This window comes from Antechinus flavipes, chromosome 4 (genome assembly GCF_016432865.1).
Source record: "Antechinus flavipes isolate AdamAnt ecotype Samford, QLD, Australia chromosome 4, AdamAnt_v2, whole genome shotgun sequence".
Taxonomy (NCBI): Eukaryota; Metazoa; Chordata; class Mammalia; order Dasyuromorphia; family Dasyuridae; genus Antechinus; species Antechinus flavipes.
The window spans coordinates 450,487,571-450,545,560 of NC_067401.1; the positions used below are offsets into that span (position 1 = coordinate 450,487,571).

A 57,990-nucleotide genomic window follows, 5' to 3' on the forward strand; every position below is an offset into this window, starting at 1 on the left:
GAGAAGAGCTGTTGTTCTGGCCTCTTTCCTGGGCGTCTGGGCCTGGATGGAGTGGACACCGGCCCGGCTCACGCCGGCCTTTCATTCTGGGCTCTTTTTAACCTCTTCGGCTGAACTCAATAAAATAGTGGCCAAAACAGCGAGTCTGTGTTCCCTGGGAGCCGAGGAAAGGAGGGAGTTGGGGCTCAGGGACCAGAGGGAGCCCTAAGCTAAGGGGACCCCCAGCCTGGTGACGGATGCCTGAGGGTCCCGACTGAGAAGGAAACCCCTCCCCTCATCCATCCATGCATCAGCTGTCATCTATTCATCCTTTCCATCCATCAGCTGTCATCTATTCATCCTTTCCATCCATCCATCCATCAGCTGTCATCTATTCATCCTTTCCATCCGTCCATCCATCAGCTGTCATCTATTCATCCTTTCCATCCATCCATCCATCTGTCCATCCATCCATGCATCAGCTGTCATCTATTCATCCTTTCCATCCATCAGCTGTCATCTATTCATCCTTTCCATCCATCAGCTGTCATCTATTCATCCTTTCCATCCATCCATCCATCAGCTGTCATCTATTCATCCTTTCCATCCATCCATCCATCTGTCCATCCATCCACCCATGCATCAGCTGTCATCTATTCATCCTTTCCATCCATCCATCCATCTGTCCATCCATCCATCCATCAGCTGTCATCTATTCATCCTTTCCATCCGTCCATCCATCCATCCATCCATCAGCTGTCATCTATTCATCCTTTCCATCCGTCCATCCATCTGTCCATCCATCAGCTGTCATCTATTCATCCTTTCCATCCATCCATCCATCCATCCATCCATCCATCAGCTGTCATCTATTCATCCTTTCCATCCATCCATCCATCTGTCCATCCATCCATCCATCAGCTGTCATCTATTCATCCTTTCCATCCATCCATCCATCTGTCCATCCATCCATCCATCAGCTGTCATCTATTCATCCTTTCCATCCATCCATCCATCCGTCCATCCATCCATCCATCAGCTGTCATCTATTCATCCTTTCCATCCATCCATCCATCTGTCCATCCATCCATGCATCAGCTGTCATCTATTCATCCTTTCCATCCATCAGCTGTCATCTATTCATCCTTTCCATCCATCAGCTGTCATCTATTCATCCTTTCCATCCATCCATCCATCAGCTGTCATCTATTCATCCTTTCCATCCATCCATCCATCTGTCCATCCATCCACCCATGCATCAGCTGTCATCTATTCATCCTTTCCATCCATCCATCCATCTGTCCATCCATCCATCCATCAGCTGTCATCTATTCATCCTTTCCATCCATCCATCCATCTGTCCATCCATCCATCCATCAGCTGTCATCTATTCATCCTTTCCATCCATCCATCCATCTGTCCATCCATCCATCCATCAGCTGTCATCTATTCATCCTTTCCATCCATCCATCCATCAGCTGTCATCTATTCATCCTTTCCATCCATCCATGCATCAGCTGTCATCTATTCATCCTTTCCATCCGTCCATCCATCTGTCCATCCACTCATCCATCCATCAGCTGTCATCTATTCATCCTTTCCATCCGTCCATCCATCTGTCCATCCGTCCATCCATCAGCTGTCATCTATTCATCCTTTCCATCCATCCATCCATCTGTCCATCCATCCATCCATCCATCAGCTGTCATCTATTCATCCTTTCCATCCATCCATGCATCAGCTGTCATCTATTCATCCTTTCCATCCGTCCATCCATCTGTCCATCTGTCCATCCACTCATCCATGCATCAGTTATCTTCTATTCACCCTTTCCATCCATCCATCCATCTGTCCATCCATCCATCCATCCATCAGCTGTCATCTATTCATCCTTTCCATCCGTCCATCATCTGTCCATCCATCCGTCCATCCATCAGCTGTCATCTATTCATCCTTTCCATCCATCCATGCATCAGCTGTCATCTATTCATCCTTTCCATCCATCCATCCATCTGTCTATCCACTCATCCATGCATCAGTTATCTTCTATTCACCCTTTCCATCCGTCCGTCCATCTGCCCTTCAGTCCCTCCCTTCATCCCTGCTGCTGGGACGGTCCCTTTCCTGGCCGGCCTCAGCGCACTTTTCCACTCCGGGTCGGGCGGGGGAGGGGGGGAGGGGGAGGAACTTCGGTTTCCTTCTTAGCCAGGAAGGGCAGGGAGCAGAACCCCAACCGTTCACCCCAGGGGACGCGCTGCGGGTCAGTGAAAGTCGCGGCCACGCCCACGGTCCGCCTCTGCTGGGCGGTGGGGAGGGGCGGATGGAGAGCGGCAGTGCGCAGGCGCACCCGTCTTGACAGGTCACGCCAAGGCGCTTGCGCATGAGCGTGCGCGGGGCCGGCGGAGGCGGGGGCTTGGAGCCGGCGAACATGGCGGCGCGCAGGGCTCTCGGCTGCGTCCGAAAGGCCGCGGCCTGGGCCGGCCTGGGGCTGGGGCTGCTGCTGCTTCTGGCGCCGGGCTGTGGAGGCGCGGCCGACAAGCGCATCGAGGTAGTGGGAGGGGAGGCTGAGCGAGGGAGAGGCGGTCCCTGCCGCGGGGGGCGGGGTCTCCAGGCTGGGCGGGCCCTTCTTAGTGGGCGGGGACTCGCGAGAGGCAGTGCTGAAGGGCCGGGGGGCGGGGCTTGAAGTGCAGCAGGGGTGGGGGTAGCCTAGAAGATTCTCGGTCTCCAAAGTGAACCTGGGACTCAGTTTCGCTTTCCATGGATCCGGAGGGTCCGAGAAGCCCCCGGTGGAGCCCCGCCCTCCCCTCCGCCGTATTTCCCTCCCCATGAGGCCCCTAAGAGCGCAGGAGGCGTGGGGCTCGCGGGGGCTTTCCCTCGAGGGGCGCGCCCCTGACACTCCCCCTTCTCTGACAGGAACAGGCCGAGCAGCTTTTCAAGAGTGGCCACACGAACAACTGGGCAGTGCTGGTGAGTGCTTTGGGTTCCTCCTTCCTGTGCATTTCTGCTCCTATAGGTCCTCCCGCCCCTGTCCACCCCCTGTCCCATTGGTCCCCCTCCTGTCCACCCCCTGTCCCATTGGTCCCCCTCCTGTCCACCCCTGTCCCATTGGTCCCCCCCTCCTGCCCACCCCCTGTCCCATTGGTCCCCCTTCTGCCCACCCCCTGTCCCATTGGTGTCCCCCTCCTGTCCACCCCCTGTCCCATTGGTCCCCCCCTCCTGCCCACCCCCTGTCCCATTGGTCCCCGTCCTGCCCACCCCCTGTCCCATTGGTCCCCCCCTCCTGTCCTTGTCCCATTGGTCCCCCTCCTGTGCCAGCGTCCCCCTTCTGTCCCTTCCGGCCCCCCCAGTCGCTTGTCTGGGCCCTCCCTGGGCACTGGTCCATGAACAGGCCAGGCCGCCTCGGCCCTGGGGCTCAGTCCTCGGGGAGCTGAGGGCAGGCCCCCCTCCTCAGCCTTCGCCATCTGGAATGCCAGCCAGGATGCTGAGCAGCTAAAGGCTGATTTCCCCTCGTTCTGATGACCTTTGGCCGGCCTGCGCTCCCAAGCAGTCGCCCTGCGTGTCTCCCCCGCTCCAGGTGGAATAAGTGAAGGTCAAGTAGAAGCGTCCAGTTCCTAGAGTTGGGGCCCATCTTGCGGACGAGACCTTGGGCAGCAGCTGGCGCTCGGCGAGCACACCCCGCCCCCGATTCTGCGCAGTGCCCCATGGCCGGGAGTCAGGTCCGGGAGGCCTGTGAATGGGCCCCACTGGCCTGGGCCGGCCCCCTCCCCCACGGTGGCTCTCCATCCCTGGCCCTGGTGTGTCACGGTGCCTATAGGTGTTTCTCGGGGGAGCTGCGGGGACTCCAGGTGCCCCAGCAGGGCCGCTTTCCCCGCGGACCTCCTCCATCTTCTCCATGAGACCCCGGGTCTGGCTTCCCTGAAGTGCAGGTGAACGACATTTGCTGTCTAACCCTGCCGCGGAGGAAGTCGGGGGTCACCTCCTTGGGGTGAGCTCCCAGGGCCTTTTAATAGCTCGCTCTAAAACTTTAGGGGGGTCGAAGTCAGACTCGCCTCTGCTCCTTTTGTGGGTCGGATCAGGGTGTTTACTGTTCCCCATCCCTGAGGCTCCTGTTTCCTCCTCAGTCCCACACAGAGGTATCCTGGCCCCACTCAGGGTGGCCGGGCCCTTTGCCTTTCTCCTGGGCTCCCCGAGTCCGCCCTCCCGGCGCCCCCTCTGGTTCTCCCTCCCGGCCGGCCTGTGACCGCTCGCCCTCCCGGCGCCCCCTCTGGTTCGCCCTCCCGGCCGGCCTGTGACCGCTCGCCCTCCCGGCGCCCCCTCTGGTTCGCCCTCCCGGCCGGGCCCCAGCTCCCCAAGTCCGCCCTCCCAGCTCCCCCTCTGGTTCGCCCTCCCGGCCGGGCCTGTGACCGCTCGCCCTCCCGGCGCCCCCTCTGGTTCACCCTCCCGGCGCCCCCTCTGGTTCGCCCTCCCGGCCGGGCCTGTGACCGCTCGCCCTCCCGGCGCCCCCTCTGGTTCGCCCTCCCGGCTGGGCCCCGGCGCCCCCTCTGGTTTGCCCTCCCGGCCGGGCCTGTGACCGCTCGCCCTCCCGGCGCCCCCTCTGGTTCGCCCTCCCGGCCGGGCCTGTGACCGCTCGCCCTCCCGGCTCCTCCTCCCTCTTTCTCATGTTGCTCCCTCCTGGCCGCTCCCTCCTGGCCCCCCTTAATTTCACTGGAACCTCCTGCAGGGGACCCTCTTGTGACCCCTCTTGTGACCCCACCCGCTCTGGAAGTTTTTAGGGCCCAGATTTTGAGGAGTCGGTTCCAGTGAGGACACAAAATCCCAGAGAAACGAGGGTGCGCGAGTCCCAGGGGCCTTTGCTCCTGCCCGGTGCAGCCCCGCTCGGCTCGGGGGGACGTCCCGGCCCGGACTCACGGAGAAGATGGCCGTGGCGGGCGGCGGCTCCCCCGTCCCTTCCTGGAGCCCCTTGAGATCGGGGACGAGGAGAACCGCGGCCCGGCTTTTGGCGTCTCCTGCGTCTCCTGTCCTGGAGGAGCTAATCAGGGCCCGTCGTCATTTGTAAAAGTCCCGTTTTTGCTTTGCCTTTAGGTCTGCACTTCAAGATTCTGGTTCAATTACCGCCACGTGGCCAACACGCTCTCTGTTTATAGAAGTGTCAAGAGACTCGGGATTCCTGACAGGTAAGAACCTCCGGAAGGAGGCGGAGCTTCCTGCCTAGTCTCAAAGTGGGCAAAAAAGCCCGGGTTAGATGGAAATGCCGGTTGCGAGCGCCCCCAGAGCTCTGGGAGGGCCCAGGCAGGCCCCCTGCCGCCTGGAAGCTCAGCGGCTCCCGCGGGGGGTCTCCCCACCGCCACCGCCCTGCTGAGTCAGCTCCTGGGGCGCCCTCTCACCCCCAGTGTGCTCTGCTGGGCGCTCAGGCCTTTCGAGGTCTCCTCGCCCTCCTGTGCGGGGCGCCGGCCCCGGCTCCTCCGTGAGCAGCGCCCTCCACTCTCAGTCAGGCCTTCCCCTCGGGTACAAACGTAGCTGTGCGTGTCAGGGCATTGCAGACTCGTGCATCAGTGGAAGCACACAGTGTGCGCACGTGCTGAGTGTGTGCACACGTGAGTGTGCGCATGTGTGTACACATGTGTGCAGTGTGGCTGTGCATGTGTGTGCACACGTGAGTGTGCATGTGCGTACTGAGTGTGTGTGCATGTGTGTACCGAGTGTGTGTGCATTTGTGTGTGTAGCTCTTCTGCACACCTTTGCTCTGCGTCCTCCCCTGCCAGTCTGTGCGCTCCTAGAGGCTGATGCCAGTCCCTTGCCTCTTGTGGTCCCCACCACGCAGTCCCGAGGGTGGCCCCCAGGAGCTCCTCAGTCCCTGTCACTGACCACAGCTCATTCTGTTGTTGCCACGTAGGGAATTTGTGGAACATCTCCTTGTCACGTAGGTGTCACGGCGGGGAAAGGGTTTTTTGCTGTGTGCCCAGTGCGGGGGCGGCTCAGTGCCCCCAGGACTCCCCCTGATTCCCCCTGACCTGGGGCTCTCCCTTGACATGTCTGATGCCTGCTGATGAGGGGAGCCTGGTCCGCAGTGAAAGAGCAGGAGGCCAGGATACAAAATAAGCCCACAGAAGTCATCAGCGTTCTTATATATCACTAACAAAATCCAGCAGTCAGAGTTACAAAGGGGAAATCCATTTAAAGTAACTTCTGATTGTATAAAATATTTAGGAATCTATCTGCCAAGGGAAAATCAGAAACTTTATGAGCAAAACTGCAAAACACTTTCCACACAAATTAAGTCTGATCTAACCACCTGGAAAAATATTAAATGCTCTTGGATTGGGCGAGCAAATATAATAAAGATGACAATACTACCTAAACTAATCTATTTATTTAGTGCTATACCAATCAGACTCCCAAAAACTATTTTAATGACCTGGAAAACCTAACAAAATTCATAAAAAAAAAAGGTCAAGAATTTCAAGGGAATTTATGAAAAAAAAATCAAATAAAGGTGGCCTAGCTGTACCAGATCTAAAATTATATTATAAAGCAGCGGTTACTAAAACCATTTGGTATTGGCTAAGAAATAGACTAGTTGATCAGTGGAAGAGATTAGGTTCAAAGGACAAAACAGCCAATAACTTTAATAATATAGTATTTGACAAACCCAAAGACCCCAGCTTTTGGGATAAGAATTCACTATTTGACAAACTGGGAAAATTGGAAAGTAGTATGACAGAAACTAAGCATTGACCCACACTTAACACCATACACCAAGATCAGGTCAAAATGGGTTCATGACCTAGGCATAAAGAATGAGATTATAAATAAATTGGAAGAGCATAGGATAGTTTACCTCTCAGATTTGTGAAGGAGGAAGGAATTTATGACCGAAGAACTAAAGATCACTATTGATCACAAAATAGAAATTTTTGATTATATCAAATTGAAAAGTTTTTGTACAAACAAAACTAATGCAGACAAGATTAGAAGGGAAACAACAAAGTGGGAAAACATTTTTACAGTTAAAAGTTCTGATAAAGGCCTCATTTCCAAAATATATAAAGAATTGACTCTAATTTATAAGAAATCAAGCCATTCTTCAATTGATAAATGGTCAAAGGATATGAACAGACAATTCTCAGATGAAGAAATCAAAACTATTTATAACCATATGAAAATATGCTCCAAAATATTATTAATCAGAGAAATGCAAATTAAGACAACTCTGAGATACCACTACACACCTGTCAGATTGGCTAGAATGACAGGGAAAGATAATGGGGAATGTTGGAGGGGATGTGGGAAAACGGGGACACTGATGCATTGTTGGTGGAGTTGTGAATACATCCAGCCATTCTGGAGAGCAATTTGGAACTATGCTCAAAAAGTTATCAAACTATGCATACCCTTTGATCCAGTAGTGTTTCTCCTGGGCTTACACCCCAAAGAGATATTAAAGAAGGGAAAGGGACCTGTAGGTGCCAAAATGTTTGTGGCAGGTCTCTTTGTAGTGGCTAGAAGCTGGAAAATGAATGGATGCCCATCAATTGGAGAATGGCTGGGTAAATTGTGGTATATGAACGTTATGGAATATTATTGTTCTGTAAGGAATGACCAGCGGGATGAACACAGAGAAGTTTGGAGAGACTGACATGAACTGATGCTAAGTGAGATGAGCAGAACCAGGAGATCATTATGTACCTCAACAACGATACTGTTTGAGGATGTATTCTGATGGAAGTGGGTCTCCTCGATAAAGAGAGCTAATTCAGTTTCAATTGATCAAAGATGGACAGAAGCAGCTACACCCAAAGAAAGAACACTGGGAAATGAATAGAACTGCTTGCATTTTTATTTTTCTTGGATTCTTGGATTTCTGAATCTAATTTTCCCTTTGCAACAAGAAAACTTTTCGGTTCTGCACACGTATATTGTATCTAGAATATACTGTAACCTATTCAACATGTAAAAGATTGCTTGCCATCTAGGGGAGGGGGTGGAGGGAGGGAGGGAAAAAATCGGAACAGAAACGAGTGCAAGGAATAATTCTGTAAAAAATTACCCTGGTATGGGTTCTATCAATAAAAAGTTATTTAAAAAAAAAAAAAGAAATGACCAGCAGGATGATTTCAGAAAGGCTTGGAGAAACTTACATGGACTGATGCTGAGTGAAATGAGCAGAACCAGGAGATCATTATACACTTCAACAACGATACTGCATGAGGTTGTATTCTGTAGGAAATGGATTTCTTCGACAGAGAGATCTAACTCAGTTTCAATTGATCAATGATGGACAGAAGCAGCTGCACCCAAAGAAAGAACACTGGGAAATGAATATAAACTGTTTGCATTTTTGTTTTTCTCCCCAGGTTATTTTTACCTTCTGAATCCAATTCTCCCTGTGCAACAAGAGAACTGTTCGGTTCTGCACACATATATTGTATCTAGGATATATTGGGACATATTTAACATGTATAGGACTGCTTGCCACCTGGGAGAGGGGGTGGAGAGAGGGAGGGGAAAAGTTGGAACAGAAGTGAGTGCAAGGGATAATGTTGTAAAAAATTACCCTGGCATGGATTCTGTCAATAAAAAGTTATAATTATGAAAAAAAAAAAAAAAGCAGGAGGGCATTTTGCAGATGTCCTTAATCTCTGGAAAAGGCTCTTTTTAAAATCATTCATTTATTTTCTGTTTCCTTGAACAGTTTTTTAATATTTATTCATTTTGAATTTAAATGCAAAAGACCAGAAGAAAGCACGTTTTCACATCCGTAGCTCAGTGTGAGGCGGGGCTCGGTGTAAGATCACGGATCTCCGTCTCACTCTGCTTATGGTTTTTGGAAAAGCTGTGTTATAAATCCTCTCTGTTTTCTAGAACATCCCGCTTTTCTCTGCTTCCTCCTGGGTTTTCTTTTGTTCTCTGCGTTGCCCCTTTTCTCTCTTCCCTCCCTGCCCACCCCCCGCCAGAGAAGGCCACCACCACACACACGTCTGTGACGTGTGCTCAGGCCACGCTTGTGGCCCTCGGCGCTCTCTGGGGAGGTGGCCGCCATCTTTTCCCCGGGTCCTCCGCAGCCGAGGTGAGCATCTGGCTGGCTCAGAACGGCCTCCCGGGCCCAGCTGTTCTTGGCACAGTGTGGCTGGCGCCGCGTGCGACGTTCTCTCGGCTCTGTGTGTTGCGCTTTTTGTTGTTGCGCGCGAGTCCGCCATGTTGTTCTAGTCACCGAGCTCATCATTTCCTACGCAGCAGCAGTCTTCCATCCTGACTCCAGCCGGGATTCGTTGAAAACAATCAATAGAGGGCTGGCCCTCGTGGAGGATGGAGGAAGCCAGGGGCACCGAGGAGGAGGGAGAACATCGGTCCTTTCATTTCAGTGCTTTTTTTTTGGAATGGCTGTCATAGCTAGAAAAGAAACCTCCCAAAGGCACACAGATCCACGTGGAAGAAGTCCGGGGTTGACCGCATTTACCAAATCACGCTCCTTACTTTTCAGCCCCATCCTTCCGTTCTGGAAGGATTTTTGTTAGAATTTGGCTAATAAGTTTCCATCTTCCCCCGATGTTTATCAGTTGCTCTTAGAGAGTGATTGGAAGGTATTTGCATTTTGTGTTTGTGTGGCTTAAGCTCATTGAGAACAATTTTTTCACTTAAGATTTGTGAAGATTTTGTCTCCAAGTCTCTAAAACGTGCGTGAAGATAGAGAGGTTTCGGAGGTGATACGCGTTGTTTTCGGAAGGAAAAAAAGAACCACCTGACGGTGGAAGTTTCCTCAAGCCTTCATTTTGAAAAATTCCCTCTTCATAGCGCGTCACTGACTCCTCAGAGCCGAAACAAACAAAAGCCGCTGGGAAAACTCCCCTCCGCGCTTTGGTGACGCTGCCTGCAAAGCGACTGCCAGCAGGGGGCGCCGCTGTGGAGCGGCTCCCGAGCGCTGCGGTTCCGCGGGCACTGGGGGAGTTCCCGCTTTCCCACGACTCAGGGCGGGCGTGGCGGCCTAGCTCTGCCCCAGGCGGGGGTGGGGAAGGTGTTCATGCAGCTTCCGCTGAAAAGTGAGTCGTGATTGGGCCTGGTTTTTCCGAGAGCTCGCTAACTATTTACCAGCGCACCAGCTGAGGGAGTTAGCGATTCGTGGCGGTGACGCCGGCCTGGAATTACTCATGATTTGCATGACTTTCAAATGACCCCACAAAGACCTCCCAGAATGTTCCGATGCCAGTCAGTTTGCCCTGCGTTCAGGGCCACGGGTCTGAACGGTCCGGGCGTTTTCCGGCGGAGCTCAGTGGTCCGTGTCGGTGCCGAGACGTGGGTCCGAGGGGAGATCTTGCACGAATAGAGTGAGCTTCCCGCAGGGATGCGGCCCCCTCCCCCCTTCTCTGGTCCTGCCCGGCTCCGGCCTTCGGGGGGCGGGATCGTGGGAAAGTGCGCCGGGCGCGTGCGGCGGCCTTGTGCTGCACGTGGCTTGTGCGTGTTTCCGGTCAGACTCTAAAGCCTTTTCTGACGTGTCTGGCCGGATGTGAGCGGGAGGGGTGGGGACAGTAGTGAGTCAGGCTTGCCGCGGAGGACGTCGCTGCGGAGGACGGAGGACGTCGCTGCGGAGGACGGAGGATGTGGCCATGGAGGACTTCGCCATGGAGGACGGAGGATGTCGCCGCGGAGGACGGAGGATGTGGCCATGGAAGACTTCGCCACGGAGGACGGAGGATGTCGCCGCGGAGGACGGAGGATGTGGCCATGGAGGACTTCGCCACGGAGGACTTCGCCGCGGAGGACGGAGGACGTTTCCGCGAAGGACGTCGCTGCGGAGGACGGAGGATGTCGCCATGGAGGACGGAGGATGTGGCCATGGAGGACTTCGCCACGGAGGACGGAGGATGTCGCTGCGGAGGACGTTGCCACGGAGGACAGAGGACGTTGTTTAGGACCCAGGAGAAGCTCCCGGCTTGGAATGAATGGAAGAGCCTGTCCGTGGTGCTGTCCATGGGGAGGCGCTGTCCGGGGTCTTTAGGTCTTAATGGCGGGAGCAATTGCCCTTCTTTGAGAATTTCTACTCCAATGGAAGCTGCTTCCTTATATAAGGGGGAATAGATGTTTTTCATTATGAAACGATAACTTTGTAGCATGAGTCAGAAACAGCCAAGAATTTGGCAGTCCTTATTTCAAAATAGAAATTTAGCCAATTTTCAAGAATTCAAGAAAATCATGTTTTGAACTTTAATGTACCTTGAACATATGCAGCAGAACATTTTCTACTTGAAGCTGATCACATGCTTTGTTAATGTATTCTCTGTTTGGGCAGCTTAGTTTTATGGTTGAATGATCGAACCATTGCCCTCTTTTAAGTCCGCTCATGTTTATTATCTATTAGCAATGACAGTTGCTTTTTACTTTGATTTGGCTAAAGTTTGGACCTAATTGTGTTCTCTTTGTGCTCTAGGACTTTCCTTCTCTTGGTCTTTCTCTTGTGCTATTTGTCAGTCTACATGGCCCCCTCTCCCGTCTCTGTGGCCCCCTCTCCGGTCTCTGTGGCCCCCTCTCCAGTCTCCGTGGCCCCTTCTCTCCCATCTCCATGGCCCCCACTCCGGTCTCCGTGGCCCCCTTTCCAGTCTCTGTGGCCCCTCTCTCCCATCTCTATGGTCCCCTCTCCAGTCTCTGTGACCCCCTCTCTGGTCTCTGTGGCCCCTTCTCTCCCATCTCCATGGCCCCCTCTCCGGTCTCTGTGGCCCCCTCTCCGGTCTCTGTGGTCCCCTATCCGGTCTCCATGGCCCCCTCTCTGGTCTCTGTGGCCCCTCTCTCCCATCTCTATGGCCCCCTCTCCAGTCTCCGTGGCCCCCTTTCCAGTCTCTGTGGCCCCTCTCTCCCATCTCTATGGTCCCCTCTCCAGTCTCCGTGGCCCCCTCTCTGGTCTCTGTGGCCCCTCTCTCCCATCTCTATAGCCCCCTCTCCGGTCTCCGTGGCCCCTTCTCTGGTCTCCATGACCCCCTCTCTGGTCTCTGTGGCCCCTCTCTCCCATCTCCATGGTCCCCTCTCTGGTCTCTGTGGCCCCCTATCCGGTCTCCGTGGCTCCCTCTCCACTCTCCATGGCCCCCTCTCTCCCATCTCTGTGGCCCCCTCTCCGGTCTCCGTGGCCCCCTCTCCGGTCTCCGTGGCCCCCTCTCCGGTCTCCGTGGCCCCTTCTCTCCCATCTCCATGGCCCCCTCTCTGGTCTCTGTGGCCCCTTTCTCCCATCTCTATGGCCCCCTCTCCGATCTCTGTGGCCCCCTCTCTGGTCTCCGTGGCCCCCTCTCCGGTCTCCGTGGCCCCTTCTCTCCCATCTCCATGGCTCCTTCTCTCCCATCTCTATGGCCCCCTCTCCGGTCTCTGTGGCCCCCTATCCGGTCTCTGTGGCTCCCTCTCCGGTCTCCATGGCCCCCTCTCTGGTCTCTGTGGCCCCCTCTCTGGTCTCTGTGGCCCCTTCTCTCCCATCTCCCCCCTCTCTGGTCTCTGTGGCCCCTTCTCTCCCGTCTCCATGGCCCCCTCTCTGGTCTCCGTGGCCCCCTCTCTGGTCTCTGTGGCCCCTTCTCTCCCATCTCCCCCCTCTCTGGTCTCCATGGCCCCTCTCCCGTCTCCATGGCCCCTCTCCGGTCTCCGTGGCCCCCCCCTCTGGTCTCCGTGGCCCCCTGTCTGGTCTCTGTGGCTCCTTCTCTCCCGTCTCCATGGCCCCCTCTCCGGTCTCCGTGGCTCCCTCTCCGGTCTCCGTGACCCCCCTCTGTAGTCTCCGTGGCCCTCTCTCATGTTCCCCAGCCCAGAATTTCATTGGAAGTGATGTTAGGTGCCTAAGAAGATTCCCCAGCACCCCCAGCTCTAGCCCGGGAGCTCTCTGACTTTGGTGCCTCCGATTGTTAGGGAACCCTTGGGCCTCCAGCCTGAGTCAGCATCTGCCCCTGGCAGTCCCAGCAGCCCTGAGCCCTCAGCTGCCTGACGGTCCTCCAGGCCGCGGAAGGCAGCCGCCGTGCTCCCCAACTCCCCTCCTGCAGTTAGACTGTCCGGGTCCTCCATCTGAACCTCCAGGACAGGAGCAGGACACTTCTTCCCATGGTGGCGACTCCCTTTAGCCAATGATAGCACCTGGAGTAACCAGTTGTCTGCATGTGAAACAGCAGGAGTTCAGGGTGTTGGAGGTGTGACGCCAGGTGTTTGATTCTTCAGAATCTGGCGCTTTTGGGGACCGACCAGCAGCAGGTGGGGGCCCAGGCTGGTACACTGAGAGGTGTAGGAAGCCATCTGCTGAGCGGTGCTACCTGTGGACCCTTCTTGGTCCTTGGGGCGTTGCTCCTGCTGGGCTCTCCTTGAGAGGCCCTCGGTGGAGGCAGAGAGGCTCTCACCTGGACTTGGGGGGGGTGGCCAAGGAAGGCCGCAAGCGGGCTTGTGCACTTTTTGGGGTTTTGGTTTTGGTGTTCCAAGGTCTGCCATGTTTCCATGCCTCTGATGTTTTCCCTTCTTTCCGCTACTCTGGCAGCTGTTGGCCGGCGTGGCTCTCCTCTCAGCTCACCATTTGCTGCCTTCTCTCTGCTTTTTCCACATTCAGTTCTTCTTTTAACATTCATTTTTAAAATTTTGAGCTGAAGATTCTTTCCCTCCCTCCAGCCCTTTCCCCGTTTGTGGATAAGGCAAGTGATAGGATGGGATTATATATGTGAAGTCAGGCAAAAGCAGGTGTCCACTTTAGGCATAACACCAAAAAAAAAAAAGGGTAATGAAAAAGAAGAAAAAAGCCTGAAGAGATTTTCTGTTGGAATCCTTACAAAGTGTTAAATCATTAGAACTGATAGAGACAATGATTATCTAATTTAGCCTGGTTCAGTATGATCGATCTCATCCTACAAGGACACGTTATGGGCCAGAACTTGAAACAAGGCACTAAGTGGAACTGATAGAAATAATGCTTGTGTGCTTGGGTTTGCACCTTTAAGAGTTTACACATTAGAGGTCACGCATTAGAGCTCACACATCGGAGTTCACAAGTACGGGAGATATACAAAGTTAACTGTGTAACTTTGTGAATTCACACCTCCCGTAATCCCACTCTCCGAGGGGAGTCAGCCTTTTACACCGAGTATAAAAGAGCTTCAGTGAGTCAGTCAGTCATTTCAGAAGAAGCCAAGAGTCGGAGTTGAGTGGAGCCAGAAGTCACTTGGGAAGACTGACAGAGTGAGAGCTTGGGAGATTGAGAGGCCAATCTGCAGTCGGGCAGAACCAGGATTCAGAGAGAGGCTGAAGCTAGCAACAAGCGCTCTCGGAACCAAAGAAAGCTAACTGGGCTATTTTGGAAGAAACAATAAAGAACTACTTTAACACCTGGCTGTGTTTGGGGTAATTATTGATCTGAACCGAAACTAAGGCTGCCTCCAGGAAACCTCCCCAAGAAACCTGCTCCCAGAGAACCATCGTATATTATACAAAAGAAGAGAACACCACACATTCTGAATTCTTTGAAATTGTCTTAGACTGTCGTCTCGACTTTTCACAGCCGATCGTTGGGTGGCTCCGCTGTAACCGGGCGCCGTGTCCTACAGTAACGGCGTCACTTCCTATAGCTGATCATTGGCTCACTTCACTCTGCATCAGGCCACATAAGCCTTCCCGGGTTTTCCCGAGGCTTGTCAGTTCTCTCAGCACAAGAATATTCCGCTACAATCATATTCTACAACTTGCCCGGCCATTCCCCACTGGAAGGGCTTCCCCTCGGGGTCCAATCCTTTGCCACCACAAACTAAGTTGCTGTAAATGTAAATGTCCAAATGTTCTTGGATCTCCTTGGGGTATTGAGTGTGGGCCCAAGTTAACAGCCTTGGGCATTGTTCTAGATTGCTCTAGGATGGATGGGCCACTTTGTGGTTCCCCCAGTCAACTGCAGGATGTTTCAGTGTTGAGGGGCAACCCCGCTGCCTTTATCCTGGTTTTCTTCTCCGAGGTTCTTCTCTGCTTCCCCAGATGGAATTGGCCATAGTCGCCTGCCACCCTGGCACTTTTTGGGTGAGCTAATAGTCCACGTGGGCATTTGGTGGCTTCCTCAGACCTTGGGGCTCAGTCGTGGCTGTGATTTCCTTTGGTTAAGCTTCTGGATGAATGATCATAGTGGGTGTCCTCTCTGCTTTTGTGGAAATTTGTGATCCGCTTAAGAGAATTAGAAATGTTTCTTCTGGAAGGTTTTGTTTTCCTTTGTGAACACTCCAGTCTCTGGCGTGTGCCTCTCCCTGAGCCCCCCACTCTCAGGAGCTTCCGCTCTATTTTTGTATATTCTTCACATTTTCTTTCCTCTTAATCCCCCTAGACAGTAGGCTCATCAAGGCAGGCACTCCGTGCTCTCCTGGTTGGCCAGCCCTGGTCCTCACGCCGCAGCCTTTGTGCGCGTTTGCTGAATGCACTGAAGTGAAGAGCTGTGATAGTCCAGGCTCAATTCGGCGACTTTGGAAATGAAGTGTTCCTAGGAAGGCTTCGAATTCTGGGGCTAGAATTATTTGACAAATTCCCAGCATGCTCTGTGGCAGAAATGGCATTCCTTGATGATCTGCAGTGTTGTAATGATTACTCTCTGTTTATGTCTTAAGCTATAGTATCTAGTGCACGTGGTAGTTTTACTCTCCTGCTTTGTAAGATCACTCATCTGATGAAGTGCTAAGTAATGGGTGGAAAGCAGTTGGAAATAAATTGTATTTTGGTGGTAATCTTCCTGCTGAGGTTAGACAGCTGCCTGTAATCAGTTAATCGGGAAACTTTTCATGGAGGGGAGTTTGGAGTGGCTTTTCCCATATTAAATGTAAAACTTTGTCTAGTTGAGAACTAACACACATACTCACTCTCTCTCTCTTTCTCTACATATATATATATATATATATAAAGAACCTAGTTTCTTCTACTCATTATTAACCATGGAGACCAAATTTCTTTCTCTTTTTAAAAAAAACTGTACAGTATAAGCAAAATACAAATCCCTGAAATGACCTTGAAAGTCATTTGGATTTCTTGAGCGACAATTAACGAATTCAGTTGCTCCTCCTGGCTGATCAAGGTGGTTTGGATCTTTTTTCTCCTGTGGGATGCGAGTTAGAATGATGCTCTTTGTCTCTTCCAGTCACATCGTCCTGATGCTCGCGGACGACATGGCGTGCAACCCCAGAAACCCTAAGCCGGCCACCGTGTTTAGCCACAAAAACATGGAACTGAACGTTTATGGAGATGATGTGGAAGTCGATTATAGAAGCTACGAGGTAAGCGGCTTAACACAGAAATGTGTCTTTAAATTTATTATCCGTTTAGTGAGTGGTCCCTTTGTCTTTTCACACGGTCTCCGTTTTTAACTGCGCTGATTGGACAGAGCCCTGTCACCGCCCAGTCTCCCTCCCTGCGCCCTTCGGGGAGCCTGGCTGCTCTCCTTGTCTCAGGGCTGGGGCGCAAGTGCGGTGGATCAGCATTTGATCTTAGCTTACAAAGTGATTTTCTCTGCATACTCAATGAGCTTATAATGAAAATAATCAATCAGTTCACATGTTGAGACCAGATACATTTTATTTCCCCTGAGTTTTAGGGATTCTGGGTATCTGCTCCCTCTTTAAAAAGGGTATTTTTCTAATATTTCGTCATACCAACCAGGGTGCGCCGTCTGTGATTTGGAATGGGTGATTCTCTCTGGGAGGGGCAGCTGTTATCTGCGGAGGATGAGGAGGAGACTGGGAAAGCTTCTGGGCTGTGTTGGGGTTCTGAGCTCAGCCCACAGAATACGGGTGTCCAGGGCCTTTCTCAGGGGCTCCCTTGGCCATGATCCCCCCGAGGTCTTCGGGCCTCTGGTAAGGGAGTCTCCTCTCTGGGCTCTTGGGGGGGGGCGTTTCTTCTCTGGGAGCCAAGGCCCGACCCTGTAGCCATGGCCCCAAGGAGGGGAGCCCTGTCTGCTCTCTTGGGCATGGTGACCTGAAATCTGTCTCTCTTTAGACCCCGGCTTTTGCTCCTGGCTCTGCCCCAGCTTGGCGCCCTGAGCCCCCACAGGCAGTAAGCCTCCAGGTCCCGCTGTCCCCGACCTCATCCCCCCATGTTCTGTCTCCCTCCCCTTGTCCTTCCTGTGCCTCACTTTGGGGCCTTCTGGGGACAGAACCTTGAGTTAGCTCAGCTCGATGGCCCCGTGGACCCCGATCCTCTGCTCAGCCCCGGTACAGCCGGGCCAACCGGCTCTGCTCCTCCCCGCCCGTTTCTGGTCTCTTGGGTGGTGGGCTCCCTGATGGAGTGCCAGGGGTCCCGTTGTCCTTGGCTCCTCCTGCCTGCCCCTTCTTCTCTGGACTCGGAACACATGTGGCCTGGAGCTCGAGCCCCCAGGTCTGCACCTTCTCCTTCCCTCAGCCCCCAGGCTGGTCCGACCACGTGGCTCCCACCTTCATAATGCTTCCGGGCGCCTCTGTGGGCCTGGGCTGGTTCCCCTCCTTCCCCTGCCCCCCTTGTCCCTGCCGGGCCCCACTCACGTGCAGCCTCCGGGCCCTGGTCCATCTGCGTGGGCTCCTTCCCCTAAGGCCTGTCGCACGCCCCCAGCTCTGTGACCAGGGAGACGGGGGGACCCGTTGTCCGTTTGTCTCCGTCTCCCCCGACCCCGGGCTGTGGCTTCTCCCGCCTTTGTTCCATGAGGCGGCTTCCCTCGGAGCCCGATTGGATCCAGTCGGGGTCAGTCTGACTTTTTGGGAAGACTCTGAGCTGAGTCTCAGGGGAGATGGTCTCCTGTGGGCCCCAAGCCTCGACCCAGCCCTTTCTCTAGAAGGCGCAGGGAGCGGCGCCTCAAGGCCCGTGTCTAAAAGTGACTGAGAGGAGACTCTGAGCAGTCGGGTCAGGGCCGGGCTCGTCAGCGCTCCGGAGCCGCGGGGAAAGCCCCTTGGGCCACGTTCTCCGAGCTGCAGACGGGCTAACCCCTGGCTTTTTCAGGTGACCGTGGAGAACTTTCTGCGCGTGCTGACGGGGAGGGTCCCCCCGAGCACCCCGCGGTCCAAGCGCCTCCTCTCTGACGACAGAAGCAACATTCTGATTTATATGACGGGTAGGTCAGGGGCTCGCCGACTGGCGTGGCCAGGGGGCCTCCTTTCCAATAGCTGTCTCCAAGGGGGAGATGGGAAGGAGGAGCGCCTTTGATCCGAGGGAGTTGGAGGCGAGGGAGGTCCCAGCTAGGGACCTTTGGGGTCCAACGAGACATCCCCCTTTGCTCCCGGGAACCTTGCCCTCGAGTGTCCTGAATGGGGCCGCCAATGGGGAGGCTGCGGGCGTCAGCCATCCCTGTCACAGGTCTCAGCTTGTGTCACATTGTGGCCTGGCCCAGGGAGCCCAGCTCTCCCCCCGGGGCCTATTCCACTTGTGTTCAGGCCTGGCCAGGCCACCTCTGGGCCTTCCCGCTGGGCCCTGGCCGGCCGGCTAAGCAGGCCTTTTAGGGGACGCTCGTGCCCTTCCTGCCCCTTTGGGCCTGTGGGCCTCGGGGCCCATTGCCTGGCACCCGGAGGAGCTGGAGGCGCGCAGGCTGCCCCTGTCCTAAAACGGGTCGTCACTTTGGATTTGGGGGTCAGTGAGAAGGGGGTGCGCTTTTGTATTGGGGTTTCTTTGGTTTTGTTTTGCTTGGGGGCGTGTCTCCTCTGAAGCGAGGGCTGCTGGGAGCTGAAGCGCACCAGGGGTGCAGCCCCAACAGCCTGAGGTGGCCACAAGGGCACCTGCAGCCCCTCATGGAGGGGATTCCCTGCTATCAAAAAGAATAAGTGGGTGTGCACCCACAACCCCTCCCCCCATGCATGCCCATGGCGCCTACTGATTGCTCTTTCTTTTCTCCCAGGCCACGGGGGGAACGGCTTCCTGAAGTTCCAGGACTCTGAAGAGATCACCAACGTAGAGCTCGCTGACGCCTTCGAACAAATGTGGCAGAAGAGGCGGTAAGAGAGCGCTCATTTTCTTAAGGGGAGGCGGGTGCAGTGTCAGGGAGCACGGGCAGGAGTTCTTGGGGGCAGGGGGCTTGTCCCAGGTTACAGGGTGAAGGGGAGGCCCGGAGCCCTCCGTCCTCACTTAGCTCCTGTTGGACGGGGGAGCGAGCTCTTAATGAAGTTCAGTCTGTGTGTGAAGTGCTCGGGTTCTGGGAGCTCTGGCAAACGTTCGCTGAGTCAGGGGGCTGAACAAAGCCTCCTGGGTCCTGGGGGGGGTGGGTGAGAGCCTGGGGAGAGCCCGGCCTGGTCCCGTGCCCTTGGGAAAGGGCGCCCGGGGCTCTCCCCACCCTTCCCCACCAGGGGCCCTCCCCACCCTTCCCCACCTGCTCCGCCAGAACCCGACACGTCCTCCCCCGCCTGGCCTTCAGCCGGGGGCTCCTTTCTTGGCCCTCTGCCCAGGGCTGCTCCCCGACGGGGCGGGCACTGGGGAAGGGGGGCTCTCGTTGGCCGCTGTCCCCAGGGGGGCCTCCCTCAGTGCGCTCACCAGCGGGTTCCCCTCGTCTTTCAGTTACCACGAGATGCTGTTCATCATCGACACTTGCCAGGGGGCGTCCATGTACGAGCGCTTCTACTCCCCCAACGTCATGGCGCTGGCCAGCAGCCAAGTGGGCGAGGACTCCCTCTCGGTGAGTCCCGGTGGGCGCTGTCCGGGCTCGGGGTCGTCCCGGGTGCGGCCGGGCGCTCACGCCTCTTCTCCCCCCCACGCAGCACCAGCCTGACCTCGCCATCGGCGTCCACCTCATGGACAGGTACACCTTCTACGTCCTGGAGTTTCTGGAGGAGATCCACCCGGCCAGCCAAGCCAACATGAACGACCTCGTGAGTCCGTCCTCTCCTTCCGTGGGGGGCCGCGGCCGGGGGGGCTGGCTCTGCGCTGGGGGCTGGCAGGGCTCGCTCTGCGCTCGGGGGTTGGCGGGGCTCTCTGTGCTGGGTGGTCAGGGGGGCTGGCTCTGCGCTCGGGGGCCGGGGCGGGGCTGGCTCTGCGCTCAGGGGCCGGCAGGGCTTGCTTTGCGCTTGGGGGCCGGCAGGGCTCTCTGTGCTGGGTGGTCAGGGGGGCTGGCTCTGTGCTTGGGGGCCGGGGGGGCTGGCTCTGCGCTCAGGGGCCGGCAGGGCTTGCTTTGCGCTTGGGGGCCGGGGGGGGCTGGCTCTGCGCTCGGGGGTTGGCGTGGGCGCTGCGTGGGAGGCGGGAGCGTGGCCCCTTGGACCTGGGAAATCTCAGTCTTGAAAACTGGCTGTTTTTATCCACCCCCCCTCCCCCTCCCCCCCATGTGTGTACCTGTCCCCTCTGTGACTGGGCAGGGCCTTCTTTCCCCCAGGCCCAGGTTCAGCCAAAGTGGCTGAAGAAGCCCGATGTTGTGTCTCGGGTTCTGGGCCTGTGGCCCCCACTCTTTCAGTTTGGGGGAGAAAGCTGCGAGCGCCCCGTTTCTCGCCCTGCCCGCCTCCTCTGGGCACGGGCTGGGGGGAGTTTTCGGATGCTTTTGTTTGGAGGAGTCATTTTCCAGCAATACTTGCACTTGGGGGGGGGGTGCTCGCGCCCGCCACACTCTGGGTTTTCTCTGGGTTTTCTCTGGGTTCTTCCCCTGTTTCTCTGCACGTCTGCGGCGTGATCCTTCTGGTAACGTAACACGGGATTTCAGTGACTCCCATAAAAAACAGCGGCGTCGCTTTCTCCTGGGATGAGCTCGTGTTGGGGTCCCGCTGTAGTGGAGAAATCTGCGGGTTTTGAGGTGCCAGCGGCGGGCCTTTGGGGAGGGAGGGCTGAAGGGCAGGGACTGGGGGCTTTCAGTCCAAGCTGGGAGATTAGGGAAGGTCTACCTGGCTGGAAACGTGGGTATAGCGCTACTGGGCGCTGCTTCCCAGAGGGTAGGGGGCGTGGACGTGCCCCGAGAAGAGGCTCTTGGGTTTGGGGGAGACCCTTGAAGCGGCAGGCCGAGGAGTCGCACAGAGCTGGGGGGGTGGGGTCATCTCCTGTGGTCCCTGAGGGGCTGTGACGGGCCGGATGAGGGTCTGTGCGCTCACGGTCAGCATCCCCGTCACCTCATCCCCGGAGCGGGTCGGGCCGAAGAGCTCCCGGCTGAGAACGGGCGGCCGCGGGTCAGGGCAGTGGCCTGGGAGGCCGGGAGGCCCTTCCCCAGTCTGACAGCCAGAAGCCAGCCCAGTTAGCCCCGGGCCGAGGGAGGGGCGGGGCCAGGTTGGACCCCGGGGAAGGCGAGGGGCGCCCCCACTTCTCCCTTGGCTTTGAGGGAATGCGGCCATCAGGGCCGTTTCCTGGGGTGCCGGAGAGATGAGCCCGACTTCCTCTGGGGACACGAAAGGGCTGTTTTTCTGGGGGAAGAGCCAAGTTCATCGAGAGGTCTGTTAATTGAATGTTTAGTGGGGAAAGAATCAGCTTCTGGCCATCTTTGGTCTGAGGCTGGAAGACTCTGTGGAGATGCCCGTGGGCAGCAGAGGATGAGTCGGGGGCTCGTGCCCGGGGAGGAGAGAGGCCCTGGGGTGGTCCCAGGCGGCGGCCCCCCGGCCAGCCTGGGCCAGGAAGGAGTCAGCGACTGGGACGACTGATCACTCCCGTTACTTTCCAGTTTCAGGTGTGCCCCAAAAGTTTGTGCGTCTCCACTCCCGGACATCGGACCGATCTTTTTCAGAGAAATCCTCAAAATGTGCTGATAACGGATTTCTTCGGGAGCGTGAGGAAGGTGGAGCTCACCACGGAGACGGTGGCCCTGAAGCCGGATCTGGGCGCCCTGGGGTACAGGTAATCAGCACAGCGTGGGCTGGGGCGGCCATTTATCCGGAGGAATAAAACCCGGCCCCACCGGGAGCCATTGAGCGCTTCTGCCGGAGCCCGGGCCACGGGGCTGGGGGCCCCCCGGGCAGCGGAGCCGAGTGGGGGCTTCGTGGGGCGGTTCTGGGAGTCGGAGGGCGGGCCAAGACGGGCTGTGGGCGCGGAAGGGACGAGCTTGGGCAGCTGCTTAGCCAGGAGCGGGGACCGGGCATTGGCAGTCCCGAGAGGGCGCTCCGAGGGGGGCGGGCGGGCAGGCGTCTGGGGCCGGTCACCCGGAGGAAGGTGACAGTGTCCCCAGGGCGGGCAGAAGTCCTTCCGGGCGGCGAGCAGCGTCCCGCTGGCGCCGGCGCAGAGATCGCTCCGAGGAGTCTTTGTGAGCCCCTGAGGCGGAAGCAGAGCCCCTCGGCTGGTGACAGTGCCGGCCTCGCTCTCCAGTTGGAGAAGCCCCTGGGAGTGGTCCCGACTGATCTTCCCCTCGGTACAGGGGGCCCAGCCCCGGCCAAGAGCCGCTCCTGCAGGAGACCCCCCTGGGGGCGGGTTCGCCCCCATCATTCCCCCCTATAGTCAGGGGGCACAATGTGCACCAGAGGGAGACCGCGAAATTCAGGGGGCTGGGGAGGGGCCGGCAGGGCCCTGGGCCCGCAGGGAGATGGGCAGGGAGCGCTTGGGCCAGGGGCATCGGCAGGGGCATCGGCAGGGGCATCCGCAGGGGCATCGGCAGGGGCATCCGCAGGGGCAGGCCGGGGACACGAGCCATGGGGCGAGCAATAGGCTGGGGAGGCAGCAGAGGGGGGTCTCCCCCGGGATTCGTTCGGCGTGGCCGCCTTGGAAGCCAGGGGCCTGGGGGAGTTCCCCAGCCGCGGTCTGTGGGACCCTCCTGGGGAGCACCTCGCGCCCAGGGCTTCCTGACTCTTAGGTTCTTTAGCTTTTGGCTCGTTGGGCCTCGGGGATCGAAAGCAAAGTCCGTGCGAGGGGACCTTGCGGGGAGGGGGCGGGGCGCCGCTCCAGGGTGTCGGAAAAAGGGCTCTGGCTTCCCCCCAGTCACGTTTCCGAGGAACGGCTTCGGTGCGGGCGGCGGGAGCCGGTCCCACGGAGGTGGGTTTGCGGCTTTGAAACAACTGAACGTGTATTGGTGGGAGCGGAGGGTCAGGGGTCACTGGGCCAGCTTCATCAGGGGGATTACTGCGTCCGTTACGGGCCCAGGCGGCTGGTGCAGTCCGGTAATGGCCGCCCCCGGGGACCGCCCTCCCTTCTTCCTCCTCCTCCCTTCTCCCCATGGCGGCCGGGGCAGGGCCGCCTGAGCTGCGTTTGCTGCTGCTTCCGGAGGCGCGGAGGAGCGTCCCAAACGGGGCGTGTGGAGGATGGTGGAGCCGTTTGTGTTGCAAATGCGCGTGCGCCGTGAATCTGGGAACCCCGGCAGCAGACCGGGACAGCGCTGGGCTTTGTGGGTCTGCGTTTTGAGTCATGGCGCCCTCTAGTGTTCCTGAGGGAAAGGTCCCTCCATAGCTGCTTTACCTGCGAAGTTGTTAGCGCGCCCCCGGACAGCCCCTCCCCCTCCCCGAGGGCCCCCCTCACCACGCACTTGGCAGCGCCCCCAGTGTCGCCGCTGCCGTGTCCAGGCTCTCCCCTCGGGCTGGCCGGGCCCTGGGCGCGGAACGGGCCCGTTTCTGCCGAGAGACCCTGACATGGGCAGAGGGGGCGGGGCCATGAGAGCCGAGCCCTGCAGCAAGGCCCGAGAGGGGGCGGGGCCACAAGAGCCGAGCCCTGCAGCAAGGCCCGAGAGGGGGCGGGGCCACGAGAGCCGAGCCCTGCAGCAAGGCCCGAGAGGGGGCGGGGCCACAAGAGCCGAGCCCGGCAGCAAGGCCCGAGAGGGGGCGGCTTTCTCGCCTGCGTGGGGAGGAGGGGCGCTCGGAGAACGGCGTTTGGCAGAAGCCCCTTCGGGGAAAGGGCGGTTCCTCTGAGGGGGCGCAGCCGGGCGCGCCCCCAGCCCCCTTCCCTCTTTGGGAGGCAGGGGAGAGAGAGGGGCTAGACGGTGCTAAAGTGGGTGTGTGCATGGCCACGGGGACGCCCGGGGGCCGAGCGCGTCCGGCGCAGGGTCAGCAGGGCACGGCCAGTGGTCACCAGGCGCTTTCTGTGTCCCGCGGCCAAAGGCGTCCGGGGAGGCTCATCCGATCTGCTGCCCCGGGCTCGGCAAGAGAGCCAGGATCTGGGGCGGGCCGCGGCGTTGGGCCACAGGCACTAAGAAAAATCCCGTGGAGAGAATTGTCGGCTTGTGCCCTTGGGGACACAAAATGCCCGAAGAGCAACGGCCGATAACGGCAGCGTGTGGGAAGTGTCTGGGGGCTTCAGGGGCCGCGGGCCTTCGGCAAAGCTCCTGTCTGGGGTAGCCTAGGTAGCTTCCAGGGAGAGGCTGAGGATGGTCCCGTCCTGCTCGGCCCCAAACCCACGGGGATATTGCATTCAGTGACCGGGAGAAGGGAAGGGAAAGGGGAAGAGGCCTCGGTAGCACTGGGGGCGGGCGCTGTGATCTCGTGGTGTCGCATGGAGGCGGGAGCTGGAGAGTCCCCAGAAGGCCAGAAGCCCCAGGGGGGGAAGACGCAGGCTGGGGGGGGGGGATGGGAGTGTAGAGTGGGCAGGGCCTCCCCTTCTGTAGGAGAGGCAGCCTCGGACCCCGTCCCATTTCTGGGCAGTCATTGTCTAAGCGGGTGAGATGGGGCGCCCTCCGCTCCCCAACTTCCTTGTTCCTTTTGTGCCCCCGAGGCTCCAAGTGGGGGACCCGGGACCGGGAGAGAGGACCTCCTTAGCCTGGAGCACGCTCGGGAAGCCCTGGGACGAATGGCTGGTGCCGACTCCAGGACGATCCATCGGTGGAGCTCCTGCCTTAAGTGTGTCTGGGGACGATGAAGACAAGCTGCTCTTCCTTCAGTACTTGCTGGCAGCACTTGGGAAGCTCCGGCTTGGTGCGCCCCACCCCGGGGCCTCGGGCGTTGAAGCTTTAAGGCACCCAGAGGGGCCCACCTCCCTGGTGGGACGTCTCCTCCACCGGGAGTCTCCCCAGCAGAAGTCGGGTCCAGGCTCCATCCCTGCTTTGGAGATGAAGCTCTTCCTCTCCTCCCAGAGCCCTTGGGGGCAGGCGCAGCTCCAGGAGAAGTGCTTGGGCCCTTTGGGAAGCCCACCGGCTACTTCCCACAGGGCACGGTCCGTTCGAGGTCCCCGGCACCTTCCCCCAGAGAAGCCTTGCTCAGCTACACGCCGCTTACCCAGGATGAAGGCAGCTCAGTGGAAATGTCCTGCAAGGTGGGGACGGAGGCGGCGGCCCCCGGTGCTTCAGCTGCCTGAGCCGATGCCGCCTTCCCAAAAAGTCTTAGCGGCGAGGCTTTGGCCATTTGGCCCATTGTCATTCCCACAGGGAGTTTAACTGCGGTGATTTATACACGAACAGACGGCTGTGACTCGGTTTATAAAGTGTCTACAGCAGACCGTTGAATACGTCACGATTTTGTCACTTAACCAGTTGTTACTGAAAAGCTTTTTTATATTAGTTGGAGCATCTGCACAATTGCAGAGGCCTCTGGGACTTAGTGCCAGGGTTAGGGTTGATGGGGACTAGAAAAAAAGTGAACAACATGTACAGGAAAGTGCGTGGCTCGGGATCCAATTACAGAGCGCTCCAGGGCAAAGGCCGCAGCTTGGCCGCGGGTGCGCTGAGAGCCCGCCAAGGTGTGCACATTTCAAGGGGATGTTGGCACTCTGGAGACGCCGGTTGGGTTCTCATTCATGAAAGCGGAGATTCCTTTGTCCAGAAGAGAAAATATTGGGAATCCAGATGTTACCATGGCAAACGTGGCTAATGACGCAAAGGTGTCAGGAATGGGGCTGGAGAAGCCGCACTAGTGACTTCTGTCTGCTCGAGTCACCTGGGAGACGATGCGGCTCCTCCGGGCCTGCCGGGGCTCCTCTGGGCCTGCTGGGGCTCCTCCGGGCCTGCCGGAGCTCCTCCGGGTCTGCCGGGGCTCTTCTGGGCCTGTCGGGGCTCCTATAGGCCTGTTGGGGCTCCTCCAAACCTGTCGGGGCTCCTCCGGGCCTGCTGGGGCTCCTCCAAACCTGTTGGGGCTCCTCCAAACCTGTCGGGGCTCCTCCGGGCCTGTCGGGGCTCCCGTGGGCCTGCCGAGGCTCCCATGGGCCTGTTGGGGCTCCTCCGGGCCTGTCGGGGCTCCCGTGGGCCTGCCGAGGCTCCCGTGGGCCTGTTGGGGCTCCTCCGGGCCTGCCGGGGCTCCTCCGGGCCTGTCGGGGCTCCCGTGGGCCTACCGAGGCTCCCATGGGCCTGTTGGGGCTCCTCCGGGCCTGTCGGGGCTCCTCTGGGCCTGCTGGGGCTCCTCCGGGCCTGTCGGGGCTCCTCTGGGCCTGTCGGGGCTCCTCTGGGCCTGCTGGGGCTCCTCCGGGCCTGCTGAGGCTCCTGTGGGCCTGAGGGTGCGGAGAGGCCGGCTTAGGGCGAGTGCTCCCTTAATTGGGAGGTGGGCACCTGCCCGGGGCTGGCAGACTGGGATGCAGTCATCCCATTGGGCTCCTTAGCTGGGCAGACCCCAGAAACCTCCGGCAAGGCTCCTCTGGCCAGCAGAGGGCGGCAGCGTTACGCTTTTGCCCAGCTGGAGCAGGGCCTTTTGGTGGCGGGGGATGTTAGCCAGAGGCCTGATGGGAGCGGCGCTTTTGCACAGTGGGATCCGCCAGGAGGGTCCTCCGTCCTCTGTGTTGTCTGGCCTGTAGAAAGGGGGGGGGCATTCTGCTCCGTGCCTGCCATGTCACCTTCAGAAAACCCGGCCCACTAACCTTAACTGAGAGTGTTTGTTTAAGGGGGAGAGCAAGGAGCAGGGGGAGGCTCATTTCTGGTTAAGTTTTTCATTTGAGCAGAGACTTCCTTTCCCAGTCATTTTCCAGCTTCTCTGACAGGACAGAAAAGATGCAAACACAAGAGACGTTCTCCCCAGCCCTGGCATGGGGGGTGGCTGCCAAGCAAGGGTTCGAGAGGAAGGCTTACCATTTGTCAGCGAGTGACGTAGGCCTGGGCTCCCAGCACTGTGTGCTGCCCGGAGGCCTCCCAAGGCCAGCATTTCACGCGGGCTTCCAGCCTGGCCAGACGCCTTGGGATGGGGCGCTTCCTGGGGAGCACGGGCTGCCTGCCTTCTTCCTGCTTGTATTCTCAGCGCTCATCACGGCTGTGGACACACACTAGGCGCATGGTTAGCCGCCCCAAATGTGGTTTATACCCCCTTGCAGAAATGGGCCTGTTGCCTAAAGCAAAGGCTGAAAGCCTGCCACATGGGCCGCTCTCCCCATTTCACCTTGTCTGAGGTTGTGCTTTCTCCAGAGGAGCTGATGTTCATGTTGGGGGCACCAGCCCATTGGTCAGCAGTCTCGTTGTGCTGTCATGAAGTCCCCCAACTGCTGGGGTCTGTCAGTGTCTCGTTCCGAAGACGTCTGTGAGGAGACTGTGGATCAGAACCCAGGCCAACATTCAGCCAAGTTTTCAAGATCAAGCAGGTCTGTGGAGGGGGTCCACAGAGGGGATCCAGGGGGAAGGGATAGGAACTGTCCAGTGTGCTTCCCACCTGTCTCAGGGCTTGGGGGCGACCAGCTCCTGCTAGATAGCCTTGATGATGTCTCTGCCGGGCCCTTGGCTTTCTCCAGAGCTGTCTGCACAAAGGAAATGGGCCGAGTTTGGCGGGACTTGTGTTGCCGGGAAGGACTGCCTTCTCTCAATCTCTCCCCGTCTGTGTGTCTGTCTGGCCTGGCTTTGTCTCTGTGTAATAACCGCTGCCATCTTAGACGGCATCGGCCATTTCCGATCGTGTCACCTGCCCGAACTTCCCCGTGTCGCCGTTAGCTTGTCATTTGTGCTCCAGAACGGCTGCAGCGAATCCGAATCCGGCCGCCCTTTTATGCGGTTTCCGACTGTCCTGTTGTAGTCGGGTGTATATTTTGCTTTTGGTTCAGCTGATGAACCATGACTGCGCGAGAAGAAACCATGAAGAAGGGCAATTTGTAAAGAATCTGCGGCAAGACTGGCAGAAAGAATGGCGCGAAGAAAGCCGAGGGAGGACTGAGGGGAGCTTTTGAGAGCTGGGCCTTGGCTGTGTTTTCTTCGTCCTCCTATGGAAACGGGCTTGGTGCAGAGCAGAGCCAGAACCTCCATCCTGCAGCATCCACACGCCAGGCGTTCTCCGGGAAACGTGGAACCTGGCAAAGAGCTGGTGCCGGACTCCCCGGAGACGTCGTAAGCAGGTTCTGTTCCTTGCTCCTACTTAGACTTTTTATTCCCTGGGAAATTCTCCTCACCCCCAGCCCAAGCACATGGAACCCACCAAGAGTGCAAAGCAAAGCGGGTCATTTCTGCCTCTGTCTGCGAGACTGGGAAAAGGGAGGGGCGCGCCAGCGCCGGGACTGGCAGCGCCCGACGGGATTGGATTCCGGGCCTCTCTGTGTGATTCGATTTCGATTCTTGTCACTCTGGTGGGGGGGGGGGGCGGGGCTTCCCTGCCACATGCACTTCGTACCGGTTTGTGCAAAACTTTTAATCAGTGTGGACTCGTATTGATGTTATTGCCCTAGTCCTAGGTGTAGTGTGGGCTTCTGGGATACAAGGACAGAGAGCTACAGTCTCTGTTTGCAAGTCCAGGGAGGCCGTTCAGTGACTGTGCAAAGGCCACTTATTGATGCTTGAGAGTCATAGTAGGGTCACAAGGTCACAGAAATAGAGGGGGAAGGGGACCCCCCCCATTTTACAAATCAGGAAACAAAGAGATGCAAAAGGAACATAGACATAAGAATCATTTGAATGAAAAAACAAAATATTGAACATTTTGTTACATGTTATGTAAATATAGCACTCATAATTTATGTTTGCACAAAGAAAAGAACAAGGGCCTCTGCCGGGCACTGATGAGAGAAATAGAAACGTATTTTACATTGAATTATATTTAAAACAAACATTTAAGACTGTGAATTACATCCTCGTCTTCAGGAAGCCTGCATTCTAGTACGCTTGGACCTTGCAGACCAGGGATCGGGCAAGGGAATTTTTGTTGATGGATCAGGAATAGCGATGGAACCCGAGGGCCCAAGTGAAGGACTGGCGGGGGCCGGGATAGATGGCTGGAGGGAGAGCCCCATCCGAACCCGGCCCAGGTGGGCAGAGGGGCCACTGTGGGCCCGTGTCCTTGCAGGCCAGACCCACCAGACCCATGGCTCTGACCCCTGTTGGATGTTGGGAAACTGGTTGATGGACCTTTGCAGCAGTATCCCGAGCTCCCACAAGATGGCGCTGCTTTTCCAAGTGAGAAGCCAGGGCGGTTCTCCTGCTCCCGGGTGATGGGCCTTCCTCAGAAGCCGGCTCAGTCCCAGGTCTGTGCTGGGCTCTAAGCCTGGGGCACCCGCGCAGGAACCACCATTGTTTGTTTGCTTCTAGTGCAGGTAGAGCTAGGTCAATGGCTGTAGATGGACCAACAGGGGTCTAGGCACCCACAAAACAGACATAGGATGGGCCCTGCCAGCGGCTGGGGAGCTAAGGAGAGCCACCCTCGTCCCCCTGTTACTCCCCCTATTCCCCTCCTCCCCTGCGCCCCCCCTTCTCCCCTCACACACACCCCGTGCTTGAGATGACTCTTGAAGGAAGCCGGGATTGCCAAGAAGCCCAGGAGCAGCCATTGGGAAGACTCTGAGCTAGGAGGGGCCTGGACAGGTAGATTGGAGCCAGGCCATTGGGCTTTGGGTGTGAAGCTGTCGCAGCAAGGAGCCCCCCCTCCCCCGCCCACTGCGCTATATGTGCTGAGCAGTGACAGGTGCTGGCCTCTGTGGAAATTGGATTCAAGACAGGTGAGACCTGGCCTCAGGAACCTGATTTAGGAGGGCTTTGTTGTAGTAACCCCAGGTGGAAGCGATGAGGGCCTGAACTAGAGTGGGGCCTACAGCAGCGTCTTACACTGTGGGTCGAGACCCCACATGGGATTGGGGCGGGAGAAATTTGGCCGCAGGGAAAGATCCCACGTCCCATCGAAATTAAATTTTCAAGTAAAAATGAACAAGCACATCTGTCAAGTTAGGATGCAAAGTTGCTTTTGTCTCCAACGAATGGTGAAATTATATGTATCCCAGAGAATTGTTTTAAAATACTTTTATTTTTATTTTATTATTTTTCTTTTTTCAGTTTCTTTTTTTAAATTATAGCTTTTTATTCATACTTTTCTTTGATTCATTATCAGTAAATGTTTGCTGAATGCCTGGATCCCTGGGGTTCTTAAAAAGTTTTCAGGTGAAAAGGGAGTACTCCTGGAGAAAGGTCAACGTTTGGCCTAGGGAACAGAGAAGGGAGATCAGAGCTGCGGTTGAAGTCTGTGGGGTCTTCCAGACTTGACTAGTGAATGTGGCTGAGAGAGTCAAGGCTGGCTAGGATTGCCGCCCTGAGGGCGGTCAAGGCTGGGCCATAAAGCTGGGCCATAGAGTTCCAAGTGGCCTGTGGGCCATTGGCAACTGGGGACTAGAGCCTGGGAGACTTAAGTTCGAATCTGCATAAAAATGATAAAATATCCAAACAGTTGAGCTCCCAAGACCCAGCATGCAGAGAGGAGAACTGAGAGGCCCCGCCAGAAGGAGGGGGGGAAGCAGGGGGGGGAAGCAGAGGGGGTAAGGGGGGTTGGATCCACAAAGGAAGGAGTCAGTAGTCCATAAGCATGAAGAGCCAGGCCCCATCTGTCAGCCCCAGAGACACAACTAAGAACAAGTCCCTGCCCTTAGGGAGGGGACCCCCTGGGGGAAGGGACTGAGGGTGAAAGGTGCGCAGGACCAGGAGCGGGCTCACCATGGTGGTCTACTTTTGTGGACCTGGATCCAAAAGGAGCTGCTGGTGGGAAATGCAGGTCGCTGGAACTGTCCATGGTTAGGAGGAAAGGGGAGGGGGAGAGCATGAACAGTTGGAGGGGGAGATGTCCTGAAGGAGAGGCCGTCAGGGTGATGTGCTGAGGAGGATGAGGGAGGGAGAGATTGGAAGGAGTGGTCACTGAGTGATGTGGTGCTCCATCGTATGCTCAGCGTGGGGAGGGGTTTCCAAGGCTGTCGGCCCCCCATTGGGACATCTCTCCACATTGGAATAGCCTTAACCTTTGGGAGGCTCAGATGGCCTCCAATGACGACTTTGCCCCTGCCATCCACTAGTCTTCCTTTTTGTCCCCAGTGGCCAATCAGAATTTTCCACAGATGAACCTTTGCATGTGGGAACATGGGGTCCCCTCTGAGATTCCCCTTGCTCATATCCCTTGACACCCTATTTATTAGGTCCTTTCCCACGGTACACCAGTCCAGTGACTTTTGGACCCAGATGGAGGTTCTGCTCCCAAGTTTCTGGAGCAGCCAGGGCTCGTCCTTTGGCGTGTCAGCTGGCCCTTCTGTTCCAAAGGTTCAGGCGCCCCTCCCGGAAGGCTGATGGTCTTCTTGCCTTTTCTTGCCCTCTCTGCCCGTACCACTGAGGCTGGCCCGCAGGATGGGGGGGTGCCTCTGCTTGGGCCGTTTGTGATGGAGGCGATTCCCTCAGAGCCGCCTGAGTCCTCCTGGGCCGGCCCAGCAGCGGGGTGCTTACAGAAGGGTAGTTCTCGGCTTACCTTGAGCACAAGGACATGGCGGCTTCAAGCCTTCCGCTTTGCGGCGGTCACCCCAGATCCCTCCGCAGTGGGGCTACGAGACCGGCATTGAATGGGAGGAAGGCTGCCGCGCTGGAGTCCGGTTCCGTCTGGGGAATTGGCCCGTGCGTTGCATCCCAGCCTTGAAGATGGAACCTGGGCTTGAGGGCCACTCCAGGGTCTTCATCTGGGGCCGAGGCCTCTGCAGCCGCCTTTGTGCTCGTTTCCTATGTTGCTGCCACAGTCTGAGGCGCAGCCGGGACTCTGGCCCCTCGATTAATGGCACTGCGGGAAAGGGGCACCCAGATGCCCGGTGTGGAAGAGCAGGCACCAGCGTCACCAAGGACCTGGTTCTGTCCAGGGAGGGCCCGGGAGCCACCAAACACCCTGGAGTTGTGCGGGGTTTCAAGAAAGCCTGCCTTCGCGAAAGAGGAGGACTCGGGTTTCCATAGCAACCTCAGTCTGTAAAAGAGCCAAAGAAAAGGAGTCCGGAAGGTGATGAGAAAGACAAGATGGAAGCCTTCTGACAGGAGGGGAGAAGAGCTGTCTTGGGGCTGACAGATGGCACAGAGCGGGAGCGCCGGTCCCGGGCTGACCACGTGTGTGTCCGTGGCTGCAACGCCAGTGGGAGCCGCGGCTTTAAGGGACGGGCTTTCCTGCCCTGGGCCCTTCCCCACCTCTCGGAGGGCGTGGCTCCGCCTCTGGGAATTCTCTGACACCTGGGGGGGGGGGCAGTTCCTGTGCTGGGGGCGGGGCGGGCCCTGAGTGACCTGGCGTGCTCGCTGCGCAGGGACGGTCCCGAGGGATGATCTCCCGTGGCCCCTCAGCCCCGGTCTCCTCCCCCACCTGCCACGGTGCACTCTCCGGGTGGGCGCTCCTTCCGAGACCGGGCCTGAGTTCGGGGCTTCTGAGCCGCTCTCCTGGGCGGGTTTGGCCTAGTGGAGGAGTCGGCGCAGACTCACTGCTCCGTGGGGCCCGTGGAGATAGGTTCTAACAGCTGCTGGGCCACGTGACTGGGGCCACGGGGCTGTTACTGGAGGCGCCGCGGGCTGGGCCAGTGGCTGTAATTGTGGGCCACAGATGTTGGGGGATGGTGCTCTGGGCTGGGTCACGTGGCTGTGACTGGAGGCACCGCGGGCTGGGCCAGTGGCTATAATTGTGGGCTGGGTCACGTGGCTGTGACTGTAGGCACCGCGGGCTGGGCCAGTGGCTATAATTGTGGGCCACAGATGTTGGGGGATGGTGCTCTGGGCTGGGTCACGTGGCTGTGACTGCAGGCGCCGCGGGCTGGGCCAGTGGCTATAATTGTGGGCCACAGATGTTGGGGGAAGATGCTCTGGGCGGGGTCACGTGGCTGTGACTGGAGGCGCCGCGGGCTGGGCCAGTGGCTGTAATTGTGGGCCAGGTCATGTGGCTGTGACTGTAGGCACCGCGGGCTGGGCCAGTGGCTGTAATTGTGGGCCACAGATGTTGGGGGATGGTGCTCTGGGCTGGGTCACGTGGCTGTGACTGTAGGCACCGCGGGCTGGGCCAGTGGCTGTAATTGTGGGCCACAGATGTTGGGGGATGGTGCTCTGGGCTGGGTCACGTGGCTGTGACTGTAGGCACCGCGGGCTGGGCCAGTGGCTGTAATTGTGGGCCACAGATGTTGGGGGATGGTGCTCTGGGCTGGGTCACGTGACTGTGACTGTAGGCACCGCGGGCTGGGCCAGTGGCTATAATTGTGGGCCACAGATGTTGGGGGATGGTGCTCTGGGCTGGGTCACGTGGCTGTGACTGGAGGCGCCGCGGGCTGGGCCAGTGGCTATAATTGTGGGCCACAGATGTTGGGGGAAGATGCTCTGGGCGGGGTCACGTGGCTGTGACTGGAGGCGCCGTGGGCTGGGCCAGTGGCTATAATTGTGGGCCACAGATGTTGGGGGATGGTGCTGTGGGCTGGGTCATGTGGCTGTGACTGGAGGCGCCGCGGGCTGGGCCAGTGGCTATAATTGTGGGCCGGGTCACGTGGCTGTGACTGGAGGCGCCGGGGGCTGGGCCAGTGGCTATAATTGTGGGCCACAGATGTTGGGGGAAGATGCTCTGGGCTGGGTCACGTGGCTGTGACCGCAGGCTGTTATTGAGAAGGGAGGACTAGGATCCCAGTGCCATAGGTAGAGACGGAGCCCGACAGCTTGCAGGAGCTGGATTTTAAAAGCCAGGGCATCTTCTGTGTGGGACTTCCCTTCATGGACACTCGGACCTTGGGCCTAGTGCACTCCCTGGATCATAGTGGGTGTTTAATAAGCTATTGACCTTCTTCGTTTACTTTTACATAGTGCTTGGTCTTCATTCAGTAGCTGAAGTTCTAGGGGGTGATAGAAAATACTCTTCACTGGTGCTTCTTAATGATGATCTTGTAAATCCCTCTAGTCCTTAGAAAGCCGCTCCTAAGACTGAATATTCTCCTTTCTCTCTAGATCCGGCCGTAAGGACCGGACTGCGTTGTGTTGTGTTACTAATTTTTCCATAGTTTTGTCAGTATAAAATTCACTGAAAAAGAAAAAAAAACCTTGCTATGTTTCTTAATATCCAGTTAGGTTAAGTAAACGAGGATCAGAATGATCTTTATTTTGGAAAAGACTGATAATAACTAAGGCCGCCCCCCCCTTTACTATTTTATGTTGAGATTTTCTGTTTTACTAGGAAAAAAATCATTTAAATAGTCATAGAATGTACATGGAATCAGTTGAAGATTGCATTTGTTTTCAATGGAGGTTTGCCATAGAAGAATTCTCAGATACTCACAGTAGATTCTGTATTGGATCCAATGGGATTTACCCTCCCACTCATAATTTCATAGTCAATACTGAGATGGACCATCCAGTCCTTTCAGTTTGGTTCTTCCTTCTTCTAAATGTCAATTGAGACCAATTTGATTGGACTCTCGTCCACTGCGCTCTCAGATTTCCTCACAACGGATCCCCCAGATGTGCCAGAGGGTTCTCTTCATTTATCCTACCATCTCTTGGATGAGATGGACCCAGAAGGAGAACAGGCTGTAGCACCTTTGCCTCTGAAATGAATCCTGTCCCTTTAGTGCCATTGTCCTGCTGGGGTTGCCACGTGGCAGTAACACATGGCATCCGATGGTCTCCATGAAAATGACCGGTATAGACAAGCTACAGCATGTAACCAGTGTGGGACTTTGGGTCATTTGGACTTTGAAGAGGAGTTGGGAGTCATAGAGAACCAGAGGGATGTGAAGGAGGCAGAAATGGTCCACTGGCATATACAAAGTTAGATTTTTCCCTCTGCTACTGACTTTCTTTCAAAGACGTTTGATAAAAATGGAATTTTAAAAATTAGGGTAGCATGAGCACTTGGCTTAAATATGAATTTAACAATAAGCAGCAGTGAAAAGTTAGACTTAACTTTGTATTTTCTAATATTAGCATTTAATGGGTTTGAGCATTCACTTTATTTTTATTTTCATTTTTTCTCTCAGTCACCTCAAGTGCCAAAAGGATGAAGAACTGACGGAACCACTTAATTATGCCGAGCAGCTTCCTGTGGCTCAAATAATTCACCAGGTTTGCCTTATAGTTTTTCTTTTTAATTCTTATAATGTAGCTGTTTTGCTTAGGTTTTACAAAGTCCAGGTGCTGCGGCATTCTGGGCCCGTTTACCTCAATTATGTCAGACCAGTCCCATTCAAAGCACTGTATTAAACTACGATGAGATTTCTCACTTAGTGTATAAAACAGGAGGGGAGCCCAAAATGATTCTGTCTTTTGTATTTATTACTAAACAACAAAACGTAATTTCTAAAAACTTTCATTTGGAGTCTTGCGCATAGTGTTTGTTAAATGACAAGGAAAAATGGCCCGCAGATAATCATTAGGGTGTGATTTTTCTGTGGAACCGAAGAGAGAAAACAATTTTGCCCTCCCTTTCCCGTTATCAGTGCCTGTAAACTAGAACTGTGAGTGCTGTGCCGGCAATCTTTCCATTTCCAATTACGGAGACTTTGCCGAGCTTTTTCCGCCGTGGCTGTAATCACTGACAAAGCGACGGGGCCGGCGCTGGGACTTGGGCCCCGCGCTGTAATTTGAGCGGTACTTAGCCGCTGCCCCGCCGAGCCTGGTGTGCGATTAATTTTCAACGCTCCGTTGACTGCTATGGTTATGGCCTTTGGCCCTCTCTGATTTGCAAACCCTTCTAGACCCCCAGAATAAATTAAGAGTCCTTGTGTCGGAGTTCTTCAGACTCTCCGGGGGCTCTTAATTATTGTTGTTAGGGCTTCCCAAACACCACCGTTCCGGAGAAATTTTATTTTTTCCGTTGAGTGTTTGGCTAGCCGCGATGCTGTTAACATTTATTGAAGGCAACAAAGGCTTCCCTTTATTATTTCTGGGTCTCGCGCTCTTCTGAAAATACATCCCGCACAGCAACTTGGGATCGAAGTTTGTGCTTTTGGGGAAATGATCCGGTTGGAAATAGGGGCCAGTTTATATGTCCGGAGTCCCCTCGGGCTGTCAGGGCGCCGGCAGAGGCCGCGCTTACACTTCCGGCCTCTTCTCCCACTCGGGGCACACGGGGCGCAGCCGCCGCGTCTGGGATGGTGGGAGCGCAGCCGCCGGTGGGGGGCGCTTGGGGCTCGGCCCCCGGGAGAGAAGCTCCGGGCCCCAAACGGAGGCTCGGCCTCCGCGGGGGCTGGCCGCGTGAAAGCTCGGACGCAGGCTCAGCTCCGGCCCCAGCCCGATCCAGCCCTGAATGTGACCCGGACCGGGCCCGGCTCCGAGGCCTAGACCCGGCAGGGAGGTGAAGGGGACCCTTCTCCCGCCGCCTGGTGACTAGGAGAGGAATTTCCCCGAGCAGCTGCCAGGCCACGTGCCCCATTGTCCTCCTGGGCTTTCCGTCCTGGGACCCTCCGCGTGGGAAAGCTGAAGGAGCCCCGCCCTCTGTCGCCCCCTGCCGGCGTGTCTGGGTTCCGAGTCTTGCCCGGCGTCTGGGCCGCAGACTTCCCACTGGGAGGAGCAGCGACACTTCCCGCCGGGAGGAGCGGAGACACTTCCCGCCGGCAGGAGCAGCGACACTTCCCGCCGGGAGGAGCGGAGACACTTCCCGCCGGGAGGAGCAGCGACACTTCCCATTGGGAGGAGCGGAGACACTTCCCATTGGGAGGAGCGGAGACACTTCCCGCCGGGAGGAGCGGAGACACTTCCCGCCGGGAGGAGCAGCGACACTTCCCGCCGGGAGGAGCGGAGACACTTCCCGCCGGGAGGAGCAGAGACACTTCCCGTGGGGAGGAGCAGCGACACTTCCCGCCGGGAGGAGCAGAGACACTTCCCGCGGGGAGGAGCAGCGACACTTCCCGCCGGGAGGAGCAGAGACACTTCCCATTGGGAGGAGCAGAGACACTTCCCATTGGGAGGAGCAGCGACACTTCCCGCCGGGAGGAGCGGAGACACTTCCCATTGGGAGGAGCAGAGACACTTCCCATTGGGAGGAGCAGAGACACTTCCCGCGGGGAGGAGCAGAGACACTTCCCGCGGGGAGGAGCAGCGACACTTCCCGCGGGGAGGAGCAGAGACACTTCCCGCGGGGAGGAGCAGCGACACTTCCGGGAGGAGCAGAGACACTTCCCGCCGGGAGGAGCAGCGACTCTTCCCGACCGCTCTCCCCCTCCCTTCCCTCCCCCCCCCCTTGCCCGCCCTTCTCTGTCACCAGAAGGAGCCGCATCCCTTTCTTGGCGCTCCCCCAGCGCCGCCTGGAGGTCCGGCCGAGGGCGGCGCTCCCCGGCTGGGCTTCCGCCTGCCCGGCCACGTTTTCCGCTCGCTCCCGACTGGGCAGGCCCAGGGAGCCATTCAAGTCAATGTTTGGGGACTGTCCCAGGGAGACAGATGGGAGAAGAAATGGATGGTTTTCAATATAATTAAACTTTACAATTACTTCACAGACATTAATTTTAAAATCAAACCACTGAGCTCCTCCTTAATGGCTTAAATTTAGAAGTAAGATAGGGGTTTTACGACTGAAAGCTGACACTTTTTCATGGAAAATGGACACCGTTCTTTGTTTCCCTGCTAAGGAATGGCCAACAGATGGCCCCAACTACGTTTGTTTGTCTATTTATGGGCTCATTTCACTTTAATCTGTTAAGATAAAAAGGTGATTACCTTTGCTTAGCAGTCACTGATTTTCACAAAGCGGGAGCAGCTAGAGATTAACAAGCGCGGCCCCGGAGGGGCCCCAGGTCTGGCTGTGGCGGCTGCACCTCCTAGAGCCCCGGGCTTCCCTGGGGGCCCCCTTTCGGGCGCTTCCCCCTCCCCGTCCCCTTCTGGGCAGGCTGCTGCTGGTCTGTTTTCTGGCCCACGGGGACCCTCTGGGCACTGGACCGTTTTCCTTGTGATTCTAGGCTAGTCTATACTTAGTTTTTCCAATCTGCTTTCCAGATTCCCTAACAATGTTGTCCAGAATTTTAGTTCTTGTCTCAAAAACTGGGGTCTTAGGGTTTGTCAGATACGAAATGGCTCTGGTCGTTTACTGCCGTGTATGGGGCACCTCTGTTCCACTGATCCTCCACTCTCTCTCTCAGCCGGTCCCGGCCTTGTTTTGATGATTAACTTTCTACTGGAAAGATTGAGATCTGGTATGGCCAGGCCATCTTCCTTCACTTTTCTTTTTCCCTGATTCCCTTGATTCTTCTTGATCTTTGTTTCTTCCAGCTGAATTTTATTGTTGTTTTTTTTTCCCCAAATCTACAAAGTCCTTCTTTGTGGTTTGATTGGGATGGCCCCAATCAAAGTAATCAGTAAATTACTTGAGGTAGAATTGTCATTTGAAAAAAAAGAATTGTTATCTGTATTTTATTGGCTCTCCTACTGTGAACAAGTAACACCTTCACTAGTTTAGATCTGTCTTTATTGTTTGTGTGAAAGGCGATTTGCAACAGCGTTCATGCCTTTCCTGGCTTGGTCTTGGCAGGTAGATATAGAGGCCAGGAGGAAGAATCCATTCCAGGTCTTGAATCTTACAGTAACTTGGCTCACCAAAACTCCCTTTTCTTATGGAGATAGCAGAGCCTGCTTGTCGATATAATAAATTCAGAATCTAGCAACAGAAGCAAAATGCAAACACCACTCTTTGGGTTAAAGGCAAACCTTGGAACTTAGGACAGGAAAAGAGCCCAAATAGAGACTAAAGGCTTTTGGGAGAAAGGTACTGGAGACAATGGTGTGATAAACTTCACCCTGATGTGTCTCAACTAATTGCCTCTCTAATTAACCAAGATCCGGCCTAAATCATTTACATCTCGGTAGATATTGTTTGTTAGAGAAAACTATAGGTATATATTTGTTTCTCTGATCAATAAACTTTGAAGAGTTCATATTCCAGACTCTCTTTGCCTGGTCCCAGTAAATTCACTACAGGAGCTGGGCTCCAACAGGTAAACTCCCAAGTGTTTTTTACTATCTGCAGGTTATTTTAAAAGGCATTTTTCTCCTGCTTTCTTGATGCTGGGTCTTTTTCATGTCTTATAATCAGGATGCTTGTACCCCATGGTCATCTCCTAATCCCTTGGGTTAAGAATCACTGTGGGGATGCCTGCATCCAAACCTCTAGGTTTTAATGATGGGACTATTTCCACAGAGATCACATATTCATTTGGAACTTGGAGCCAAACTTTTTGGCAGTTTTCCTCTCAGTTCTGGTCAAAGAACGTCTTTGTCGGGGGGGCCATTGAATATTGGGCTGTTCAGTTTGATTCTTCCTGATTCTGTCAAGTCCCATTGATTTATTTTTCTGTTTTTTTTTTTTTTTTTAACAAGTAGCAAGTAGTTTTGATAACAGCTTTGCTAGATAATAACAGCTTTAGGTCTGGACTGCCATTCTTCCTTCAGTGTCTCTTTTTAAAAAAAAAAAAATTTCCCTGAAGATTCTAGGTCTGTTTGTCTTCTGCTGTTGCTTAAATACAATCTTCACTGGTATCATGGTACGTCTTTTCACTCCTCTTTGGGACATTTGTAATTTTGTTTATTCTGATGTTTCACTGATTGACAGCCATAGGACGAGGGATGGGATCTTTGAAAGTTCTTCACAATTTATCAAGTGTCTGCACTGTCGACCAGTCATTGACCATATTTTTGACTGTGATCCCAAATCCAGGATCCATTGCACTGGTCAGAAAACAAGTTTTCCTTTGATGAACTTTGATGCACCAAGAAACAATTTCAGTGAACAAGGACTGCCATCTTTCTGGTTCCTTTAAATAGTCATAGTGTGTGTAAAATGATTCAGCTTACAAGGTAAAAATGGGAGGGTGTGAGATGCATTTCCTTTTAAGTGGGTAGCAGATATCACTAAACGGGGGAGGGTGAACTCCTTGCTAAGATCAGATCTTAACTTCTCATGCCATTGCCAGAATAATGTCGCTGCGGTCACGGCGTCCCCATGCATTTCTAAGCAATCAGACCAACAGTTGTGATCAGATATTTTCTCAGGAGGAATCTAGCTGTGATTTTTGATTTTCCACCTTAAATCCAGCATTATAGAACAGGATTCATGTCTCGCCTTGAGACAGTACAGACATTAACCTCCTTTCCATGACTCTGGGATTTCGGACCTTCAAGTCACTTCTCTCTTGACAGAAGGCTCGTTTCCTGCCTCCCTCCATCCCTGCTGGCTTGTAGGTGGCGGAGTAGTAGCGGTCAGAGATCTTCCTTTACCCCCTATAGGGAAGCCCCACATTTTGTTATTAGAGAGTGAAAGGAGCTCAGCTTAATTGAAATGATCGTCTTGTCCAGCTTCCTATGTACAGCCTCAGCCAGAGGCCAATTTTCCATCATTTTAAGAGGTGAGAGAACAAAAGGCGATCTTCGAAGAGGTTCATTCTCCTTGTAAAAGCCTCCTTAACTTTTTACTTCAGATATGACTTACCTGCCTTACTCCAAAATACAGTACGCACTGAAGGGAGTTGTTTGAGCTTTTTAATCTCAGCAGGAATGTTTTTGTCCGTGTTTCTATAGGGAAAAAAAGAGAGAATCCGAGGGGGGTATCCCAGAAAACCAGAGAGAGACTTTTTCTTTTCTCCATTTCTTTTTTTTTCCTCCTCTCTTTCTTCCCTCTTTCTTCTTCCCTTCTCCCTTTCTTCTTTTTCTTCCCTCCTCCCTTTCTTCCACTTGGCTGTGGAATGCTCTTTTAGCATACAGCCACACTAAAATGGCTGTCTTTGTTTGAGTGGGTTTGATGGCAGAACCAGGAGGAAGGAGCTTGGAGCTCGCTGCTCTTTAAGCATTTGAAATTGCGGGCCGGATCCTGCTCTCTGCTGGAAATCTTACTGTTAGCCCGCTGAAAATAAAGTAATGCTAACAGAAAGTGAGAAAATGGCTCGTTTCCGAGAAAATGCTGAAGATCTTCGTGGATGGGTCTGGCCAGACCGAGGCCCTGAAACTGAAGATTTTACACAGTCCGAGCAACACTGGCCAGAGTGGTCAACATGACGTCCTCCCCTCAACAACATGACATCTCGCCTGATCAACATGACGTCAGCATGAGGTCCTCCCCTGATCACCATGACGTCAGCATGAGGTCCCACCCTGATTCCCGAGGCCTGAGGCTGTGGCCTGAGCTGGGCTGGATTCGAATGGCGAGGAAGTGTTCATGGACCTGCCGGAGCGGGCATCCTCCTCTCTTTGTAGTTGTAGTTGTGGGAGGGCAGAGTAGAACAAGGAGAAAACCAAGGATTGATTGAAAATCATCTTTTGGAAAAGTAAATGAATCCAATGACTGGATGTAAAAGCACGTATTATGCGCCTACTGCATCCCGGGCTCTGGCTCCGCCTTGGGCTGACACGTTAACAGGTGTGACAGCCCCGCCACCTCGGGCAGCCACGGACAGACACCCCTGGCGGGCGGAGACAAGGAAGGCACTTGGGGGATCACAGGGCTGATCGCCTCTAGATGGGCCCATTAAAGCTCTCCTGTCACCAGCGCTGGTCCTGACGGGATGATTCTGGTTCTTCTCTGGAGCGGAGAGCGCTGTGTAGTTGCGTCCCCAGGACGGGACGGGCAGCGCCCGTGAGCCCAGGACGTTGGCGGAGGTGGGAGCGGGGGGCTCTGAGATCTCAGGAGACCATCGGGTCTGAGATGGCCAGGGGAGGGAACAAGCACCTACTGTGTGCCAGGATATGCTCAGTGAATCACCGGTGGGACCTCCTTGGACCCTCACGACAACGCTGGAAGGTGCGAGCCTCCCCATTCCGTAGCTCAGGAAAGTGGGGAGCCCACGGGAAGCGATTTTCCCCGAGGACCAGCCGGCGCCCGAAGCCTTCACTGGAGCCGATCCGTGCGGGGTGGAGAAGGGCGGTACAGAAGAGGGGAGGAAGGACGCCAGAGGCCGGCGGCAGAAGGCGGGAGACGGGCGCCTGTAAAGCAGATCTCGGTTTGGGGTTCGGCGGGAGCGCGTGGGCTTTCAGAACCGTGGCTGTGTGCACACCGCTTTTACATCAGACGCGGCCCTCGTCGCCTCCAACCAGCCCCGCGACAACCTGGCGGGTCCCTTTGGTCCTGAGAGTCTCCCGTCTGCAGTTTTCTGGCGCGGGCGCTTTGTGGGGGCGGACTCTTCCCGGCGCGCGCTTCCCTTTGCTGGCCCGGACTCTCCGTGGTGTCCCCTGTCATTTTGGGGAAATGGGAAGTGAGCCCAGAGACCCTCTGGTGGTGATCCTGCCCCCTTCAGTTCTCGGCGGGGACTTTTATCGGGGACCGAAGGAAAGGGCACTTTGTGAGCCAGGCCGGGGGATTCCTCGTCTGATACAAGTCGCCGAATATCTATATCTGCGGCGCTCTCCTTCCTCTCTTGATTAGTTCTACATTTTAAATCGGGTAATCAAAAACAGAACCAAGTGGGATTTACTTTACAGAATATCCCTAAGAAACCGGACGCAAAGACGGACAGGATTAAGCTGTGCAGGCTCCGTGGGCAAATTAAACGTGAAGGAGCGTTCAGATGCTGATTGAGGGCCTGCTTTCACCGATGCAAGATTTCACCTGTTTTTAGACGCTTTTAACAAACGCTGCCGCCTCCAGAAGCTCTGCTCACCTCGCTCCTTGATTAGACCTCCCTGGCCCAGGGCATCTGCCCAGCCGAGCCCCGACGCCCATTTGTCATCCCAGGACCTGCGCCCGTGACCAAGCGCTGGACATCTCTTCCCATGGCGCGTGTCCGGGGTGACGCGCTCTGCTCCCCTTCTTTGGTTCCCACCCACCTGTGGCCTCCTTTGGGATACTTATCCCTTATCCCTTGGAGAGTGTTGGGCCTGGAGTTGGGAAGAACTGAGTTCTGGTGTGCCCTGTGACCCTGGGTGAGTCACCCTGTCTGCCTCAGTTTCCTCATCTGTAAAATGAGCTGCAAGAGGAAATGGCCAGCCACTGCAGGAGCTCTGCCAAGAGCCCCCAAATGTGACTGAAATGGGACAACAAAGACCTGGGCACAACTGAAATAATGAAGAATAAGTGAAAAAATCACATGTTTCTGTACTTCCAGCCACAGAGCTATTCTCTTCTTGATTTCATTGTGGTTTAGACTGAGTCGTAGCTGGTCAAGAGGAGTTCAGTAACTTTGGGGACCCTGTTTCCAGATGCTTTCCTAGGCTATTTCTCCATTCTCCCAACAGTGGGGTCCCATATCCTCAACCCTCCCGCCCCTTCCCCCTTCCCCTGCCCCCCACAATCTTTCAACAAAACCCGAGCTCCTCCTGGAGCTGCATACTAGAGAGCCACCGATAGAGAGCCACTCTTTGGCAGCCCCTGGGACATCAGAACATCCTCTTCTGGCTCATCTTCCCTGAGCTTTGGTGGGGGCCCGAGCTACCCTTCCTCTCCTGGGCTCCAGCTTGGAGTTGTCCCTGTTCACCCTCCTTTACGCCCGGTGCTCCTGCCCCGCCCGGCCTCTCGGGTGTGCTCTTGTGGGGATTTGTCTCTCCAGCCGTTGTTCCAGGAGGAGGAACCAGGAGCTTTATGAGGGACTCATACTTTCTCTATTCAGGACAACTTTGGGCAGGCGCTTGACGTCACACGTGACATTGCTGATCCCTTGTCAAACCTGCTAAATAATTGTCACAGTAATAGTCTCATAATAATCATCACAATAATAGTTACAAATGAAAGTCACAAAGAATAGTCACAAAAAAGTCACACAATAACAGTAACGACAAAAGTCACAAATAATAGTCACAAAGTCACACAATAATCATCACAATAGTTACAAATAAAAGTCACAAATAGTCACAAAAAGTCACACATTAACAGTCACAGACAAAAATCACAAATAATAGTCACAAAGTCACGCAATAATCATCACAATAGTTACAAATAAAAGTCACAAATAGTCACAAAAAGTCACACATTAACAGTCACAGACAAAAATCACAAATAATAGTCACAAAGTCACGCAATAACAGTAACAGACAAAAATCACAAATAATAGTCACAAAGTCACACAATAATCATCACAATAGTTACAAACAAAAGTCACAAATAATAGTCACAAAAAGTCACACAATAATAATCACAATATTAATCACAAACAAGTCACACAATAATAGTCACAAACAAAAATCACACAATAGTCACAAAAAGTCACAATAATAGTCACAATACTGGTCACAAACGAAACTCACACAATAATAGTTACAAACAAAAGTCACACAATAATAATCACAATAATAGTCACAAATAATTGTGGCAAACAAAAGTCACAATTCTAGTCACAAAAAAGTCACACAATAATAGTCACAATTTTAGTCATAAAAGTCACACAATAATAGTCACAATTCTAGTCACAAACAAAAGTCACACAATAATAGTCACAGAAAAGTCACACAATAATAGTCACAAACTAGTCACAAACGAAAGTCACACAATAATAGTTACAAACAAAAGTCACACAATAATAATCACAATAATAGTCACAGATAATTGTGGCAAACAAAAGTCACAATTCTAGTCACAAAAAAGTCACACAATAATAGTCACAATTTTAGTCATAAAAGTCACACAATAATAGTCACAATTCTAGTCACAAACAAAAGTCACACAATAATAGTCACAGAAAAGTCACACAATAATAGTCACAGTTCTAGTCACAAACAAAAGTCACACAAGAACAGTCACACAGAGTCACAAATAGTCCCGAGGCGGTGCCGGTGAGTCGGGGTCTGGCACTTTGGGGTGCACACGGTTTGCCCCTTCAGAGCTGGGGTGTTCCTCCTTGTGTCTCTGAGGTGTGATGGCGCAGAGGCGGGGCTTCGTTCTCTCATTCCCTCATCCGCATTTGGCCTTTTGTTTAACCCAGACTCAGAGTGTAAATTGAAGTTGCTTTTTGCATCTTCAGTAGGAAGAGTAGAAATCCCAATCACCTCCTCCCGATTCCACAAGGAAGAGTGACAAAACAGCCTTTCCGAACTAATTCTAGCAGTGCCTTCGGAACGTCTGCCTGATGATTTTTTCTTTCTATAAAATCCATTTTAATAGCGTTTTTATGTTCTATATGTTTTATGAAAAGGCCTTATTGAAAATCTTGGACAATTTCCATCAGCTTCCCCATAGACTCGTTTAATTTGAAAATCCTTCGCTTCCTCCTTACCTTAATTACAGTGCTTGGAACCAGGCTCCGTTAACTGGTTTTTGAAGTTCCGTGTAATGATGTGCATCTCGGCCCAGCCAGGGTGAGAGACTGCGGACCATTCACAGCGGGAAGGTCGCTGTTGCTTAGCTACCCACCTTTTAATTTGAAATATCGGGCATTTCCATAATTGGTGGCCCTTCAGCTGGGTAGTGTTTGCTCCCGATGTGGTCAGCTTTTTTTTTTTTTTTATGACTGTGGGGGTTTCCTTTGTGTTATAGCCGTTGTTATGGAGGAAGGGTCCGCTCCGGGTCACATCAGCCATTCTGTGGGAAGTGGGGGTCTTTCACTTATTTCGGGTATAACGTGGTTGGGTGTTCAATGGGACAGATGTAATTGTGAGTCAAAGCTGGGGCTATTGGAAGAAGAGCCCGGCAGAGGCCTTTGTGGAGGTGGGGCGAGCTTAACAGGAAGACCCATGCACAGTGGGGGAGGGGGTCCTCGCACACAGTCCTCAGCAGCTGGACTGAGAGTAAGTCCAGGGGCCCCCACCCCGGGGCGGGGCCCTTCTTCATGGTCTTAATGTGGTCTTTCTCCCTTTCCAAAGGATGCATTAATTAAGCACTTACTGTATGCTTTGGCACCATGCTAGGTGTGGAGATAGCAAAGTCTCCACTCTCCAGGGGCTCCCAGCGGAGCGGTGGGACAAGAAGCATGTGTGGACAGGCAAAGTGGACATCAGAGCAGAAGCACTCTTAGCATGAAGGGGAGGTTAGTGTGGGCAACTGAAAGAACCCCTCGGCTCACCCATCTGTGCAGGTACCTGTGGGTGCTGTCCCTGAAAGGAATGGGCCGTCTCTGGAGGTACCAGTGGGGACTGTCCCTAAGTGGGATGGGCCGTCTCTGGAGGTACCAGTGGGTTCTGTCCCTGGAAGGGATGGGCCGTCTCTGGAGGTACCTGTGGGTGCTGTCCCTGAGTGGGATGGGCCGTCTCTGGAGGTACCAGTGGGTTCTGTCCCTGGAAGGGATGGGCCGTCTCTGGAGGTACCTGTGGGTGCTGTCCCTAAGTGGGATGGGCCATCTCTGGAGGTACCAGTGGGGCGCTGTCCCTGAGTGGGATGGGCCGTCTCTGGAGGTACCTGTGGGTGCTGTCCCTGAGTGGGATGGGCCGTCTCTGGAGGTACCTGTGGGTGCTGTCCCTGAGTGGGATGGGCCGTCTCTGGAGGTACCAGTGGGTTCTGTCCCTGGAAGGGATGGGCCGTCTCTGGAGGTACCTGTGGGTGCTGTCCCTGAGTGGGATGGGCCGTCTCTGGAAGTACCAGTGGGCGCTGTCCCTGAGTGGGATGGGCCGTCTCTGGAGGTACCAGTGGGCACTGTCCCTGAGTGGGATGGGCCGTCTCTGGAGGTACCAGTGGGGCGCTGTCCCTGAAAGGAATGGGCCGCCTCTGGAGGTACCTGTGGGTGCTGTCCCTGAGTGGGATGGGCCGTCTCTGGAGGTACCTGTGGGTTCTGTCCCTGGAAGGGATGGGCCGTCTCTGGAGGTACCTGTGGGTGCTGTCCCTGAGTGGGATGGGCCGTCTCTGGAAGTACCAGTGGGCGCTGTCCCTGAGTGGGATGGGCCGTCTCTGGAGGTACCAGTGGGCACTGTCCCTGAGTGGGATGGGCCGTCTCTGGAGGTACCTGTGGGTGCTGTCCCTGAGTGGGATGGGCCATCTCTGGAGGTACCAGTGGGGCGCTGTCCCTAAGTGGGATGGGCCGTCTCTGGAGGCAGGGAGTCATCCCCTTTCTGACGGCTTCAGGCAGAGGCTGGTGCCCACTTGTGACATAGGGGATGGAAGGCTTCCTTGGGGGGGGAGGTAGATTGTGTGGCCGTCAGGAGCCTTTCTGACAGAAATCCGGGCTGTGAAGGGGCTGCTTGGGAAATCTCCGGGAGAGCTGTCTCCTCAGCTTCCTGGGGTGATTCTCCGTCTTAGAGGAGCTGCTTTGCTTGGCTTTCTATTTAATACCCTCATGAGAAATAGCCACCCTTTCTCTAAAATAGTAAGCCCCCAAATCCTGGCTATTTTCCTTCATGAATCAAAATACAGTCGTCTAAACAAGTCAGATATATATTTTTTAAGTCTTCTCCATTTTGATTATAAAGGTGAAAGAACAGTAACAAAGTCTCAAATTTGCAGGTCACTTTATTAAATGTAAGCATTTATTCAGTGCTTACAGTATGCCAGCTGTGTGCTAGATGTTGGGGACACAAAGAAAAAGGGAAACCTTTCCCTGCCTTCAAGGAGATGATATTCTTTGCGGGGGGGCAAAATGAGAAGGCAAATCCAGAGGAGGGGGAGCCCCTGGCTGCTGCAGGAGTACGGAAGGATTTGTGGGGAGAGACACTGCTTGTGTGGAGGGCTGGGGGATAGAGCACTGGGGCTGGGTGCACAGCTGCTGCAAAGGTGGGGGCCTGGAAGCTATTAGGATGTGAGGATTCTTTTTAAAACGCATCAGGAAAAAGGATTTCTTAAGTGGCTCACCCTTACATGCTTTCCCAACCATGACTTGATTGCCCTCTTGATGCAGGGGTTTGGGAATATTGGGCAGAAAGTCATCAGGAGAGGGGCCCTGGCCCATCAGAGAGCTTTTCTGCAGTTGTGGATGAGACATTCTCTAAAACGGACAGGAGACTCTTGGGCCATAGGGACAGATGGTTCTGTGGCCTGCCTTGGCGGCTCCCTCTGGCCATAGGGAGAGATGGTTTCTGTGGACCATCTTGGGGGCTCCTTCTGGCCATAGGGAGAGATGGTTCTGTGGACCGTCTTGGGGGCTCCTTCTGGCCATAGGGGGAGATGGTTCTGTGGACCGTCTTGGAGGCTCCTTCTGGCCATAGGGAGAGATGGTTCTGTGGCCTGCCTTGGGGGCTCCTTCTGGACATAGGGGGAGATGGTTCTGTGGCCTGCCTTGGGGACTCCTTCTGGACATAGGGGGAGATGGTTCTGTGGCCTGCCTTGGGGACTCCTTCCTCGCCCATCTGCACTCACTGGGAGCCTTGTCTCCTTTACAGGACTTTGCTTTCTGTCAGTCCTGCTGCCGTCTGGTAGAGTGGGGCATTGAAAAGCTGGGGCTTTGCCTTCTTGGGAAGCCGGGGATCCCTGGGAACGATCATTGCAGTTTTCCTGCAGTCGGGTATATTTGGACCTCCACCCCTGTTCGACCCAGTGTGGGGAGGAGGGAAGGGAAGAGAACACGTGTTTATTAAGCACCTAGTGTGTGCCAGACTCTGTGCTCAGAGCCGTACAGTTATCTCGTTTGGCTCTCAGGGAATCGAGGTGGAGACGAACCTGTGGTTTTACCCGCCTGGGGAATTCTGGGATGAGGAGCCTCCCTCCACCTTCTCCCATGAGGAAACTATCCAGCAGTGAGGGCTGAAAGGGCCCCAAGGCCGTCCTCCCACTCAAGGGCTGCCCTCTCTCCGGTCTGGCACCCCAAGGAGCCTCCATTGTCCCCTCCTGTAGGTTTGTGGAGTGCTCCCTCTCCTTGCCCATCAGATGAGGGGAGGTGGTCTCACTCCCAACTCCAAACCCGGGGTTGTGTGAGTGAGGCTCCTCCAGGGAGGACACAGGGTCTGTCCTGACCTCAGGCAGCAGATGCTGGGAGAGGGGAGGAGCCAGACTTTTACAGACGGACAGACGGACAAGGCCTGTGAGCGTCTGAAGGTACGACTGGCTCCCGTGGGACACATACTCGACAGGATTCACCAGACCAAAAACAGAGAAGCTGCATTGTGGAAGACATGGCTGAGAATGAGCCCCCTCAGCCCCGAGATGGGCTGCTCCACCACCACAGAACCCGTCTTTTCATGAACTTCCAGTTCCATCATTTTAGTAGGACCCCAAGTTCCTGTTCGATGGCCTGGCCAACGCCATGCACTGGATTGAGGGAGCTGGGAACTGCTCTAGACGTCGTGGACATCCAAAAGTCACCAAGACCGAAGGATTGCACTCCTAGAGCTGGTCCCCAGAGCGGCCGAAGAGTAGGCAAAAGGGGCGACAGGTGCCAAAAGGGGCCCAGCGGCTCTTGTTAGGGACCGTGAAACTAAGGGGCTGGGTTCCTATCAGTCCGGGGACATGGAGATGAGGGGCTACCGCTGTGACAGAGAAGGAAGGGGCTTCCAAAGGAGCCTGTGCAGACCTGCTTGTTTGGGTGCATCCAGGAACCAGAACAGTTTAAAAATTGTAATAGCTTTTTACTTTCAAAATCCATGCAAGGAGAGTTCTCAATGTGTCTCCCCTTGCAAAACCTCGCGCTCCATAGTTTTCTCCCCCCTTCCCTACTCCTGTCTCCAAACAGCAAGGGATCCAATCGAGGTCATACATGTCCATTTCTAAACCTATTCCCACCTTTATCTTGCACAAGAAAAATCCGATCAAAAAGGAAAGAAAAAGAGAAAGAAAACACAGTAAGTAAAAACAAGAAAATGAGAGTGCCGGGAGCCCCCGCGGCCCCTCTCTGGGTGCCGATGGCTCTCTCCAGCACAAGAAAAATCCGATCGAGAAAACATAGCAAGTAAACAACAAAGGGGAGAGTGCCGGGAGCCCCCGCAGCCCCTCTCTGGGTGCCGATGGCTCTCTCCAGCACTAGGCCATTGGATCTGGCCCGGATCGTCTCATTGTTGAGTCAGCCACGTCCCTCAGAGCGGTCACCGTACAGCCTGGCTGCCGAGGACCACGACCTCCTGCTCCGTTCCCTCCCTCAGCCGGGGTTCCTGTGAGTCTCCCCAGACCTGTCTGGTCCTGCCCCCGATGGTTTCTTACGCTGTATCCCGCACCCTCATGCATTCGGTCTCTCCAAAGTTGGGCCTTTGGCCGCACATCTCGGGGCTTCCTCCTTCCATCACGGCTGCTTGTGGGGCTGCCCCGGCGGAGGGGCGGAGAAACGCCCGCAGACTCTCCACCCCTGTGGGCCCTCGGCTCCGCGCTGGCCTCTCATCCACCGTCTGGGTCTGCGGCCCGGGGAGCGGAGCCGCTCACTAGGAGTCAGGGAGCCTTGGCGCCCAAAGTGGGGCCCCGGGTCATTTCTCAGAGGAAGGATGGGGGGGGTGCCCTTCCCTGAGGGCAGAGTCTGGCGGGGCCCTTGGGGCGCCTCTGGCTTAATTGCCCCCCGTCCCGCCCCAGAGTCAGTCGGTGGCCTTGCTTTAGCATCGGTCTGGTTCCGAGCGCTTTCCGTGTTGTGACGTGTTGTTGTTCTTTGCAGAAACCCAAGCAGAAGGACTGGCACCCACCGGGAGGCTTCATCCTGGGGCTCTGGGCCCTCATCCTCATGGTGTTCTTCAAGACGTACGGCATCAAGCACATGAAGTACGTGTTCTAGGGCCGAGGCCTCGGGGCCCCCCGGTCTCCGCTCGTGCTCCCCGCTCGTGCTCGGGACCCGGCAAGGTCCTTCCGTTGTCTGTGCTAACTGTGGGGTGGGTGGGTCGTGCCTCGGGTGATGGTTTAAGATGTTAACTTTTCAGGGTGAGTCCTTCGGGTTTGTTAATAAATGTGAAACGGCCCCTCTCCCCCCAGGACTGAGTGTTCTTTCGCCAGCACGAGGCCCCAGGTTTTGCGCAGGAGCTGGGTGGCGCGGGCCCTGGCGCCCGGGGAGAGCCGCACAGGGCCTCGGATCGGACCCCTCTCTCCCCCCTGACCTCTGGCTTCTGGACTCGGGCGCTATCCATCGGGCCACACGGCCTCCCGCTTCCCTGAGGCTTGGGCCGGGGCCTGGGATTTCCTTGGTTTTGAGTAGAACCAAAGGGCGGGGTCCTAAAGGCTTATGGAGAAGGGGGGGCACCTCTGACCCTCAGGGAGCCTTCGGGATTCAGTACCTAGTGTGAGCTCAGCATTCAGAGCCCTTCCCAACCTGCCCCCTCCTCCCTGCCCAACTCGAGCTCTGCCATCCAGCCCCCTGGTCCCCCGGCCCCCCGTCCGCCTCCCGAGACCCTCCCTCTGGGCTCAGCGTTGTCTCTGGCTGTCTCCGAGGCTCAGTCCTGCATCATTGGGTCCCTCGATCCCCAGGACGTTCAGAGCCAGCCCCCAGCCCATAATTCTGGTCCTCCTGGGGAATTCTGGGGCCCGCCCATCCCGAGCAGAGCCGGGTCCGCACGTGGGCCCTGACACATGGGCCCTGGGCCCCGGCTCTGAGCTGCCCCCTCTCAGCCACCCTGGCTTCTCCGGCCCATTGGAAGCGGAGCCACTGCATTGGAGCCCCGTAAACCCGCCAGAAACGCTCTTTGGGATCTCCCCCCGTCAGCCAGGCGGGAAGTAGAGCCCCCTGTGCTCCGGACACCATGGCCCGTTTCTGCTCCAGTGCTCAGAAGGGGCAGTAGAAGCCGGTCCTCCGGCTCCTTTGCCACCTGGCTGCCCAGATGGCTGTACCGGGCTGGCTGTCCCGCTGGGAGGGCCGGTGCAGAGGCCTCCTGCCTGGGCTCAGCAAGCTCCATCTCCCTGAGTTCAAATCGGGCCTCAGACCCCGACTAGCTGAGTGACGTTGGGCAAATCACGTCCCCGTGTGCCTCAGTTTCCCGATCTGCAAAAGGAGCTGGAGAAGGACCATTGCGGAGTCTCCGCTGAGAAAGCCCTAAATGGGCTCATGTGCTAGGGTCGCTAGCGCCAGGCTGCGCCCGGAGCGGGAGCTCTACCGGAGAGTTTATATTGTTGGACCTTAGAGACCCCGGCCGGTGCTCGAGGAGCTTCCCCAGCTTCTAGCGACAAGGCCTTGGCTGCTCGGGTTACCTCCTCTCCTAGGGCAGGAATCGCTGCTGCCGCCGCCGCCTCCATCCCCACACGGCGTCCTCTGATGCATCTCCTCGGGATTTCCCGAAGCCCTTTTCTTGGGGCCAGACTCCTCCGGAGAATACAGAGGCTGCCAGGGAGCCCCCTTCCCTTTACCCCAGCGCAGGGGCCCAAGGGAATGGACACTGATGACTTATTGCCAACGGCGATCTTCTCCATTTTAGAGCAATTCCCAGGTGTTTCCCAGCCATCTTGCTTTGCTACTGACACTTTCTTCCCTGACTGGTAGCAAGTACCTTCTCTCTCCATCGGTGATGATGAGAGTCTGGCTCCGGAAATGGGCCATTTCCTAAGGAATTCTGGGATTTCATGGGGGAAGTGTGTGTGTGTGTGTGTGTGTGTGTGTGTACGCGCACACGCGTGTATAGGGAAGGAAATCTAAGACAGTCCTTCCTTTCCTGATAAAATCCCCTTTCAGACCCAGGAGGCCAAAGGGCCTTTTGAGAACTGGGTTCTTCCAGTAGCTTCCTTGGGCCAGCATCCTCCCCCTTCCCCCAGCGTGTTTCCCCCACCTCTGGGCCTTTCATTGTGCTCCCCCCACCTCCCAGCATCCCCCCACTCTGGGTCTGCAGAATGGTGCAGACCTAGAAGGCGTCCCTCTCATGAGCCTCCTCTCCTTTTAGGGCCCTGCTCATGTGGTATTTTCTGGGTCTCCACGAGCTCCTGGAGCTCCATAGTGGGGATCAGTCCCCCTCCCAGCTCCCTACCATCCATACGGTTTCCAGTGGTATCCGCACAGCGTAGACCCGGCCCTTTGCCTCCCTGCCTGGTCTCTCTGCTGCTCTCTTTTCTTGAAGATGATGAGACCGGCTCTGTCGAGCATCGGGGGCTCCTTTCTGGTCTCCTTCTGCCTCGTTCCCTCGGTGATTCAGTCTTGTTGGCCAAGGACCTTCCCCCATCGTCTCCACAACTGTGCCCAAGCCTGGACCGCCCCCCCTTCTCCTCTGCTTTTGGAGGCCCGGCAGCCCCTTCCCAAACTGTTGCTGTTGCTCGTGTCCATCGGTTCTCTCTCCTCCTGGCTTTGGGCTCGGATCCCTGGACCCGAGCCTCGTGCCCGGCGCCTAGTCGGTGGCCAATGGGTGCACATTGAAGCACGTTTACGTCTCCAGGTCCCAGTTTTATTCGCTGTGAGATGAGGGGCGCCCCTGGGTGGACCCCAAGACACCTTCGGGCTCCCAGTCTGAAATCCTTCTAAACCGTCTTCTCCAGAAAAGGGGAATGATTATATTTCGACTGGCCATTCAGTTCAGTTCAAGAACTCTTTGGTAGCCATTTTGTTGAACCCTGGCTCAGCTCCTGGTGGGATGCAAAGACAAAGCCGCAATCGTTGCTGCCTATGAGGAGCTCAGTCTGCCGAGGGGGAAATGACAGTGCCCGTCTCCAAGCCTCGCCTCCCCTGTGATTCCCCTGCTACTTCTCTGCCTGTTCCTTTGTGCGCACCCCTTCCTCTCAGCTCCCTTGGATACCTTGTCTTCCCCAGGGAGAGTGTAAGCTCCTTGAGCTGCCTTTCTTTTTGCTTCTATTTTCCTTTCCAGGACCGCCTCGCCCATCTATGTCATCCCTCCACTTATCCGTCCATCGTGTACTTCCCTAGTCTCGATTTCTGTCTCCATTTCTATAATCTTCATTATCCATTTATCATCATCTCTACCCCGCTACCTGACCATCTATCTATCTATCTATCTATCTATCTATATCTATATCTGTTTTTCTGTTCATCTATCTACTGTCCATCTATTCATCCATCTATATCTGTCATCTATCTGTCTGTCTGTCTGTCTGTCTGTCTACCTATCTATCTATCTCTGTTTTTCTGTCTGCCTATCTATCTTCTATCTGTCTGTCTTGTTTTTCTGTCTGCCTATCCTTCCATCTATCCACCTATCTATATCTATTTTTCTGTCTGCTTACCTACTCTCCATCCATTCATCCATCTACATCTATCTATCTATCTCTGTTTTTCTGTCTGCCTATCCTTCCATCTATCCACCTATCTATATCTATTTTTCTGTCTGCTTACCTACTCTCCATCCATTCATCCATCTACATCTATCTATCTATCTCTGTTTTTCTGTCTGCCTATCCTTCCATCTATCCACCTATCTATATCTATTTTTCTGTCTGCTTACCTACTCTCCATCCATTCATCCATCTACATCTATCTATCTATCTCTGTTTTTCTGTCTGCCTATCTATCTTCTATCTGTCTGTCTTGTTTTTCTGTCTGCTTATCCATTATCCCTCCCTCCCTCCCTCTCTCTCTCTCTAATACAAAGTAATCCTGGGGAGACTTCTGGAACCTGCAAGAATCAGGATGTGTCTCCTGTGGTAAGGGACGCTCTAGTTAAGCACTCCAGGAGGCAGCAGGAGGAAAGAATACTCCAGGCCTGAGGCGCCCTTTATATCAAGGCACAGAGATCTAAGGTTTGAGTCCACAGAGAGCCAGTCACACACCTTGGTGCAAAGAGAGCGTGAGAGACAGAGCAAGATGATCACAGTCCCGTAGGAGAGTCCAGAGCCAGACTGGGGGGGGGGGGCTTTTTGTAAAGTCCAGCCAGAGGCAACAGGAAGCCACCCAAGTCCTAAGACTGGGTGCTGCCCTGGTCCGAACTGCATTTTAGAGTGTCACCATGGCAGCTGTGTGGTGGATGGATCGGAGAGTAGAGACTGAGTCAGGAAGACCAGTGAGGAAGTCCAGGGGAGAGATGAGGTGGGCAGAGGTGGGATGTGCTTGGGGAGGACAGGACACAGGAGAATGGGCTTTGGAAAACTCCGAGTCTCAATGTTGTGAGCTGCCAACTGGCCAGGAGGTAGATCGCCTTTCTGCTTCCTTTTTTCCTTGGCACTTTCCAAGAACAGGAGGGTGTTGGGGAAGGGAGTGGCTGACTGCTCTCAAGGGCTGTTGGGGGGAGGTCCCTATTGGTGGGGCGGCCTCCTTTTCAGCACTGAGATTCTGTCACTCTGGGTAATTCTGTTCCTAGAGCTGCCCTTCATTAGCATCACACTGAGGAGGGCGAGGGGGAGCCCATGAGGAAGGGCAGAGGACAGGTAAGTGAGTACCCCGCTGTCTAAAATAAGCTGGGCAGCGGTCGACAAAGGCGCCCTCCATGCCCCACCGCACTGAAGGCGTCCCAGCTGCTGTTCCAGCTGCTGTCAGGAACAGAAAACCCCCAAAGCCTGGTGGGGAGAGTGCAGCTGGGAAGGTGGGCGTCAGTCACCAGCAGGCTCTAGACCCAAGCCTTCAAAAGCTCTTTGGAAGAAAGCCCAGAGGGGCCAACCGCCCAGCACAGCCCCCTCTCCGCCTCGAAAAGAGCCAGTTCATATAAAAAAGAGCATCAGTTCATATAAATCTTCCCAGGTATTTCCGAAACCACCCCCTTCACCATTTCTTACAGCATGTGCCCGAACACAGCTCGTCTCCCGGTTCTATTCTTCTCCACCTTAAAAAGAGCTAGAATACTTCTGTGCAGCTTTGGTCAGTTCCTTTTTATTGCGACTCATCCCTCTCTTGATCTGGCCTTGCCCTGATTCCCCCTTCTCCCTCCTCTCCCTCCTTGTTCAGGTTCACGTATTTCGGTGTCCATCCTGTGCAGGGTGAGGTCCGAGTGCCGGTCGCTCCCCCAGCCCTTTCCTCCTGGTTTCTATAGACGTCCACTTGTGCACAATTAAGTGAGACAACTTGCTGTCTTCTTCCTTTCTCTTCTTCCCCAGTGTAGTCCTCTGTATATTCTCTTTTCCGTCTTCTTTTAATATCATCAAGACTTAACAGAACCAGACCCATTCCTTGCTACCGAAGTCCTGAGACCGGGTGCTGCCCTGTCCAAACTGCATCTAGATATAGATCTCAGACACTTACTAGTGAACCTAGGCAAGTCACTTACATCACTTGCCTCAGTTTCCACATCTGCAAAATGAGTTGGAAAAAGAAATAGAAAAATTCACTCCAATATCTTAGCCAAGAAAGTCCCAAATGGGGCCACAAAGAGTTGGATTTGACTGAAAATGACTGAACAACAACACACTAATTTTTGTGCTGAGGACTTTTTAATCATTTAATCTTCACAACCATCCTATGAGGTAGGTCCTTTTACAATCCCCATTTTATGGTTGAGGAAACTGAATTAACAGGAGTTAATAACAATGTAATTCACCTCAAGTGACTTGCTCAGAGTCACACAGCTAACAAATATCTGAGGTTAGATCTGAACTCAGGTCTTCCTGACTCCAAGCCTCTACCCACCGTGGTGCCCATAGTTGCTCTATTTGATCCTTTCTAATTTTCAGGGACTTTGTTGTCGGACATGGTTTTGTGCTTTTTGGGCCAAACTGTTGATTCCCTTTCCAAGTCTTTCCTCTGTAGCTCTCATTTTTCATCTTTTCCTTCAGGGGCTTTGGGGCTGCAATTTCAGGGAGAGAGGGAAGAAATCTAATGAAAAAATACAGAAAAGCCAATTTGTACATACACACATACCCTTAAAAAAGCCTGCAAGTCTTACCAATGCCCTTATTGAGGGCAGCTTGACTTCATGCTCCCTTTGCTTCCATATGAACAAGGTCTAAGAAGATTTTCTGTGCTTTGGCCATTTTCCCCCTTCGGTTCCTTTGCCGATGGGACCCTCAATGTCGTCACCATCTGGCACTTCCAGCACAGCTTCCCCTCTGCACATTTGATCCCGCCTCTCCACTTTTTCCTGTCTTTGTTCTCTTGTAGTGGGATTTCTGCATCTTCTTTTAGGGCTCACGTGTGGCCATTTTACTCACGAAGGGGAAAAGATTTTGCTTGTTTTTCCCCCCAGTGCTTCCGGCCCACCTTTCATCGCCCCCTCTTCCTGCAGTCCTTCCCCCATTTCATCCTTGCGTGCCTTTGGAATGACTGCTGAGCCGGATATTTTGGAAAGCCTTTTCTTAATGTTGGTTTTGCCTTCCATCAGATTCTTTCTTTTTGAGACGATGTCACTCATAATCTTGGTCATCCTTCAGAATATTGTACAAATCATTTTGTCCTCTAATCCATTGTTGCCTCTGGTACTTCCTTTCTCTGTTTGCCAAGTAAGTAGCATGTTTGGTCGCTGAGGTCTTTAGATTTCATTTTTTAGGGCAACTAATTTACATTGCTTATATTTCTGGTGAAAATTCTTATAGCCTGTGCCCAATGTCATTTCTGTTTTCCATGACTTATTTCTGATTCTTGGTTACTTGTTTCAATAGTCCAGGGTTGAGTAATTTGAAATGGACATTGAATCTTTTTTTTTCCTTTATTTTCCTTCTATTCCTTCTTTTCTATAATTTTGATCTTTTCTCTAAGTCTCTAAACATAAGAAAAATGTAAATCAAAACAACTTGCACCTGGCCAGCTGTCAAACATGACAAAAAAATCAAAATAGTCAATGTTAGAGGGGTTATGGAAAAACAGACACACGGATACACAGTTGCTTGAGCTGGGAATTAGTCCAAACATTTCAATCAATTTGGAATTATTCAAAGGAGGTGAATAAAATCTCCATATCCTTTGGTGAGGAAATCCCATTGCTATAGCATATGCTTCGAGGAAGTTGACAAGAAACAGAGAGGTCCCATATAGTCCAGAGCCCTTTTTCCAGTAGAGAATTATATCTAGTAGATGTCTATCAATTAGGGAATGGTTGAACATATTGTGATATGTTAATATAATGGATTATTATGGTACCATTAGGAACAGTAAATATAAATAATTCATTGAAACAGAAGAAGATTTATATGAACTTCTGCAGAGTGGAATAAACAGAACTGGGGAAACAATATACAGAAGGGATGTAAGCGGAATGAACAATTCTTCCTCCCCTCAATTGAAACTGATGGTTCTCTCGGTGATAATGGCCGTGTTTATTCCTGAAGAAGAGAAGAGAAAAAAAGGCAACCTTTCCTGTAGAGATGGGGGCCTTTGGGTGTGGAGTACCGCAGGTACCCCCAGACTCACTTTTTATGCTGGTGAGCTTTACTAAAGCCCATCTTCTCAATTCTTTTGTATTCTTTGTCCCACAAGACAGCTTACTAGATTGATGTGGGGTAGGGGAGAGAGGGATACATTTGGAAATGAAGATAGTTTCCAAACTAAAATTTAAGTAAAACTAGGGCCATGTAGAACCTCCCCTGATTTATAGGGGATCCATCCTTCCGATTTGATTTTACACTGGACTGACTTTGTATT

General features: G+C 54.6%; 1 protein-coding gene and 2 long non-coding RNA genes across 3 annotated transcripts; all 3 read left to right on the forward strand.

Annotated features, from left to right (window-relative positions):
* Window positions 1-2,370: 2,370 nt before the first annotated feature.
* Window positions 2,371-50,536, forward strand: PIGK (phosphatidylinositol glycan anchor biosynthesis class K). Its single transcript, XM_051999388.1, has 11 exons — window positions 2,371-2,527; window positions 2,893-2,946; window positions 5,062-5,153; window positions 16,079-16,214; window positions 17,905-18,016; window positions 18,794-18,890; window positions 19,447-19,564; window positions 19,647-19,757; window positions 21,518-21,690; window positions 34,870-34,954; window positions 50,227-50,536. Exons 1-11 carry the CDS (start codon window positions 2,408-2,410, stop codon window positions 50,341-50,343), a joined length of 1,215 nt encoding a protein of 404 aa, XP_051855348.1. The 5' UTR covers window positions 2,371-2,407; the 3' UTR covers window positions 50,344-50,536.
* On the forward strand, window positions 26,123-29,951 carry LOC127563126 (uncharacterized). Its single transcript, XR_007953898.1, has 2 exons — window positions 26,123-27,258; window positions 27,544-29,951. It is a non-coding gene; the product is annotated as an uncharacterized LOC127563126 (long non-coding RNA).
* On the forward strand, window positions 45,917-50,220 carry LOC127563125 (uncharacterized). Its single transcript, XR_007953897.1, has 3 exons — window positions 45,917-45,987; window positions 46,124-46,213; window positions 46,665-50,220. It is a non-coding gene; the product is annotated as an uncharacterized LOC127563125 (long non-coding RNA).
* Window positions 50,537-57,990: the final 7,454 nt, after the last annotated feature.

Excerpts from the sequence above, each read along its gene's own strand:
- PIGK (XM_051999388.1), top strand. The coding sequence starts at position 2,408 with ATGGCGGCGCGCAGGGCTCTCGGCTGCGTCCGAAAGGCCGCGGCCTGG. Across the intron at positions 2,947-5,061 it reads CGAACAACTGGGCAGTGCTG|GTCTGCACTTCAAGATTCTG; the intron begins GTGAGTGCTTTG and ends CTTTGCCTTTAG. Across the intron at positions 16,215-17,904 it reads TCGATTATAGAAGCTACGAG|GTGACCGTGGAGAACTTTCT; the intron begins GTAAGCGGCTTA and ends TGGCTTTTTCAG.